Source organism: Rutidosis leptorrhynchoides, chromosome 2, assembly GCF_046630445.1.
Source record: "Rutidosis leptorrhynchoides isolate AG116_Rl617_1_P2 chromosome 2, CSIRO_AGI_Rlap_v1, whole genome shotgun sequence".
Taxonomy (NCBI): domain Eukaryota; kingdom Viridiplantae; phylum Streptophyta; class Magnoliopsida; order Asterales; family Asteraceae; genus Rutidosis; species Rutidosis leptorrhynchoides.
The window spans coordinates 536,697,079-536,769,167 of NC_092334.1; the positions used below are offsets into that span (position 1 = coordinate 536,697,079).

The 72,089-nt window shown below is 32.2% G+C and overlaps 1 non-coding gene across 1 annotated transcript; it reads right to left on the minus strand.

Moving 5' to 3' along the window:
- Positions 1 to 35,623: 35,623 nt before the first annotated feature.
- On the minus strand, positions 35,624 to 35,730 carry LOC139894948 (small nucleolar RNA R71). Its single transcript, XR_011775421.1, has one exon. It is a non-coding gene; the product is annotated as a small nucleolar RNA R71 (small nucleolar RNA).
- Between the last annotated feature and the right edge of the window lie 36,359 nt (positions 35,731 to 72,089).

Below are 72,089 nucleotides of genomic sequence, written 5' to 3' on the forward strand. Positions count from 1 at the left end.
ATAACACACTAAAGATAAAATTTGTATTTCAGATAAGGTTAAAGCAAGTGCATGTTATGATTTGGTTAGTTATTTATGTTACCATGGTGAAATGCACTTCTCATAGATAGGTGATGAACTGAGACTCGTGATAATGTACCTGACGTCTTTGTCAAATGATTGACATGTCACTCGAAAAATATGTCGGGTTTATTGATTCTGATTAGGCAGCAATGCCCTTTACCCTCAACGTCCACTGTCACAACTACATGAAAATGTAGTCGTCTGTGTATGCTCTATGCACAATCCGAGCTATCAGGATAGGCGGCATATTAACTATTAACCTTGATACATACAACGATTCTAACCTTTCTTATGCATAACGAATGTACTCAAGATTATACTTAGCCGAGAGACATGATGCAAGTTAATGCTTTCTTTCACGAGTGGTAATTTGAAAGCAATTATTATTATCTAGTTATAGAAAGTAACCTTGAGACATCATGGTCAAGTTAAGTTTTAACTTCCATCAACATGTTTGGTTATCTTAACATTTCTGTTCCTTTATGATTTAAACAAACAATTTCTTGATTTAACCAAAGAATCCCCGAGTTTAGTGCAATCCTTAAGTCATGTTATAGCATAATGTACTTTACATGTCCTAGAAGATTGTACGTAACTAGAGGGGTGGGGGTGTGTGAATAGTTACTTAGTCTATTTTTAACGATTTTGAAAAAATTCTTTGCTGGTTTAGAACTTGAAGTTACTATAGTGCGATTTGAGTTGTTTATTCACAAGTAATATATGTATGAAAGTAAAGATAAGGGATAAGAGAACAAACACAAAGATTTATAGTGGTTCAGGAAGACGTTAACTAATCTTCCTTAATCCACTCCCCAATTCTACGAATTGAGATTTTTCTTCACTATGATACTCCAAACTCGGTGGAGTGTCCGGATACAACACTAGCCCTTCGATAAGCCGCAACGTATGAACCCTTAAGTCCCGTTGAAAAATTCACAATCACTAGATGCTCTTACCACAAGACCGTAATGCTCTAATCCTAGTGAAATTACAACTAACTTCTAGATCCCTTTAAGAAGATAGTTTACAAGTAAACTTACAACTAAGCTTACCATCACTCTTGCTAGAATCACTTTAAAGATTACAATAGTATAAGACTTGAATGAATTCAGAGAATATATGAAAGTATAAGTGCAAGAGGTGAGTCTTCAAATGCACAAGGCTTGGCTTTTATAGGAAAGAGAAAACTGCCAGAGCGTTGTACGGCTCACCTCACGGTCGATCATGGTTCGACCGTGTAAGTTCTGAACTCTAAAATTATAGCCATTTTTTTCCTTGAGTTTTGTCACTTTCCCTTATTGAATGGCTGCAATGAGATGCCAAAAACCTCTGAAATTAACTCCATTACCCATTTGATCTTGGACATATGCATGGAGGTTGACATGTGCTTGTAAAAGGGGAAAATCCGTTGCCTTTGACCATTGTCATTGATTCCCAAAAAGGCAAATGCAGATTTTTGTCTCTTGACAAAGCATTAGCCTCCAAACTTCATTACCCAACTCTTTAATTTCTTGTCATCTTTTTGATGGAAGGATCTTGCCCATTGAAACCTTGTTACAAATCAATTGAACTAGTTTGAATCTAGTTAAAGCTCTTTAACAAGTTTGAACTAATCACACTTACATACATACAAATGTTACTTAATAGTAATGGGAGATCATCTCTTTAGTTGGGACTTTAATGGCCATTATCAGTATGTCTTGATAGTTTGAATAACATTATGTAATAAGGTGTAAGGGGATGTAACACTTATGTGTTTAACCTTATTTCAAGTTAAATTGTCATTAAGATGTCATTAGGTGTGATTAATCAAGATTAACATCTTTTAGTTCAAAGCTCTTTTGAAAAAAAAAGAGGCAACTATTCTAAGCATATTGAAAAAGGTTTTGTAAATTATAGATGCCTCAAAGTGGTCAAACTCAAAATGGTTGGAAATGGTAACTGAAGAAAATGCGGTCAATCCACGGTCAGACGTGAGGTCGACCGTTGGATTCAATATTTCTAAAAATGTGCATGTTCAAGAATGTGGTACATGGCATTCCACGGTCAGGCCGGCGGTCGACCGTGATTCAGCCGTGTATTAAATTTAACCATTTGGTTATTATGTGTTGGTCTTTTGCTAGAGATTGTGTAGGTTTATGAACTTGTGTTATCTTGCACGTGTTTAAGCACTTAAGTCTTTTGTCTCATCATCAAAACAAAACAAAGTGATTAACTTTTGAATATTATTATTAGATTATCAACCAACATTCTCCCCCTTTTTGATGATGACAAACATATAAGTAAGAGCTTAGATGTGCAAGCCAACACAGGTGTTAACGTCACTTACCATACACTTTCTTCCCTTTTTGTCGAAGCAAAAAAGGTTAGCTCCCCCTGGAACTAAGCGCGCCCTAGAATAATGCTCCCCCTTAAATCGTACATGGCAAAAGATTATATGGCTCCCCCTTCAACCATAACATAATATAAAAGAGTAGCATGCACAATACATAAGATAACATAATAAAGAGTACCTGATAATAGTAAGTTTTTTAAGTCTTAATCCTAGACTAAATTTTGGAGCTACCCACCCTTAAATGTGTTTTAACCAATAATGTAGATTAATGATAATTGTCGTTGGTACTAAAAGCATCGGAGATGGTTGAGTCTTCTGTGTCGGAAGAAAGAATGATGACCGGATGCTCTTCCCAATAGGTGAGAGGGATTGTTGACACGATTTGAGGAATGTGAAGTGGAGTTATGGCACCAACATGTCAAAATCGCCGGTTGAGATGATTAGAGTATGGAAGGAGATGAGTGGGTAGATCACGAAGGTTATCCATTCATTGGGTCATTATGTATGTGATGTTGATGGGTTCATGTGAAAGGAATGACCATAGGATGGCGATTTCGGTGCCCAAAAGGTGATTAGTTGTAGCTTTCCTACAATAGACATTATTCTGAATAACGTTCAAAAGGAGTTGAAGATCATGGGGAATCTCCATGTCTCGAATGAGAATTCGACAGTGATAGTGAGGATGTCCAAGATGTCTTGTGTTGGGAACATGGAGTTTAGTGACCTTAAGTCGGTACGAGGGATGTAGAAGGAACGACCATCGGATGAAATTTCCATGACCGTGGCGAAATACGATAGAGACCAAGAGTAGGGTTCATCAAAAAGTCGGAATGTGACTTGTTCGGGATTGCAAAGGTCAAAATGAGCATAGAATTCCCTATTGAGGGATGGATAGATTTCGGGATAGGAAAGGTCAAAATGAGCATAGAATTCCCTATTGAGGGATGGATAGATTTTGTCGTCAAGGTCTAGGAATGAGAAGCAATCGTTTTGGGTTAAGAATTGGCTTAGGTTAGGAAACTCGGTATGGTGAACAACACATTCTTCAAGAAGAGTCCTTGTCTCCACGTGTTGTCTATTGTTAGCCATACGTTGTCGTCTTGTGTTAGTCATTTCCTAGGAATTGAAAAGTTTTAGCAAAGGAATCATGTCTATAACATGTTTTTGAAAACCTATATGCTAAACATGTGTCGATTAGTCCTTGTCTAGACTCATTTTTTAAGAACAAACTTTTAGAAGTAAGTAAGTTATCACATATTTTGAAAATTAGACAAGTTTCATCATTTTATTTTATGATTGCCAAGGTTTGATGAATGTCATGAGATTGACAAGTATCATAGTGACTTGGTCAAGCATATGTGTGTGTATGAGTGAGTTCGAAAAATAAGTTCATGAATTATGCAAGAAAAGATCTTCATGGCATTTTATAAGAAATAAACCCCATAAAAATTAGTTTGCACACAATTAAATAAGTTTATGCAAGAAAACAAGTGTTCCTATTAGTTTGAAAGAATCTAACAAATTTATGAAATAAGTGTAAGCAAATTAAAATATTTTGGATGCTTACCTTGAAGAGGATTGAAAGATTTTTGGACCACTTAGAGATGTACTTAAGAAAGAAGACAAAGAAAGCTGAGATCTAGTGGTTGGGGTTTAAGGAAGAAGTGGGGTTGATGATTTGTTTGGATAATAAACACGGTGATTAAAAGACAAAAAAATTCGCCAGATGCCAGGCGGTCTAGCACACGGTCGACCGTCTTTTGACCGTGCGTGGTTAGCAGAAAATTTCATAGAACATGTTCCATCATTCCCAACCCATTCCTAAGAAAATTAAAGGTTTCCTTTTTCAGGGGCTTAGTAAATATGTCGGCTATGTTTTCTGTGGAATCTACCTTATCTATCACAATATTTCCTTTTTGGACATGGTCACGTAGAAAGTAGTGACTAATGTCTATGTGTTTAGTCCTAGAGTGTAATATTAGATTTTTAGATATGTCTATAGCTCTTTTGTTATCACAACATATGGGTATTTCGGATAAGATGATACCGTAATTGATGAAGGTTTGTTTCATCCATAGCACTTATGCACACGCTCTTCCCACGAAAACATATTCGACTTCAGTAGTGGATAGTGCAACGGACGTTTGTTTCTTTAAGAACCATGACATTAAGTAGAGACCAACAAACGCAGATACCCCATTTGTGCTCTTTCGATCAATCATTGACCCTTCATGGTCGGAATCCGCAAAGAACATAATATCTACCCTGGATAACTTTGGATACCATAACCCGAGATGCATGGTACCTTTTAAGTATCTAAATATCTTTTTAACCGCTTCAACGTGTGATGTCTTTGGATTCTCTTGGAATCTTGCACACAAGCATACACTAAACATGATATCGGGTCGACTCGCCGTTAAATATAAAAGAGATCCAATCATCCCTCTATACTTGATGCTATTGAATAGTTCTCCTTAACCTTCTAACGTAAGTTCACATTGGTGGCCATAGGAGTCGCCATTGGTTTTGAGTTCTCCATCCCAAACTTTTTGATCATTTCATGAATGTACTTTTGTTGATTGATGAACGTTCCATCTTCTAGTTGTTTGATTTGAAGTCCGAGAAAGAACTTCAGTTCACCCATCATGCTCACTTCAAACTCATCATGCATTAACTTAGAAAACTCATTGCTAAGAGATTCGTTAGTAGACCCAAATACAATATCATCAACATATATTTGAACAATAACTAAATCTTTTTCATGATTTTTGATAAATAGTGTATTATCAATTTTTCCCATTTCATACCCAGGATCAATTAAGAATGTTCTAAGTCTTTCATACAATGCTCTAGGAGCTTGTTTGAGTCCATATAAGGCCTTTTTAAGTTTAAAACATGATAAGGTTTTTCAAAATCTTCAAAGCCCGGGGGTTGTTGTCATACCCCCCAAATAGGCTTGGGGGTATATATGACTTTTCCAATATCATCACATAGTTATATAAACGAGAACGACTCTAAATGAGACGTTTAATAAAATCAGTAAGCTATTCAAAAGTACATGGTAAACCCAAAAGTAATAAATGTTTAACAAATGTTAAAATATAGATAATGTGGACTCCAATGCAACATCAAGCAAGCAACATAGGGCAGCATATAAGCTATACATCACCTGAGACAAACATGCTTAAAATGTCAACACAATGGTTGAGTGAACATCATAGGTTTAATAATTAATAAGTTTAGACCACAAGATTTATTTCAAAACATCAAAATATTCAATATGCCATGAGTTATAATATCGAGCTAAACATTAACCCCTGACACTGTACTGGTGTCGGTAATCATTATTATGTACCCCTTGATGATTAGTCAATGGGTAGAGACGTCACTCTCAATAGGCCTACTCACAATAATTAAGCTTGCAACATTTTAATTCCAGCAATTAACAATATTATGGCAGGGATTTGCATGTAAGAATACAAGTTAACAATAATCTCATGAAGTTGCATATCAAAGGTTTAGGCACTTGTGTCTAAATTGTAAATCATTTAAAGCAAGCATGTGTCTCAACCCAAGATTTATAAAATACATTAAAATATGTAAAAAGCGGGGCTATGAGTTCACCTTAATAGCACAGAAGAGTTATTCCACAAAAGAATGAATTGAACGGAACGGACGTGATCGAGATCTCAACCTAGAGATAGAATGTACGATCAGATATAACCTAATAGACATAAGTATAATAACTATACTAACGATAATGGTTTTCTAAAATAATTTTCATTTTCGGAAAATTAATATTTATGGAAAGTTTCCACTTATAGTAACTTTCTAATTATAGAAAGTTCGGGTTATAATCTATAACAAGACGTTGTACACCTTTACCCAAATCTTGTTGCTATCATACAAGTCACTCTGATGGTCAGTTGTTACCGGGCGCCCAGGATTCTTGACAAGAATATATGTCTTGGCATTCGAAATCCACAAGCGATTCCCATAAGGCAACAAGGACCACCCTAGGCCATATGTAGCGGTGAGGTTCGTATATAGTGCACGTTATCTTGATTATAACCTTCACATTTTATAGGTGTATAGACTTTTATTATATAGCTAAGTTAATTTTATATATATATATATATATATATATATATATATATATATATATATATATAGTTACTATTTGTGTTATATATCTATTAATAGTTTAATAATTATATATGTATTATTATTCAAGCTAATATTACTAACTTATAACATGGATTAATTAATATTTATAATATACTAATTACTAACACATACAATATATAACATAATTGGTTATACTATTTGTTATTTAATTTACAAGATACTTAATAATATAGTACCTTATTAACCCAATATTATCCATAAATACCTAAATAATTAATTAAATACCTAATAATGGTATACATAATTTTTATAGCCTTAGTTAATTATAAAAATCAGTATAAAAATTTAAGATAGTAATTTTATTTAAATTTTGTATTTATATTTGTTTCTATTCTTAATTTAATCACAAAACAAGTTTAATTCTACATAAAATACTAAATAAATATAAATAATTATTTTTAAAATTTTTATAAGTTTCTTACAGTTAAATAACCTGTCAAAAAATATTTATGAAAAGATTTCTTTATTTTATAATTATTTCTTTATTTACCTCCTATTTACATAATAATAGTGTTTAATTATGTAATAATTATTAATTCGACCCATAAATTAATTTTCATAATTTTCTCAACCTAGACAAAGTTTATGAACCCATAAAAATTATTTATTTATTTTTATTTACTGTATATATTTTTATTACGAATTTCACCTTGTTTATATTATTAAATAATACAAAATTCGAATTTAATTTTTATAAAATATTCACTAACCTAAATAATTAAGTTAAATATCATATATCATACTTTACTAGAAAAATATTAGTATAACTTAAATAGCCTTTTTCCTATTTTTTTAAATAAATACGTATACCGTATATATATATATATATATATATATATATATATATATATATATATATATATATATATATATATATATATATATATATATATATAAATTATTTTAATTATTAAAAATATAAAAATATATTAAAAATTAGAAAAATTATTTTTCCTAGCTCTCATAATACTTATTAATAATTAACATGTATAATTTATAATTTATTAAACTGAATACCTAATATTTATATATATGTATTCGGGTGAGAATAAACACGAACAAAAATAAAAATAATACAAAAACGAATTAATTTTCTGTAAAATAAATTTTTATAAAACTTATTCATCATGTAGCTAATTACCATGAATTTAGAAAAAATTTATAAAGTGCAAAAGTATTTTTTTCTTTGTTGGAGGTTTCGGCTGAAAAAAAAAACTAGAAAAAGAAAAAAAACGAAAAAGAATATGAAAGGAAGAAAGAAAAGAAACTCACAAATTTTTTATTTAGGGTTTGAGAGCTCCTAAAAGTTTGATGTAAAAATTATGAGGAGTTAGGGCCTTATTTATAGTTTTTAATTACTTAGAGAGAAAGATAACTACAATTTAATTAATTAATAAAAAAAATTTCCTTTTTTAAATTCGGCTGACCTAGGCCTTTTTATTTTTTTAATGGAACATTCTAGAATTATTTGTATTTTATTTTCTTTTATTTATTTATCATAATGTATTATATATTTATGTATATATTTCGGTATATAATACATATACATATATTTTTATATTTATTTTACAAATTTTATATTTATTACCCAAAACCTACTTAGTTTACATAAAAACACATAATTATATATACGTTTACATTTTTATATGTGTTACATACAAATTAATACATAATGTATTCGTATAATAATAATAATAATAATAATAATAATAATAATAATAATAATAATAATAATAATAATAATAATAATAATAATAATAATAATAATAATAATAATAATAATAATAATAATAATAATAATAATAATAATAATATTAATAATAATACTAATAATATTAATACTAATAATAATAATAATAATAATAATAATAATAATATTAATAATATTAATAATAATAATAATAATAATAATAATAATAATAATAATAATAATAATAATAATAATAATAATAATAATAATAATAATAATAATAATAATAATATTAGGGTTAGAATTAGAGTAATAAATACAATCATTTAATAAATTATAGTTCATTTAATACGAGCATTAAGGTTAGGGTTTGGTTTACAAATATTAATTACTTCATTTATTATGTCCGGATAACAACACTAACATAATGTATGAATCAACAATGAAACCCTAGGGGCATTATAGTCATTACAGAGTGGAAAAATGGGGGTTGTTATAGTACCTCCCCGTTAATTTAAACTTCATCCCGAAGTTTCAGGAAGACTTCTCTGATGTATCAGCAATTTGAAAAAGATGAGGATATTTTCGCTTCATCTGGTCTTCACGTTCCCAGGTATACTAGGGGCCTCTTCGTGAATTCGAATGGGTCTTAACAATAGGAATAGAGCTTTGTTTCAAGCTTTTAACCTCATGATCCATAACCTCTATCAGTTCTTCAACAAAATGCATTTTATCATCAATGCGGATATCTTCAAATGGAATAATGAGTGTGCCATCAGTAAGACACTTTTTAAGATTCGAGACAAGAAATACATCATGCACATTACTAAGCTCAGTGGGTAATTCTAATCGATATGCCACAGGACCAACTCTTTTAACAATCTTGAAAGGTCCAACATAACGTGGACTTAATTTGCTTCTCTTTCCAAAATGAACGACGCCCTTCCAAGGGGATACTTTCAACATGACTTTTTCACCAACCTGGAATTATAAATCTTTCAGGCGTTTATCAGCATATCTCTTTTGTCGGCTACGGGCAGTCTCTAACCGTTTCTTAATCTGAACGATCTTTTCGGTAGTTTCATGAATGATTTCAGGACCAGTTAACTGTCTGTCCTCCAATTCGTCCGAACACAATGGGGATCTACATTTTCGTCCGTATATGGCTTCAAATGGTGCAGCCTTAATACTTGAGTGATAGCTGTTGTTATATGAAAATTCAGCTAAAGGAAAGTGTCTATCCCAACCTTTGCCGAAATCGATAGCACATTGATAATGCTAAAAACGAACATATATTTCATAGCATTATTCCTCAAGAAAGACAAGCTTTTAGTTGCAATTGTTCTATTTACAAGTGATATTCGTTTAAATAATAAAAGGTGAAGACAGAAGACAGATTCGACGATTTGAAGACGCAAACGACCAAAAAGCTCAAAAGAACAAAAGACAATCAAAAAGGTTCCAATTATTGATAAGAAACGTCTCGAAATCACAAGAGTACAAGATTCAAAACGCAAAGTACAAGATATTAAATTGTACGCGAGGACGTTCGAAAATCCGGAACTGGGACCAGAGTCAACTCTTAACGCTCGACGCAACCGACTAAAAATTACAAGTTAACTATGTATATAAATATAATATAATATATAATTAATTATATTAATTATATATATATTATATATATATTATTAAAACCGTCGGCAGCAAGAAACTCCAAGGGTGTGAGCTGTAAATATATCTCCGCGACTCGCGGAGTTTGAAGGGCATTTTGCCGCGAGTCGCGGAGCCCCAATTTTCAACTCTGGCTATAAAGCCAACCGAATTCTGATCAAATTTCATATCTTATTTTCTCTATCTCTCTCAATATATACGATATATATATATATATTTATATTTTAATTTTAATTTTAATTATAATTCTAATAATAAGGGTATGTTAGCGAATGTTGTAAGGGTGTAAGTCGAAATTCTGTCCGTGTAACGCTACGCTATTTTTAATCATTGTAAGTTATGTTCAACCTTTTTATATTAATGTCTCGTAGCTAAGTTATTATTATGCTTATTTAGAACGAAGTAATCATGATGTTGGGCTAATTACTAAAATTGGGTAATTGGGCTTTGTACCATAATTGGGGTTTGGATAAAAGAACGACACTTGTGGAAACTAGACTATGGGCTATTAATGGGCTTTATATTTGTTTAACTAAATGAAAATTTGTTAATGTTAATATAAAGATTTACAATTGGGCGTCCCTATAAATTACCATATACACTCGATCGGACACGATGGGCGGGGTATTTATATGTACGAATAATCGTTCATTTAACCGGACACGGGAATGGATTAATAGCCACTAGAATAATTAAAACAGGGGTGAAATTACATTCAAGGGTAATTGGTGTAATTGTTAACAAAGTAGTAAAACCTTGGTTTACACGCAGTCGATAACCTGGTGTATTCATTAAACAAAGTATTAAAACCTTGTTACAATTCGAATCCCCAATTAGTTGGAATATTTATCTTCGGGTATAATAATAATTTGACAAGGACACTTGCAATTTATATTTATGACTGATGGACTGTTATGGACAAAAACCAGACGGACATATTAAATAATCCAGGACAAAGGACAATTAACCCATGGGCATAAAACTAAAATCAACACGTCAAACATCATGATTACGGAAGTTTAAATAAGCATAATTCTTTTATTTCATATTTAATTTCCTTTATTTTATATTTAATTGCACTTCTAATTATCGCATTTTTATTTATTGTTATTTAATCGCACTTTTAATTATCGTACTCTTTAATTATCGCAATTTTATTTTCTCGCATTTTTATTATTCGCAATTTCATTATCGTTATTTACTTTACGCTTTAATTTAAGTCTTGTATTTATTTTATATTTTACATTAGGTTTTAACTGCGACTAAAGTTTTAAAATCGACAAACCGGTCATTAAACGGTAAAAACCCCCCTTTATAATAATAATATTACTTATATATATATTTGTATTTTTATAAAAGTAAACTAATATAGCGTTGAGCTTTGTTTAAAGATTTCCCTGTGGAACGAACCGGACTTACTAAAAACTACACTACTGTACGATTAGGTACACTGCCTATAAGTGTTGTAGCAAGGTTTAAGTATATCCATTCTATAAATAAATAAATATCTTGTGTAAAATTGTATCGTATTTAATAGTGTTTTCTGCTAAAATTAATAACTATTTTATATACACCTCGCGAAACATCAAGTATATTTTTGGCGCCGCTGCCGGGGAATCTATCTTAAACGCCGGAAGCGCAACGCTAATATAAAAAAAAAAGATTTTTAGTTACTTTTATTAAAAGTCGTTTTTGTAAAAATACGTTTTAAATATTCAAAAATATAAAAAGAAAAACAAAAATATATGTATTTTTAAGATTTTGTAAATATTTAAGTTTTATAAGTTTCTTTATTTCTATTTTAGTTTATAAAAATATAAGTTTTATTTTAAAATCGTTTATTTAAATTAAAAACAGAAAACATAAAAAAAAAATAAAATAAAGAAAAACGCGTAAAAACACAAAGCTGTCAACTGAATTCCTGAACCCCGCGACTCGCGGGGTTTTCTTCTTTAATTGCCGCGACTCGCGGAGGGTTTCTGACAGGCGACAAGGAAGCCCTAATCGAGCATTAATTACGGGATATTATTAATATTAATTATTAATTAAACCTTATTATTATTATTATTATTATTATTAGTTTTAATTTTACTTTTACTTTTTATTTATATATTTTAGTTAAATTAGTTTTATTAAATTGTAAAATTAATAGTTTTATAAAATAAATAATATAAAAATAATATTTTTATAAAAATTGTACTTTTTACAACTTTTTGTATATTTTTATATTTTGTTCCTTTTTAATCGTTGTAGCGTAAAATTTGTATTTTTAGCTCATATTTAATTTTAAACTTAGTTTTTGCTATAGTTATTTTTACTCCTAGATTTTTAGGCTTTGCCGTAGAATTCCTTAAGTGCTTTTTCTTTAGACTAAGATTTAGGTGCTTTAGAATTTTGCGACGCCTTTTTAAGTTTTAGTTTCTTTTTAAGTTATTTCCATTTGGGATTTAGTTTTTCCTTGTAAGCTTTAATATTTTTAGACACCTTTTACTATGTATCAATTATCATTCCAATTAGTAATTTCAATTTGCGATTATAATTTTAAGTTAGTTGTAGTAATAAGGTTAGGTTAGTTAAGTATTTTTAAGTTTTTATAAGTTTCTTTTATTTTTCCGTCACCTTTTATTTTTCAACCATTTTTTTCTTTTTCGACCTTTTTCGACGAATTCTCTTTTTCTCTCTTATTTCTCGCCATTCTAGTTTTTAGGACTTAGATTTTTTTTTCTACTTCTTATCTAAATTTCTTAAAATTACGAAAATTTATTTTAAGTGGTTAAATTACTAGACATCAAAATTTTCTGGTTCGTAGTAATAGTTGGATTTGTACGTGGACCGGGTTATTGGAGCCAAACAGTCCTCAATTATATTGAGACCAAACGAATCCTGCCCCTCTGCTGCATCTTTTGGCTATTCGAAACGTGGGCAAAATCAGAAAAGTCTATTGATTGGATAACTTATTATAAATTTTCTTTCCTTTTAAAAACTAATAGGATATTCAGTGAATGCACCGAGCAAGACGTTCATCACCTTTTGTACGTTCACCACCTGTAACTCGATCAAGACATCGTTTAACAAATATAACCGCCGTTGATTTTTCTTTAGAATCGTCATCCAGTCGACCAAGTACTTCAGTTCAAATTTCCGATAATCCATTTTTTGAAACAAACCTCACAATTGAGAATCCAGAAAATATTCAGGAACGGTTCGTAGATCCTGAACCACTAAACTTTCCTCCGGAACCACCAATCATTCAAACAGAGATTGTTGAAGAACGAACCATTAAATCAGAATCATCTAGTGATACCGAGTCAACAAATTCAATTATGGAGAATCTGGAACCTTTAAGTATGGAAGACCGAATGAGAGCTAAACGCACTGGCCAAGGTCACGCAATTACTCATCCAGACATTAATGCGCCAGATTATGAAATCAAAGGACAAATTCTACACATGGTGACTAATCAATGCCAATTTAGTGGTGCGCCGAAGGAAGATCCAAATGAACATCTACGTACCTTTAATAGGATCTGCACACTATTTAAAATCCGAGAAGTAGAGGATGAACAGATATATCTCATGTTATTTCCCTGGACTTTAAAGGGAGAAGCCAAAGATTGGTTGGAATCGTTACCTGAAGGGGCGATCGATACATGGGACGTTTTAATTGATAAATTTCTTAAACAATTCTTTCCTGCATCTAAAGCCGTAAGACTTCAAGCAGAAATTGTTACGTTCACACAGAAGCCAAATGAAACTCTATATGAGGCGTGGACAAGATATGGAAAGTTGTTAAGAGGATGTCCGCAACATGGTTTAGACACCTGTCAAATAGTACAAATATTCTACCAAGGATGCGACATCACTACAAGAAAAGACACAGATATAGCAGCTGGTGGTTCTATTATGAAGAAAACCGAAACTGATGCTTACAAAATTATCGATAACACTGCTTCCCACTCACATGAGTGGCACCAAGAAAAAGACATCATTAGATCATCTAAAGCAGCTAGAGCCGATTCTAGCCATGACTTAGATTCCATTTCGGCAAAGATAGATGCTTTCGAAAGACGAATGGAAAAGATGACTAAGGATATTCACTCAATACGAATTAGTTGTGAGCAGTGTGGAGGACCACATTTGACAAAAGATTGTCTCAGTATTGAATTAACAATGGAACAAAGAGAGAATATTTCATACATAAACCAAAGGCCTGGAAATAATTATCAGAATAATTATCAACCGCCAAGACCGATTTACAATCAAAACCAGAATTATAACCGAAATATTCCATACAACAACCAACAAGGTCCTAGCAATCAACAAGTATCCAATAATACTTACAATCAGCAAAGACCTAATTTTCAAAACAAACCACCACAACAAACCGATGATAAAAAACCGAATTTAGAAGATATGATGACGAAGCTAGTTGAAACTCAAACGCAGTTTTTCACATCTCAAAAACAAACCAATGAACAAAATGCTCAAGCATTTAGAAATCAACAAGCTTCTATTCAAAATCTGGAACAAGAAGTAAGTAACCTAGCAAGGTTAATAGGTGAAAGAAAACCGGGAAGTTTACCTAGTGATACAAATGCTAACCCCCGGAATGAAACAGCTAAAGCTATTACCACAAGAAGTGGTACAACACTTAAACCACCTGAAATACCTGTAACTTCTGATGAAACTATTCCTACTCCACAAGAACCACAACCTGATCAAGATAAGGAAAAAGAACCGGTAGTTGAGAAGGTTAATGAAGATAACACAGTTAAGGATAAACCTTATGTTAAACCATACCAACCACCACTTCCTTACCCGAGTAAAATGAAGAAGGAAAAACTTGAAGCCGAGCAATCCAAATTCTTGGATATGTTTAAACAGATAAATGTAAATCTTCCTTTCATTGATGTGATTTCAGGAATGCCAAGATATGCTAAATTCTTGAAAGATCTAATCACGAATAGAAAGAAAATGGAAGAACTCTCGGCTGTTACTATGAATGCTAATTGTTCAGCAGTGCTGTTGAATAAGATACCAGAAAAATTATCTGATCCAGGAAGTTTCACAATTCCATGTTTTCTGGGTAGTCTTAGTTCAATAGAAGCATTGGCAGACTTAGGTGCTAGTATAAATCTAATGCCGTATTCACTATACGCTAAACTAGACCTTGGAGAATTAAAACCAACCAGAATAAGCATACAACTAGCCGATAGATCAATAAAATATCCTAGAGGGATAATGGAGAACATGCTAGTTAAAGTTGGTACTTTAGTATTTCCAGTAGATTTTGTTGTTTTGGACATGGAAGAAGATTCTCAAGTTCCTCTCATATTAGGAAGACCATTCTTAAACACGGCTAAAGCAATGATAGACGTGTTCGGTAAGAAACTGACCCTAAGTATAGAGGATGAGAGTGTTACCTTTTCAGTGGATAGAGCCATGCAACAACCACAATCTGCAGATGATACATGTTATTATATTCAAACTATAGATGCACATGCAGAATTATTAGAAGAATTTCCAGAATTACAAGGAACAGGAGAATGTTCTTTAGGAGAAGGTAATGAACCAATTGATGAAGCTGAAATGTTAGCTACACTTATAGCTAATGGATATGAACCAACAACAGAAGAAATTCAAATGCTAAAAGAAGAAGACAGATATCGATATAAATCATCGATAGAAGAACCTCCGAAATTAGAGTTAAAGCCACTTCCAAACCATTTGGAATACGCTTATTTACATGGTGAATCTGAATTACCTGTAATAATATCGTCTTCTCTTACTGAAAATGAGAAAACACAACTCATTTCTATGTTGAAAGCTCATAAACCAGCCATTGCATGGAAGATTCATGATATTAAAGGAATAAGTCCTTCGTATTGCACACATAAAATCCTTATGGAAGAAGGTCATAAAACGTATGTGCAACGCCAACGAAGACTAAATCCTAATATGCAAGATGTAGTTAAGAAAGAGATTATTAAACTGCTAGATGCAGGTTTGATATATCCAATTTCTGATAGTCCATGGGTAAGCCCAGTTCAATGCGTGCCTAAGAAGGGTGGCATGACTGTCATTACAAATGAGAAAAATGAGCTTATTCCTACTAGGACTGTAACAGGATGGCGTGTATGTATTGATTATAGAAAATTAAATGACGCCACCAGAAAAGATCACTTTCCCTTACCTTTCATAGATCAAATGTTGGAAAGATTAGCCGGAAATAGTTACTATTGTTTTCTAGATGGATTTTCCGGATATTTTCAAATTCCAATAGCACCCGAGGACCAAGAGAAAACCACATTCACGTGCCCTTATGGTACTTTTGCTTACAAACGCATGCCATTTGGACTTTGTAACGCCCCTGCAACCTTTCAAAGGTGTATGATGGCGATTTTTCACGACATGATAGAAGAATGCATGGAAGTATTCATGGATGACTTTTCAGTCTTCGGTGATACATTTAAATCATGTCTAGTTAATCTGGAATGAATGCTAATTAGATGCGAAAAATCAAATCTAGTACTCAATTGGGAGAAATGCCATTTCATGGTTAAAGAAGGCATCGTTCTTGGACATAAAATTTCAAAAGAAGGAATTGAAGTGGATAGAGCTAAAGTAGATGTAATTGCTAAACTTCCACATCCCACCAATGTTAAAGGAGTTAGGAGTTTTCTAGGGCATGCCGGTTTTTACCGACGTTTTATAAAAGATTTTTCTAAAATTGCCACTCCTATGAATAAACTCCTAGAAAAGGATGCGCCATTCATCTTTTCAGATGAGTGTATCAAATCTTTTAATATTCTTAAATAGAAACTCACTAATGCACCAATCATGATAACACCAAATTGGAATCTACCATTTGAACTAATGTGCGATGCAAGTGATTTTGCAATGGGAGCCGTTTTAGGACAAAGGATTGAAAAACGATTTCAACCTATATATTATGCTAGTAAGACATTACAAGGAGCACAAACGAACTATACAACTACTGAAAAAGAACTCCTTGCTATTGTCTTTGCTTTTGACAAATTTCGATCATATCTCGTTCTAGCAAAAACGGTGGTCTATACCGACCATTCTGCTCTTAGATACCTATTTTCAAAACAAGATGCTAAACCAAGATTAATCCGTTGGATCTTACTCTTACAAGAGTTTGATATTGAAATCCGAGATAAAAAGGCAGCAGAAAATCTCGCCGCTGATCATCTTTCTCGTCTTGAAAATCCCGAATTAGAAGTTCTGAATGAATCGGCCATACAAGACAACTTTCCTGATGAATATCTATTGAAGATAGATTATAAAGAAATCCCATGGTTTGCAGACTATGCAAACTACTTAGTTTGTGGATTCCTTGAAAAAGGATTATCGTACCAAAGACGAAAGAAATTCTTCAGTGATATAAAACACTATTTCTGGGAAGATCCACATCTGTTTAAAAGTTGTCCCGATGGAATAATACGCCGATGTGTATTTGGAGATGAAGCTAGTAAAATTTTAAACCATTGTCACACAGGACCAACAGGAGGGCATTATGGGCCTCAACTAACAGCAAGAAAAGTTTATGAAGCTGGATTCTATTGGCCTACAATTTACAAAGACGCACACCTTCTTTGCAAATCCTGTGATGCATGTCAAAGGGCCGGAAAAATAAGTCAACGTGATGAAATGCCACAAAATGTCATCCAAGTATGTGAAGTATTTGACATTTGGGGTATTGACTTTATGGGTCCATTTCCAAAATCTCATAATAATCTATATATACTCGTAGCCATTGATTATGTATCTAAATGGGCGGAAGCACAAGCTCTCCCAACTAACGATGCACGAGTTGTAGTCAACTTTTTAAAACGTCTTTTTGCAAGGTTTGGAACACCGAAAGCTTTAATAAGTGATCGGGGTACTCATTTCTGTAACAATCAACTTGAGAAAGTTCTTAAAAGATATGGAGTAACTCATAAAATCTCCACCGCATATCATCCACAAACAAGTGGACAAGTTGAAAATACCAACCGAGCTTTAAAACGTATTCTAGAGAAAACCGTAGGATCAAATTCGAAGGAATGGTCCATTAAATTGGAGGATGCACTCTGGGCTTTTAGAACAGCCTACAAAACTCCAATTGGAACCACACCTTTTAGACTTGTTTATGGAAAAGCATGTCATCTTCCAGTAGAAATTGAACACAAAGCATTTTGGGCTTTGAAAACATGTAATCTTGATTTACATGAAGCCGGACGTCTACGATTAAGTCAACTAAACGAATTAGAAGAATTAAGACATGAAGCATACGAAAATTCATTAATCTATAAAGAAAGAACGAGGAAATGGCATGATAAAAGAATCAGAAGTTCAAAAGAATTTAAAGAAGGAGACAGAGTTCTTCTTTTCAATTCACGATTCAAGCTATTTCCTGGAAAATTGAAATCAAGATGGTCTGGACCATTCATAGTCAAAAGAGTTTTCCCATACGGAACGATAGAATTGATGAATTCAAATGGGATTGAATTTAAAGTTAATGGTCACAGAGTTAAACATTACATACATGGTCCGATGGAAGTCGACAACGAAGTTAATCACAATTTCGACACCACAGCTAACTAAGTGTGGGGAGAATCAAGTCTTTAAAGGATAATATGTATTTCTGTTAGAGTTAGATTGTCTGTTTTCGTGTAGTTCTCGAAAATGGAACACGTATGGTCTTTCCCTAGCAGACCCTAAAGAACTAGTCTTCTCCCCCCATTCTGAATTTTTATTTTTTTTTAGGTTTTTACGAAATGAAGACTGCCTGTGAACTAAACCATGGTCTAATGCTACACGCTTTGATCACTAAACGTAATAATGACATACTACCGAGTGAATTAGTATCAGTAATCAGAGAAAGAATGGACGGAGTTAGAAAAGGATCCAGATGCGAAGATAATAAGTTACAATTTGGTAAAGGAAAATCAAAATCCGCAGCGAAAAGAAGAGCACGACACCTAGAACGATGTCACAAATGCGGAAAATGGTCACATGGAGGTAAATGTTCAAATAATCAAACCTATTCAAATACCGAATTTGTTACTTTATGCAGAGACGGACCGTTCATATGTTTAGAAGAAAAGACAATGAATGCTCGAGGTTACGCCTATGCAGCCATGGAAAACCAATTAAACCGACTATCTTATGAATATAATAGATCATATAACTAAGAAATCTATTTCACAGGTATGTCTGTACAGTTTTCATTTTTATTTTTATTTTTAACCTTTTGATAATAAACGCTAATTTGTTCGCTAAAAAGTATTAAATTGGTATTAAATAAAATTAGGTTTGGCGACCGAAATTATTGATATCATTCAAAAATTTATTACATCACTGCGAAATTTAACGTTTATTCTTAAGGTATAAATATCTTTAATCAATCAACCCAAAATATTTCAAAAATTCGTCATGAGTTAAATTAGGTCTTGGAACCGAAATTACTTTACCGAAAAGAGGGGCGCATATTTTTGATAATATTTGATTGATTAAAGTGGGATAAAAAGACAAAAAGATTTTTAATTTTTTTTTTTTTACCATGTTTTTAAAATTAATATTTAAATCTTAAATTAATATTGTAAACTTTGTAAAAACAATATATTTAAAATTGTAAATATTTGAAAAATTAATATAAGTTTGATATGAATTTATAAATTTTTAAATTAAGTTTGGTGTGAATTTTTAATTTTTAAAATATTAATTTTTAATTTTATGCATTTTAAATTTTGAGTTTGGTGTGAATTTTTAATATTAATTTTGAATTTTATATTTATGTTGTGTGAATTTAAAAACAAAAATTTACTTTATCTCATTAAGTTAAAAATATGATTTTTAAAATTCGTCGTAAGTTGAAGACTAGGTCTTTGAACCGAAATTGCTTTACCCGAGGGAGGGACGAGAACTTTTATTATCAATATTTTTAATCTTATTGATTTAAAGTATGCCAAAAACATTAAAAAACCCAAAAATCTTAGCTTTTAAAACAATCGCTACAAAAAGACAAATTTTAAAATTTTGTCGAAGGACGGACTAGGACATCGATCCGAAACGACCTCATCCTAAATAACAAGGGAAACAAAATTTTAAAATTAAATACTTAATTGTTTTATAAGTTAAAGATTATATAAAAAAAAAAAAAAAAAAAAGGGTAAACTCCGCGACTCGCGGAGTTTGGAGCCTAAATCTCCGCGACTCGCGGAGGGTCCAAAACCCAGAAAAAAAAATAAAAGAGCTGCTCGATCAGTCACTCCCCCACACACAAACACACTGCATAAACACTCGAAACTGCACCCGAAAACCACCGAAAATCACCCCCAAAAATCTCAATTTTTAACCGTTAATCACCAAATTTTTTGCTAAAATCATGTTGAGAAGGATGATATCTAAGAACTACTCAAGAAAAACGGTAAATTTCTACACCTAAACACCATTTAATTCGAATTTTAGTGTTCTTGAGCTATTTTTCCCCAATTTGATTTTGATGCTTTTTAGTGTAATTAGACTTAAATTGTTTATGTATTATGCTTGTATAACCTAGATTGATGCTGTTTAACATGATTAGAAGCCTTAAACTTCAAATTTTGAATAATCTAGGGTTTGTGTTCTTGAGCAATTTGGGGCTTTTTGATATAAACAGGTTATGGCCGATTTTTGTCATGAATTGTTGCTAAATTGAGTAGTGTAACATGTCTAGGTAGTTAAATGATCCAAACTTTGAGCCTAAACATGATTTTGAGAATTAAAGTGGACTTTTTCAAGTCCAAAATTCATGAACTTGATTTTTGAAAGATAATGCCATTTGAGACTTGTTTATTTGCTAGTAATGATTATTTTGACATGTTATTTGAGTTGAATGCTTATGAACTTGGCGAAAATTTTCGTATATGCTTATTTGAAAAAGTGTAGATTTGATAAAAATGTGAAAATAAGCTTAAGTTTGATATAAATTGATAATGTCATTGTAATTATTTTGATTGATGATTTTGCTGACACTAATGCATATTTGGATGCACAAAATTTGTGTTTGATGTGTTTTGCAGAATGAAAGGGGTGAATCTTCATCCCAAGCCCGCCATGCTCCTGCTGAGAACTTGGAACAACAGGAGGTAGATAACTACTACAAGCAGGATGTACCTCATCCAGTCATGACCTTTTCAGATATGCACTTGGAACAGTTGCACCCGAACCTGAGATTTGACAGACTTTGGATAGATTATCCAAAATATCAACGGGGTTTGCATACTCTTCATTCCAAGGTTGTTGAGGTACCGAGGGTCATAGAATGGGGACCCTTAGAAGCTGTAGAATTGGCCGGGCCAATTAGGGAATTACTGGTACAGAGGTATGGTAATTCTTCTTTTAATGACTGGATATGTTTATTCACCATACGCAGACCTGTATATAAAGTTTGGTGTGAAGAGTTGTTATGTAGTATAGAGTTGAATGATCGGGTAGCTAGTTTAACCGATCGTTCTTTTATTAGATTTTTGTTAGGCGGTTCGATGCGCCACATGTCTTTACTGGACATGGCTCAGGCTTTACGTATATATACGCCTGAGGAGTTAGCGTCTGCCGATTGTAGAGGATTGATACTAAACGGTAGAAAGATAGATGAGAATTTTGATACACACGGTGTGTGGAGTCAAATGACAAGCCATCACCGTTTCAAAGGGGGAAACTACTCTTATTTGGATATAGATAGAGCCGAATTAAGAGTAATACATAGGTTTTTAGCTAATTCGATTACACAAAGGGGTAAAAACAAAGAAAAGGTAAATGAACAAGATTTGTTTTACCATATGTGTATTCGAGACCCACACAGCGCTGTAAGTATACCATATTGTGTGGGTTATTATTTATCAGCTATGGTTCGGGGGATGCGTCCACATAGCATAATAGGAGGTGGTATTTTTATTACTTTGATTGGTGAATATCTCGGTGTGGATATAAGTCGGGGGGGATTATTACTAGAAGAGCCGGAACCCCGCGACACTATAGGTTTAAATGTATACCATGGTGCGAAAGTTTTGAAGCGGCGAAATAACGCTGCAGTACGATACCATGGTAGACATCCACAGGTGGAGAGAAACCAGGAACAAGGTAATGTAGGAGGGGGGAATGAGATGCAAGAAATGCATAGGTTTATAGCTTCTCAGGAATACGAAAATGCTAGACAGAGAGCATTTGAAGATTGGCAAGTTCATCAGAACCAGATCATAGCGCATTGCCAACATATAGGTAGAAACTATATTCCTACACCGAAACCCGTCTTCCCTCCTTGGTCGATAGAGATGCAGCCACCATATCCTACGTATGACCCTGCCGAAGCATTCTATAGCACTTATGGTTATGCGTGGAACCCCTATTGGTACCAATATCATCCTTAGTTTACTTATTTTTTTTTATTTTGTAATTTGTAATTATTGATATGTTTAATACTTTTGTTAATATTGTAATCATTTTTATAATAATCTAACTCTTATTCTTAGATTTTAATAATTTTTGAATGTGGGGTAATATACCAAACTTCAAAAATATGTATATATGTTGCAGTTTATCTTATGTACACAACAGGGTAAAACAACGCATTTTCAAAGACTGGCATTAAGTTCAGCAAAAGCAACTAATTTTGACGACAAGATGCAAAATATATGTGAAATAACAACAAGACGGAATGAACAAATGATGTGCACCATTTATCATTCAGCAAACAAACGCCAATATATTTGGAAACTTTGGTAAAAATTTAATCATTTTCACACAAATCACCCTCAATAATTTAAATTGTTACTGATTTCTTGCAAATGAGGGCATTGCAAGATCTTAAGTGTGGGAAGGGGTTAAATTCTTTCGGATTTTAAAATTTTTATATTAAACACTTGGTTACCATTAAAAATACTAGTAAAGCAGTAGTTGTATTAGAATCTAGTGCTCTCTGATAAAAAAGAACAGCCCTAGTCTTATATACTAACTACCCAATTCTAGTAAAAATTTTCAAAATTTTCAATTAAATGAATTCAAAATCATGTTTATACATATTTATGAACGATAAAACTAGGTTTTAACACCGAAATTATTGTTACCTCGGAAAGGACATAAATTGAGAAACAAACTAAAATGTTAAAATTCATTTAAAATGGAATAGAGGACGATAAAAAAGAAAAAAATAAAAAGCCAAGTGTGGGAAAATTTACCAAGTTATTTTAAACATATGCCACATATATTTGTAACAAATAACTGAAAATACTTTTGCTTTGGACTAAACTAAACTGTTTTACCCAATTAAAGAAAAGAAGAGATGGATCTACACGATGAATCAATTCCATCATTAAAAGGAAGTAAAGTCTTCCGAAAAAGACACGCGCTTCTTGATTTAGGTCATGAAGTTGTCGTCCAGACCAGCTGTAGGTTGACAAAAAATCTAGAAAAGTCATCTCTAAAATCGGCTGGAAATCCACGGACCTCAGCATTAAACAGGGTCGCCAAGTGGTCAGATTTATCCTAACCATGAGAAGGATTTATCTCGTACAATGGGGGGGCACCATGCAAATTAGCTGGATAAGACTAATGAATCAGATCCCCAGAAAGGATAATCTCCTTAAAGATTAAAAATCAGCTTTTAAGACTGATATTACTCAATCCTAGAGATTGACCTTAAAGATTGAGAATTCAAACTCATGGAATTCAATGATATCTAAACTCGAGCTTGAACGAGAAAATATTTTGATAAAAAATTACAAACCGATTTGTTTTCTGAAAACCCTATTTTCAATGCGTTCATTACCATTGAACGTAAAATCCTAGGAATTCACCTGGAATTCATTAGGTCACCTGAACTAAATCGGGTTTCAACCGTAAGAACGGTGGTTGCATAGTGGTCAAAGACATGACCTTGTGCCAGACCGAAAAAAAAATTATAAGGGTGAGCTTTACTATTGCTCCTACCAAGGATAGTAATTGCGTCCGACACGTTATAGACCATAATCAAAAGCATGTCACGGGACATTGCCTTAACAGTTGCTTGTTCAACGCTTTCCTTTACAACCGGACGGTAGTTTGCCGAAAGGTAATATACGGAACAAGTAAACTGGACGTGTTGCTTTCCAAATACAAGGTTAGCAAGTGGGTGACACAAAACCGCAAGTTTTGAGCTAAAATTTTCAAATCTGAAACCCACCAAACCCACAAAAATATTTTGCAAACACCGGTAAAGGGTTATTCCGAAAAACTTATCTAGGGTAAAAACTAGATTTAATTTTCAAAAGATCAAATGTTTTCATAAAGATCCAATTTCCTTAATGGATCTAAATTTTTATAGTCATGTGGGACTGTAAACCATATCGTTACTACCATAGTTTATACCGCCGTATAGAAATCACTGATGTACAAAGTGTGAAGAATAAAGAAGTGATTCTAGTATTTCAAGACAATATTGCTTGAGGACAAGCAACGCTCAAGTGTGGGAATATTTGATAATGCTAAAAACGAACATATATTTCATAGCATTATTCCTCAAGAAAGACAAGCTTTTAGTTGCAATTGTTCTATTTACAAGTGATATTCGTTTAAATAATAAAAGGTGAAGACAGAAGACAGATTCGACGATTTGAAGACGCAAACGACCAAAAAGCTCAAAAGAACAAAAGACAATCAAAAAGGTTCCAATTATTGATAAGAAACGTCTCGAAATCACAAGAGTACAAGATTCAAAACGCAAAGTACAAGATATTAAATTGTACGCGAGGACGTTCGAAAATCCGGAACCGGGACCAGAGTCAACTCTTAACGCTCGACGCAACCGACTAAAAATTACAAGTTAACTATGTATATAAATATAATATAATATATAATTAATTATATTAATTATATATATATTATATATATATTATTAAAACCGTCGGCAGCAAGAAACTCCAAGGGTGTGAGCTGTAAATATATCTCCGCGACTCGAGGAGTTTGAAGGGCATTTTGCCGCGAGTCGCGGAGCCCCAATTTTCAACTCTGGCTATAAAGCCAACCGAATTCTGATCAAATTTCATATCTTATTTTCTCTATCTCTCTCAATATATACGATATATATATATATATTTATATTTTAATTTTAATTTTAATTATAATTCTAATAATAAGGGTATGTTAGCGAATGTTGTAAGGGTGTAAGTCGAAATTCTGTCCGTGTAACGCTACGCTATTTTTAATCATTGTAAGTTATGTTCAACCTTTTTATATTAATGTCTCGTAGCTAAGTTATTATTATGCTTATTTAGAACGAAGTAATCATGATGTTGGGCTAATTACTAAAATTGGGTAATTGGGCTTTGTACCATAATTGGGGTTTGGATAAAAGAACGACACTTGTGGAAACTAGACTATGGACTATTAATGGGCTTTATATTTGTTTAACTAAATGAAAATTTGTTAATGTTAATATAAAGATTTACAATTGGGCGTCCCTATAAATTACCATATACACTCGATCGGACACGATGGGCGGGGTATTTATATGTACGAATAATCGTTCATTTAACCGGACACGGGAATGGATTAATAGCCACTAGAATAATTAAAACAGGGGTGAAATTACATTCAAGGGTAATTGGTGTAATTGTTAACAAAGTAGTAAAACCTTGGTTTACACGCAGTCGATAACCTGGTGTATTCATTAAACAAGGTATTAAAACCTTGTTACAATTCGAATCCCCAATTAGTTGGAATATTTATCTTCGGGTATAATAATAATTTGACAAGGACACTTGCAATTTATATTTATGACTGATGGACTGTTATGGACAAAAACCAGACGGACATATTAAATAATCCAGGACAAAGGACAATTAACCCATGGGCATAAAACTAAAATCAACACGTCAAACATCATGATTACGGAAGTTTAAATAAGCATAATTCTTTTATTTCATATTTAATTTCCTTTATTTTATATTTAATTGCACTTCTAATTATCGCATTTTTATTTATTGTTATTTAATCGCACTTTTAATTATCGTACTCTTTAATTATCGCAATTTTATTTTCTCGCATTTTTATTATTCGCAATTTCATTATCGTTATTTACTTTACGCTTTAATTTAAGTCTTGTATTTATTTTATATTTTACATTAGGTTTTAACTGCGACTAAAGTTTTAAAATCGACAAACCGGTCATTAAACGGTAAAAACCCCCCTTTATAATAATAATATTACTTATATATATATTTGTATTTTTATAAAAGTAAACTAATATAGCGTTGAGCTTTGTTTAAAGATTTCCCTGTGGAACGAACCGGACTTACTAAAAACTACACTACTGTACGATTAGGTACACTGCCTATAAGTGTTGTAGCAAGGTTTAAGTATATCCATTCTATAAATAAATAAATATCTTGTGTAAAATTGTATCGTATTTAATAGTGTTTTCTGCTAAAATTAATAACTATTTTATATACACCTCGCGAAACATCACACATGCACGTAGCATATCTTCCAACGTCTGAATAGTTCACTCACTTTGACCATCAGTTTGCGGATGATAAGCTGTACTCATGTCGAGTTGAGTTCCAAGAGCAGATTGTAAAGTTTTTCAGAATCTAGAAACAAATAAACTGTTGCGATCAGAAATGATTGAGATAGAAACTCCATGACGTGAGACAATCTCTTTGATATAGAGTTGTGATAACTTCTCCATCTTGTCGGTTTCCTTGATCGGTAAGAAATGTGCAGATTTAGTAAGACGATCAACTATGACCCAAATAGCATCGTTGCCGTTTGAAGTTTTGGGCAACTTAGTGACGAAATCCATAGTGATACATTCCTACTTCCACTGCGGAATATCCGGCTGTTGAAGTAAACCAGACGATTTTTGATGCTCGGCCTTAACCTTCAGACAAGTAAGGAACTTGCTCACATAATCAGGAATGTCAGACTTTATATTAGGCCACCAATAGAATTCTTTCACATCGTGATACATTTTACTGGAGCCTGGGTGGATAGAATATCTAGTCTTATGCGCTTCATCCAAGACTAGTTCTCGAAGATTTCTGAAAATTGGGACCCAGATTCGGTTATTGAAATACCTTGTTCCGTTTCCCTTGAGTTCAAGTTGCTTTTCGAGACCTTTCAGTCCCTCAAGTTGGACATTCTCTTCATTCCATGCCTCAAGTTGTGCTTCACGAATTTGAGATGTTAGATTCGTACGAATACGTATATTTAAAGCTCGCACTCGGATCGGTTTGGCACGATCCTTTCTACTAAGGGCATCGACTACTACATTTGCCTTGCCAGGATGATATCGAAGTTCACAATCGTAGTCATTTAATAACTCAATCCAATGCCTTTGCCTCATGTTTAATTGCTTCTGGTCAAAGATATGTTGAAGACTTTTATGATCGGTATACACCGTGATTCTAACCCCATAGAGGTAATGTCTCCACATCTTTAGTGAAAATACCACGGCTCCTAATTCCAGGTCATGTGTGGTATAGTTCTTCTCATGTTTCTTCAACTGTCTCGATGCATAGATAATAACCTTTTAATGTTGCATCAAAACACATCCGAAACCTTAAAAGCAGATTCATGTTCTTCGGACCACTCAAACTTCTTCCCCTTATGAGTTAGTTTAGTAAGAGGTTTGGCTAGAATAGAAAAATCCTTGATGAACCTTAGGTAATAACCAGCAAGTCCCAAAAATTGGCAAATATGCTTCGCATTCTTAGGCAATTCCCAGGTTTGAATAGCGGTGATCTTCGCTGAATTGACATGTATTCCTTCACAATTAAGTACATGTCCGAGGAATTGTACGGTTCGCATCCAAAATTCACACTTGGAGAATTTAGCATACAGTTATTCCTTCTTTAAGAGCTCTAGAATCAATCACAAATGTTGTTCATGCTCTTTCTCGCTCTTAGAGTAGATTAGAATGTCATCGATAAAGACGATCACAAACTTGTCAAGATATGGCTTGCATACACGGTTCATAAGATCCATGAATATGGCAGGAGCATTGGTTAAACCAAAAGGCATGATAAGAAACTCATAATGTCCGTATCGAGTTCGGAAAGCAGTCTTAGACACATCGGTTTCCTTGACTTTCAACTGATGGTAATCGGACCTAAGATCAATCTTTAAATAGACGCTGGACCCTTGCAATTGGTCAAATAGGTCATCAATACACGAGGGTGGATAACGATTCTTGATGGTTAGCTTGTTGAGTTCCCGGTAATCAATACACATCCTCAACGTACCATCTTTCTTCTTGACAAATAGAACGGGTGCTCCCTACGGAGATGAGCTAGGATGAATGAAACCTTTCTCCAAAAGTTCTTGGAGTTGGTTAGATAATTCCTTCATCTCTGGTGAAGCCAAGCGGTATGGTGCCTTTGCAACAGGTGCAGCACCGGGGGCCAAATCAATCTGAAACTTAACCTGTCATTGGGTAGGGAGACCAGGGAGTTCTTCAGGAAATACTTCAGGAAAGTCTCTAATGACCGGCACATCTTCAATTCGTTTCTCTTCCGATTCGACTTCCTTAACATGAGCTAAAATGGCTTGGTATCCCTTCATTAGATACTTACGGGTCTTGATGCAAGAGATGATGTTGAGTTTGGAACCACTCATCTTCCCTTGAACAATTAAGGTTTCCCCATGTTCAAGAGGTATGTTAATGGTTTTCTCATAGCACATGATTGTAGCTCTTAATGGGCGTAACCAATCCATCCCTACGACTACATCAAAGCTTCCTAATTCGACTGGCAATAGGTCGATCTTAAAGTGTTTGTCGGCTAAAACCAGATCACAATTTTTATATACATTGTCCACTTTCATAACCTTACCATTTGCTACTTCTACAAGACACTTAATTTCTAAGGCTTGCGGTTTTTCAGTGAATAAGGCACAAAACTCAGTAGACACATAACTTCTATCCGCACCAGAATCAAATGAAACAGTAGCATAGAAGTTGTTAACAAGAAACATACCAGTTATCACTTCATCATCACGGGCTTCTTCAGCAGTCATCACAAATGCTCGACTTTTAGCATTTCCCGTGTTACCCTTTTTCTTTGGACACTGGTTGTGAAAATGCCCTTTTTCACCACAGTCATAGCATGTAGGAACGACTACGTTGGATTTTGTTGCAGAAGTATCCGTTGGAGGAACTGCAACTCTAAAATTCTTGGCTATATGGCAAATCTTCATACACTTGGTGCATTCAGCCTTGCACCACCCAGAATGGTGTTTCTCACAACGCTTACAGAAAGGTTGTTTCCCAGAGTAAACTCCTTTTGAATTATCGGCAACTTTCTTATTTGAACCTTGGTTCGATCCCTGAGCAGATTTAAATTTCCTTTTGCCCTCATTTGTCTTGGCCTCAGCTTGTTTATTTTCCGTGACTTTTCTTCTCTTATCCATCATGAGGTTTTGAGCCATTAGTATCACTGCATCTAAAGTCTCCTTACTAGCAACAATGACATTTCCCTGAATCTCTTTAGGAAGGCCTTCAATGTACCTTTCTATCTTTTTCTGCTCAGTTGTTACCATCTCTGGGCACAAAGTAACCAACTCTATAAACCTGTTGGTATAAGCTTCAATGTCGGTTCCTTTTACCTTCAATTCCCATAACTCAACTTCCAACTTTTGAATTTGGTTTCGCGAACAGAATTTTTCTGTCATCATTCGTTTCAGAACATGCCATGGAATGGCGTTTGCAGCATCTAGCCCCACATTTTGGGCATAGTCATTCCACCATGTTAGAGCTAAGACACTTAGCATATGAGTGGTATACTTCACTCGGTCGACATGCGCACAATTACAGATGCGAAATATGGATTCGAGCTTCTCGAACCAACGAGTCAGTTCGACAGCTTCCTCACTCCCCTTAAAGGACAGAGGATTGCAATTCATAAACTCCTTGTAGCTGCAAGAAGTGGGAGGATTTCCTTGGTTGTTCCCATGGTGATTGTTATGATTTCCTTGAGCAGCGGCCAACAGCTGTTGGAATTGTGTAGGAGTCAAAGAGACATTCGGGATATTGGTAGCACCTCGAGTTGATTGAGCCATCATTCTTCAATACATAAATACAGTATTAGTTGAAGGGTTCGTAGTGCTAATAAATGATAAGTTTAATAAATGTACAAGGTTCACATAACAAATACAACCAAACAGATATATCCAACAGATACGAATTGAGGTATGATAAGTGGTAGGAATGATAAGATGTAATCAAAATACTTGAATTAGATCATAAGTAACCACTAGTTTTACATGAATCAAAGAAAACCAATATAACTTAGGAATATGCCCTTACATAAATAACGGAAATGGAAATGAATGAGAATCCTAAGATCTAATCTTTCTTAGGTGATGGAGGCTTGAAATGATCCTTAATGTACCCCTTGAAGTACATTACAAACTTCTCTAATTCCACCAGTGCATAATGCTGGCGGTCGAGCTCTCTTTCTTGCCTAGCAAACATCACGAAGAACTTGTCATAGACCCTTTTCACATCGCTGTCTGTATAGTCCATGCGCTTCTCCATCTTAGCCAAACGATCGCGGAATGTATCTCTCAAAGTTACTGTGCGACTCTGTAGGTTCATGATATCACACCGAACTAGAGCATGTTCATACTCAGTATAGACAAACTCGGAAGCCTTTGGCCTCTTAGATGTACTAGCATCATCAGTAGCGGGAGTCTCCGGATCCTTCCTCTTAGGTGAGGGAGTCTTAGTAACAGGAGGTTCATCTACCTCCTCGGAATCATCTTCTAAACTGCGGATAACTCCAAGACCATCATAAGCCGGATTAGCCTCCTCATTAGCTGGTTCCCAAACCACTTCCTCTTCTTCGGGTTCGGACTCTTCCTCGGGTTCCTACTCGGAATCATCCTCACCTTCAATGTGTTCTTCAATCTCTTCATCATCACACTCATCGTCCCCATCATAATCATTTTGAGGTTCTTCCTTCACTGATGAGTGTGGTGGAGTGGCAGGTGTGTAGACCGAAGATGCGGGTGGAGTAGCCGGTCGGTAAATTGGAGATGTTGGTGGAGAAATGGGTCCATAAACTGGAGTGTGAACGGATCTTTCCATATCAGATTCTTCGGAGTCAGAAATAATGATCGGGTTGTGGCTTGACATCCTAAAAGAAAGGAAAGAAAGGAATCAGAATGTTTCTAAGGTAGATGTAAAAGCACGAAAGGAAATAATAAGGAAAGGCACTAAAATCTTAAGTCAGGAAAGGTCATAGTCCTATAGATTGCTAAGGCACTCTAACTAACACATAAGGCACACATAAATGCAATCCTGGTTCTCTATAACAAACTGTGCTCTGATACCAATCTGTCTTACACCCAAATAGGGTCGGGGGTAAATATGACTTTTCCAATATCATCACACAGTTATATAAACGAGAACGACTCTAAATAAGACGTTTAATAAAATCAGTAATTTAATTGCAGCGGAAAATGAATTGTTTTACATGGTAAACCCAAAAGTAATAAATTTTTAACAAATGTTAAAATATAGATAATGTGGACTCCAATGCAACAGCAAACAAGCAACATAGGGCAGCACATAAGCTATTCATCACCTGAGACAAACATGCTTAAAATCTCAACACAATGGTTGAGTGAACATCATAGGTTTAATAATTAATAAGTTTAGACCACAAGATTTATTTCAAAATATCAAAATATTCAATATGCCATGAGTTATAATATCGAGCTAAACATTAACCCCTGACACTGTACGGGTGTCGGTAATCATTATTATGTACCCCCTTGACGATCGGTCATTGGGTAGAGATGATAGTGCTCCAAATGAACATATATTTAGTCGCAATATCCTTCCGATATGTAAAGTTTTCAGTTACTATTGTTCTATTTTTATGTAATAATCGTTTAAATAAATAAGTGCGAAGACAAAAGAAGAAAACGATGATTTGAAGACGCAAATGACCAAAAAGCTCAAATGTACAAGATATAATTCAAGTGGTTCAATTTATTGATGAGAAACATCCAAAAATGACAAGAGTACAAGTCGCGGAACGCAAAGTACAAGATATTAAATCGTACGAAAGGACGTTCGAAAATCCAGAACCGGGACATAAACCGAGCATCAACGCGCAAGTCAACGGAGCTAAAATTACAAGTCAACTTTGCACAAGAATATAATATAATATATATATAATTATATAAAATTATATATTATATATATATATTTAAATAATGTGTCGGCAAACTAAAAAACATAGGATTATGAGCTGGCCAGAGGGGCCATGCGATCTCATGGCTTCTGTGCTATATCCCCATGCGATCGCATGGAAGTAAAATGCTGGTCAGGTGCTATAAAAGGTGACGAATTGAACATATTATACACACCTCAATTTTCTTTCTTCCTCTGTAAAGAATTATATATATTTATATTTATAATTTAAAGTTTAAATTAAGTTTAATAATAATTGGGTTAATGTAAAAAATGTTTTAAGGTTTTGTAAGATGGAACTCTGTCCGTGTCACGCTACGCGATTAATCACCACTGTAAGCTATGTTCTTCCTTTTTAAATTAATGTCTCGTAACTAAGTTATTATTATGCTTATTTGAGCCAAAGTAATTGTGATGTTGGGCTAAATATTAAGATGGGGTTATTGGATTTTGTACCATAATTCGGATTTGGACAAAAGACCGACACTTGTGAACATTGGACTATTGACTATTAATAGGTAGGGGGTATTGTCTAATTGAATGACAACTCATTGGAACCTTTCGAACCTATCTTCAAATTAGTTAATCTAATAATTATTAAATTGATTACGAATGTCCTATTTAGTGACGTTTATACGTCATCGTTTACAATCATTTAATTAATCAATTGGATTGGGTAATTGATTATTCATTATAGCCAAGTGAATAAATTAATGTATCATGGACTAATTAAAATAGGGGTGGATTACATACAAGGATAATTGGTGTAATTGTTAACAAAGTATTAAAACCTTGGATTACACGCAGTCGATAACCTGGTGTAATTATTAACAAAGTATTAAAACCTTGTTATAGTTCGAATCCCTAATTAGTTGGAATATTTGACTTCGGAAATAAGGTTAATTTGACGAGCATATTATAATTATGACCGATGGACTATTATGGGCAAAACCCAGATAGGTATCAAATAAGCCAGGACAAAGAGCAATTAACCCGGGTAACAATTAATTAAAATCAAAACGTCAAACATCATGATTACGGAAGTCTAAATAAGCATAATACTTTTATTTCATATTTCATCGTACCTTTATTTACTGTCATTTTAATTACTGCAATTTACTTTATCGCAATTTAAATTCTGTCATTTATATTATCGTCATTTATCTTTACGCTTTATTTAAAATCGACAAACCGGTCATTAAACGGTAAAACCCCCCTTTTATAATAATAATAATACTACTATATTACTAATATATATATATATATATATATATATATATATATATATATATATATATTTATACAAATATAATTGTTTAAACATATAGTGTACGCAATAAGCCGTCTTCTTGTGGAACGAACGGGACTTACTAAAAACTACACTACTCTACGATTAGGTACACTGCCTATAAGTGTTGTAGCAAGGTTTAAGTATATCCATTCTATAAATAATTAAAACTTGTGTAATTTGTATCGTATTTCGTATTAAAAATAATAGTATTTCATACTACACGCTGCACACATCATGTTTTTGGTGCCGCTGCCGGGGAACCGGCGAAACGCTATATTTTTACGCTATATTTTAGTAAAACTATATTTTTTTTAAATATATTATTTCTTATTTCGTAAAAATATTTTGTATTTATAATAAGTGTAAAAAAAATAATAAAATAAAAAATAAAAAATTTAAATATATATATATATATATATATATATATATATATATTTATTTAAGATTTTGTTTATAATTAATAAGTATTTTTATTTTATTTTAAAATATAAGTTTGTTCTAAATTTTATAATTATTTTGTAATATTTTGAAAATTAAAAAAAAATCAAAAAAAATAAATAAATTAAATTTAGGTCGAAACTGGTACCAGCCCGAATCAATTTTGGAAAATTGGGCCATGCGATCGCATGACCCAGAAACCTAAATCTCATGCAAACGCATGAGTGAGCTGACAGGTTGAAATCCTCGTACGCATTAAATACGATTAGGGTTATTATTATTATTAATTAATTAAGTAGGGTTTATATTTACTAATAATTAGTTTTAGTTTTTAATTAATCTTGTGTTTTAAGTTTAGTATTTATTATTTACATATATAGATTAATATTTTTATAAAATAATAATATTTTTATAAAATTTGTATTTTTATCATTTTAGTTATAATTTGTATTTTTATCATTTATTCATAATATTTATCGTTCGTTATATAGTTTTAAGCTTAGTTTTTGACGTAGTTTTCCTAGATTTTTAAGCTTTGCTTTAAAATCCCTTAAGTGCTTTTTCTTTAGATTAAGACTTAGGCGCTTTAAAATTTTGCGACGCATTTTATATATTTTAGTGCCTTTTAAGTTATTGTCGTTTTGGATATAGAATTCCTTTTAAGCCTTAATACCTTTTGGCGCAACTTTTTAGATTTAGTTTTTAGACTTTTAAGTTTCGACGTTTTTCTTTCTTATTTTTATTTTTCGACGTTTTTCGGTGCGCTTCTTTTTCTTTCTCATTTCTACGCTCTAGTTTTTAGGATATAGATTTTTGTCTTCTTTAAATATTGACGAAAAATTATTTTAAGCAATTAAATTGATAGACATCCAAAATTTTCTGGTTCGTAGTAATAGTTGGATTTGTTAGTGGCGAGTTTTGGGCTTCCGATTTAAAGGGTCCTGGCTACCTGCTGCATCTATTGGCTATTCGAAACGTGGGAAAAATCAGAAAAGTCTATTAATTTGATAACTTATATAATTTTTAATTTTATAACTAATAGGATATTCAGTGAATGCACCGAGCAAAATGTTCACCACCTTTCATACGTTCACCACCTGTAACCCGATCAAGACATCTAGCCAATATTGTCGTCGTTGATTTTTCTTTAGAATCATCATCTAGTCGAAAAAGTACTCCAATTCAAATTTCCGATAATCCATTTTTTGTACCCGACTTCACAATTGAGAACTCGGAGGATATTCATGGACAATTCCAAGATCCAGAACCACTAATAATTCCTCCTAAACCACAAACTGTTAAATCAGAATCTTCTAGTGATTCGGATTCAACAATTTCAAATATGGAAATAACGGAACCTTTAAGTATGGAAGATCGAATGAGAGTCACACGCACTGGCCAAGGTCATGCCATTATTAAGCCAGATGTTAATGCGCCAGATTATGAAATCAAAGGACAAATCCTACACATGCTAACTAATCAATGCCAATATAGTGGTACGCCAAAAGAAGATCCAAACAAACATCTTCGAACCTTTAATAGGATCTGTACTCTATTTAAAATCAGAGAAGTTGAGGATGAACATATCTATCTCATGTTGTTTCCCTGGACTTTAAAGGGAGAAGCCAAAGATTGGTTAGAATCATTACCTGAAGGAGCGATTTATACATGGGATGTTTTAGTTAGGAAATTTCTAAAAAGATTCATTCCGGCATCTAAAGCCGTGAGACTTCAAGAAGAAATTATTACATTCGCGCAAAAGCCAAATGAAACATTATATGAGGCGTGGACAAGATTCGGAAAATTGTTGAGAGGATGTCCTCAACACGGTTTAGACACTTTTCAAATAGTGCAAATATTCTACCAAGGATGCGATGTTGCTACACGAAAAGACATCGACACAGCAGCTGGTGGTTCCATTATGAAGAAAACCGCAACTGAAGCTCACAAAATTATTGATAACACAGCATCCCGCTCACATGAGTGGCACCAAGAAAAAGATATTTTTCGTTCATCTAAAGCGGCTAGAGCCGATTCTAGCCATGACTTTCATTCCGTTTCCGCAAAAATAGATGCTTTCGAGAGACGAATGGAAAAGATGACTAAAGATATTCACGCAATACGAATCAGTTATGAGCAATGCGGTGGACCACACTTAACGAAAGATTGTCACATTGAGCAAACTATGGAACAACGTGAGAATGTTTCCTACATGAACCAAAGGCCGGGAAATAATTATCAAAATAATTATCAACCGCTAAGGCCAAACTTCAATCGAAATCAAAACATTCTTTACAATCCAAATGGGCCAAACAATAACTCGTACAACCAACAAGGTCCGATTAACCAACCAACTCAAAACAACACTTTCAATCAACAAAGACCTAGCTTGTATAAACCACCACAACAAACCGAAGAGAAAAAGCCAAATCTGGAAGAAATGATGGCAAAGCTAATGGAATCTCAAACACAATTTATTACATCTCAAACCCAAACAAATGAGAGGTTTGATCAGTCATTAAGAACTCAACAAGCTTCCATTTTGAATCTAGAAAAATACGTAGGTACTCTTGCTAGCATGATGAGTGAGAGGGAACAAGGAAAGCTACCGAGTAATACTGAAGTAAATCCTAGGAATGAAAATGTTAATATGGTGTCAACAAATTCAGAAAAACCATCATCAGAAGATGGGAAGGTTTTCGATGTAAGTAACAATGAAGAAGTTACAACACCACCACCACCACCCGAGTATGTAAAGCCAGTGGTGGCACCCTACAGACCACCCATCCCTTTTCCATGAAAAGGAGTTGAGTATGAGCAAGTAATAGGTAATAAAGTTTGTGATACCTTTGGAAAGAAGAAGAAGAATAAAAAAGTACAAGAAACAAAAACCGTAAAAATAAACCCGGTGAAGACAGTTCCACCGAAACCTCCACCCAATTTGGGTGATCCGGGTGAATTTATTATTCCTTGTCTACTTAGTGATTGTGTCATGTATGATGTACTAGCAGATTTAGGTGCAAGTGTGAGTGTTATACCTCTTTCATTATATAAGACATTAGGAGTAGGTGAGTTAAGTCCAATGGAAATGAGTGTTCGACTCTTTGATCAAACCATTAGGTACCCAGTTGGAATTGCTGACAACCTACCCGTTCAAGTGGGTAATTTAACCTTTTTAGTCGAATTTATTGTCATTGACATAGAAGAGGACTCAAACATTCCTCTAATTTTAGGTCAACCATTCTTAGCGTCCACCGGGGCGTTATTTGATGTAAGAAAGGGTAGACTGACACTTAGTGATGGTGACAAATCAGTCACCTTTATGATTCGAAAGTTTAAAACTCCACCAGCCAAAACCATTGAACCAACAAAAACGATTGGTAAGAACCATGTTGTTTTACCAACTCCAACGGTAGTGCTTAACAATAATAAAACGACTAAGTGTGGGAAAAATGAAGTAACACCTAATGATGACCTGATAACAAAGAACCCGTTGTTGATACGAAATTAAATGACCCCGTTATTAACAGTTCAATAAAGAAACTTATTAAACGAATTCGCGATGCTAGAACCAATGGGAACTTTAAGTTAAGTAACCGGTTAGTATCCAATCTATCGCCTAAAGAAAAGGCGAAACTAGTTGAATTTGTGGATATTACACAGGAATCCGACCAATGGCTTAAAGCAAAAGTCACAGATATGCAAGTTGATTATGGTCCAAGAGAAATTAACGATGAAGTTAATCAAATTTTGACTCCACAGCTACCTAAGTGTGGGGAGATTCAGATGTTCTAAAAAGAACATGTTGTCTAGAGTTAGTTGTTCTGTTCTCGTGTAGTTTCGAGAATGGAATCCGATTGGTCTTTTCCACTAGCAGACACTAAAGAACTAGTTTTCTCCCCCCATTCTGAATTTTTTGTTTTGTAGGTTTTGTATGAAATTAATACGCTTTTTAAATTTATGTTTTGTGTGAATTTTAAAAACAAAAATTTACTTTATTTCATTAAGTTTAAAAAAAATGATTTCTAAAATTCGTCGTGAGTTAAAGACTAGATCATAGAATCGAAATTGCTTTACCCGGGGGCGGGGAAAAAAATTTTGTTATCATTATTTTTAATATTACTGATCTAAAGTATGCCAAAAAAATTAAAAAAACCCGAAAATCTTTGTTTCTAAAACAATCGCTTTAAAACGACAATTTTTAAATTTTGTCGAGGGATGGACTAGGTAAACGTATCGAAACTACCTCTACCTAAAGTAAAAGGAAACAAAATTTTAAAAAAAATTATTCATTTAAATTGTTTTAATAAATAAAGATTTTATAATATATATATATATATATATATATATATATATATATATATATATATATATATATATATATATATATATATATATATATATATATATATATATATATATATATATATATATATATATATATATATATATGTTTGTAGTTTACCTTATGTAAAACAGGGTAAAACATCGCACTTTCAAAGACTGGCATTAAGTTCAGCAAAAGCTACTAATTTTGACAATAAGACGCTAAACACATGTGAAATTACAACAAAAGGAATGAACGATGAGGCGCGCCATCTATCATTCGACGAGCTTAGTAATTACAAACTGGGTATTTTTAATCACTTTTCTACACTAATCACCCTCATGAATTTAAATTTTTACAGATTTCTTGCAAATGAGGGCATTGCAAGATCTCAAGTGTGGGGAAGGGATTAAATTCTTTCAGGTTTTAAACATTTGACTTATACACTTGGTTTAATAGCCACCGTTAAATTTTACTAGTAAAGCAGTAGTTGTATTAGAATCTAGTGCTCTCTGATAATAAAGAACAGCCCTAGTCTTATATACTGACTAACTACTTCTAGTAAAAATTTTCAAAATTTTCAAATAAATGAATTCAAAATCTTGTTTATACATATTTATGAACAATAAAACTAGGTATTAACACCGAAATTATTGTTACCTCGGAAAGGACATAAATTGAGAAACAACCCAAAACGCTTGAATTCAGTTAAAATGAAATGGAAGAGAATAAAAAGGCAAAGAAAGAAATATAAAAGCCAAGTGTGGGAAAAATTTACCAAGTTATTTAAATCACATATCACATATTTTTGTACAAATATTTGAAAGTACTTTTGTTTTGGACGATTTTAATCAGTTTTACCCGATTTCTTATAATATATTTGAAAGAAATGTGCCACTTGATTTAAAAAGAAGTAAACTCTTCCGAAAAAGACACGCACTTCTTGATTTATGTCAGGAAGTTGTCGTCCCGACCAGCTGTAGGTTGACTAAAAATCTAGAAAAGTCATCTCTAAAATCAGCATGAAATCCACGGACCTCAGCATCAAACAGGGTCGCCAAGTGGTAAGACTTATCCTAACCATGAGAGGATCAGTCTCATAAAATGGAGAGGGCACTGTGCAAATTAGCTTGATAAGACTAATGAATCAGACCCCCAGAAAGGATAATCCTCCTTAAAGATTAAAAATCAGCTTTTAAGCCTGATATTACTCAATCTTGGAGATTGACTTTAAAGATTGAGAATTACAAACTCATGGAATTCGATGATATCTAAACTCGAGCTTGAACGAGAAAATATTTTGATCAAATTAAAATCAATTTGTTTTCTAAAAACCTATTTTCAATGCGTTCATTACCATTGAACGTAAAATCCTAGGAATTCACCTGGAATTCATTAGGTTACCTGAACCAAATCGGGTGTAAACCGTAAGAACGGTGGTTGCATAGCATGGTCAAAGACAGGACCTTGTGCCAGACCGAAAAATTATAGGTTAATCTTTACTATTTCTCCTACAAAGGATAGTAATTGCATCCGACACATTGTGAACCATGAACATCTGCATGTCATTAGACATTGCCTTAACAGTTGCTTGTTCAACGCTTTCCTTTACAACCGGACGGTAGTTTACCCAAAGGTAATATACGGAGCAAGTATACTGGACGTGTTGCTTTTCTAATACAAGGTTAGCAAGTGGGTGACACAAAACCATAAGTTTTGAGCTAAAATTTTAAAATCTGAAACCCACAAAACCCACAAAAACATATTGCGAACACCGGTGAAGGTTCAAATTAGAAAACTTGTCTAGGGTAAAAGCTAGAATGAATTTTCAAAAGATCAAATGTTTTCATAAAGATCCAATTTCCTTAAAGGATCTAAATTTTCATAGTCATGTGGGACTGTAAATCACATCGTTAGTATCATTGTTTATACCGATGTATCAAAATCACTGATGTATAAAGTGTGAGAATAAAAAAGTGATTCGAGTGAAGTGTGATTTTATTTTAAGTTATGTATTGCTTGAGGACAAGCAACGTTCAAGTGTGGGGATATTTGATAGTACTCCAAATAAACATATATTTAGTCGCAATATCCTTCTGATATGTAAAGTTTTTAGTTACTATTATTCTATTTTATATAATAATAATCGTTTAAATAAATAAGTGCAAAGACAAAAGAAGAAAACGAAGATTTGAAGTCGCAAATGACCAAAAAGCTCAAATGTACAAGATATAATTCAAGTGGTTCAATTTATTGACGAGAAACATCCAAAAATAACAAGAGTACAAGTCGAGGAACGCAAAGTACAATATATTAAATCGTACGAAATGACGTTCGAAAATCCAGAACCGGGACATAAATCAAGCATCAATGCGCAAGTCAACGGAGCTAAAATTACAAGTCAACTATGCACAAGAATATAATATAATATATATATAATTATATAAAATTATATATATTATATATATATATTTAAATAAAGTGTCGGTAAACTAAAAAACAAAGGATTGTGAGCTGGCCAGAGGGGCCATGCGATCGCATGGCTTCTGTGCTATATCCCCATGCGATCGCATGGAAGTAAAATGCTGGTCAGGTGCTATAAAAGGCGACGAATTGAACGAATTATACACACCTCAATTTTCTTTCTTCCTCTGTAAAGAATTATATATATTTATATTTATATTTATAATTTAAAGTTTAAATTAAGTTTAATAATAATTGGGTTAATGTAAGAAATGTTTTAAGGTTTTGTAAGACGGAACTCTGTCCGTGTAACGCTACACGATTAATCACCACTGTAAGCTATGTTCTTCCTTTTTAAATTAATGTCTCGTAACTAAGTTATTATTATCCTTATTTGAGCCAAAGTAATTGTGATGTTGGGCTAAATATTAAGATGGGGTTATTGGATTTTGTACCATAATTCGGGTTTGAACAAAAGACCGACACTTGTGAACATTGGACTATTGACTATTAATAGGTAGGGGGTATTGTCTAATTGAATGACAACTCATTAGAACCTTTCGAACCTATCTTCAAATTAGTTAATCTAATAATTATTAAATTGATTACAAATATCCTATTTAGTGACGTTTATACAACATCATTTACAATCATTTAATTAATCAATTGGATTGGGTAATTGATTAGTCATTATAGCCAAGTGAATAAATTAATGTATCATGGACTAATTAAAACAGGGGTGGATTACATACAAGGATAATTGGTGTAATTGTTAACAAAGTATTAAAACCTTGGATTAGACGTAGTCGATAACCTGGTGTAATTATTAACAAAGTATTAAAACCTTGTTATAGTTCGAATCCCTCATTAGTTGGAATATTTGACTTCGGGAATAAGGTTAATTTGATGAGCATATTATAATTATGATCGATGGACTATTATGGGCAAAACCCACATAGGTATCAAATAAGCCAGGACAAAGGACAATTAACCTAGGTAATAATAAATTAAAATCAAAACATCAAACATCATGATTACGGAAGTTAAAATAAGCATAATACTTTTATTTCATATTTCATCGTACCTTTATTTACTGTCATTTTAATTACTGCAATTTACTTTATCGCAATTTAAATTCTGTCATTTATATTATCGTCATGTATCTTTACGCTTTATTTATAATCGACAAACTGGTCATTAAACGGCATATATATATATACAAATATAATTGTTTAAAAATATAGTGTACACAATAAGCCGTCTCCTTGTGGAACAAACCGGACTTACTAAAAACTACACTACCCTACGATTAGGTACACTGCCTATAAGTATTGTAGCAAGGTTTAGGTATATCCATTCTATAAATAATTAAAACTTGTGTAATTTGTATCGTATTTCGTATTAAAAATAATAGTATTTCGTACTACACGCTGCACACATCAAGAGACGTTGCTCTCAATAGGCCTACTCACAATAATTAAGCTTGCAACATTTCAATTCCAGTAACTAACGATATTATGGCGGGGATTTGCATGTAAGAATACAAGTTAACAATAATCTCATGAAGTTGCATATCAAAGGTTTTGGCACTTGTGTCTAAATTGAAAATCATTTAAAGCAAGCATGTGTCTCACCCCAAGATTTATAAAATACATTAAAATATGTAAAAAGCGGGGCTATGAGTTCACCTTAGTAGCACAGAAGAGTTATTCCACAAAATAATGAATTGAACGGAACGGACGTGATCGAGATCTCAACCTAGAGATAGAATGTACGATCAGATATAGCCTAATAGACATAAGTATAATAAATATACTAACGATAATGGTTTTCTAAAACAATTTCCATTTTCGAAAAGTTACTATTTATGGAAAGTTTCCACTTATAGTAACTTTCTAATTAGAGAAAGTTCGGGTTATAATCTATAACAAAATGTTGTACACCTTTACCCAAATCTCGTTGCTATCATACAAGTCACTCTGATGGTCAGTTGTTACCGGGCGCCCAGGATTCTTGACCAGAATCTATGTCTTGACATTCGAAATCCACAAGCGATTCCCATAAGGCAACAAGGACCACCCTAGGCCATATGTACCGGTGAGGTTCGTATATAGTGCACGTTATTTTGATTATAACCTTCACATTTATAGGTGTATAGACTTTTATTATATAGCTAAGTTAATTATATATATAGTTACTATTTGTGTTATATATCTATTAATAATTTAATAATTATATATGTATTATTATTCAAGCTAATATTACTGATGTCAAAGCTAAGGGGTATAAAATACTATTAAATTTTACTAGGAAAATACTATTAAATACGATACAATTTTACACAAGATATTTATTTATTTAGAGAATGGATATACTTAAATCATGCTACAACACTTATAGGCAGTGTACCTAATCGTACAGTAGTGTAGTTTTTAGTAAGTCTGGTTCGTTCCACAGGGAAATCTTTAAACAAAGCTTAACGCTATATTAGTTTACTTTTATAAAAATACAAATATATATATAAGTAATATTATTATTATAAAGGGGAATTTTTACCGTTTAATGACCGGTTTGTCGATTTTAAAACTTTAGTCACAGTTAAAACCAAATGTAAAATAATAAATAAATACAAGACTTAATTTAAAGCGTAAAGTAAATAACGATAATGAAATTGCGAATAATAAAAGTGCGATAAAATAAACTTGCGATAATTAAAAAATATGATAATTAAAAGTGCAATTAAATACAATAACAATAAAAATGCGATAATTAGAAGTGCAATTAAATATAAAATAAAGGAAATTAAATATGAAATAAAAGAATTATGCTTATTTAAACTTAAGTAATCATGATGTTTGACGTGTTGATTTTAGTTTTATGCCCATGGGTTAATTGTCCTTTGTCCTGGATTATTTAATATGTCCATACGGATTTGTCCATAATAGTCCATCAGTCATAAATATAAAGAGCGAAAGCCTTCGTCAAATTATTCTTATTCCCGAAGTCAAATATTCCAACTAATTGGGGATTCGAATTGTAACAAGGTTTTAATACTTTGTTTAATGAATACACCAGGTTATCGACTGCGTGTAAACCAAGGTTTTACTACTTTGTTAACAATTACACCAATTACCCTTGAATGTAATTCACCCCTGTTTCAACAAGTCTATTAACTATTAATCCAGTTCCGTATCTGGTAAAATGAATAATTATTGGTATTTATAGATATCCCGCCCACCGTACCCAGTAAAGCGTATGTGGTTATATATAAATACGTCGAATTATAAGTTTATATATTAAATTAACAAGGTATTGTTTAGTTAATATAAAACCCATTAATAGCTCATAGTCTAATTTCCACAAGTGTCGTTCTTTTATCCAAACCCCAATTATGGTACAAAGCCCAATTACCCAATTTTAGTAATTAGCCCAACATCATGATTACTTCGGATTAAATAAGCATAATAATAACTTAGCTACGAGACATTAATGTAAAAAGGTTGAACATAACTTACAATGATTAAAAATAGCGTAGCGTTACACGGACAGAATTTCGACTTACACCCTTACAACATTCGCTAACATACCCTTATTATTAGAATTATAATTAAAATTAAAATATAAATTATAAATATATATATATATATATATATATATATATATATATATATATATATATATATATATATATATATATATATATATATATATATATATATATATATATATATATATATATATATATATATATATATATATATATATATATATATATATATATATATATATATTTTACGATATAGATAGAGAGATGGATGGATATATTGTTGATTTTTGCGATCAGAATTCGTTTGCTTTTATAGGGATTTTGAAAACTTGGGGCTCCGCGACTCGCGGCCCTTTTGGCCTTCAAACTCCGCGAGTCACGGAGTTTGAAATTATAGCTCAGTCCCTTTTGGAGTCTTTCTTGCCGACGGTTTTAAATATTAATATAATATATATATATATATAAATTTTAAGAATTATTTATATATTATATTATATTTATGTGCATAGTTGACTTGTAATTTTTAGTCCGTTGCGTCGAGCGTTGAGAGTTGACTCTGGTCCCGGTTCCGGATTTTCGAACGTCCTTGCGTACAATTTAATATCTTGTACTTTGCGTTTTGAATCTTGTACTCTTGTAATTTCGAGACGTTTCTTATCAATAATTGGAACCTCTTTGATTGTATTTTGTACTTTTGAGCTTTTTGGTCGTTTGCGTCTTCAATTCGTCGAATCTGTCTTATGTCTTCACCTTTTATTATTTAAACGAATATCACTTGTAAATAGAACAATTGCAACTAAAAGCTTGTCTTTCTTGAGGAATAATGCTATGAAATATATGTTCGTTTTTAGCATTATCAAATATTCCCACACTTGAGCGTTGCTTGTCCTCAAGCAATATCGTCTTGAAATACTAGAATCACTTCTTTATTCTTCACACTTTGTACATCAGTGATTTCTATACGGCGGTATAAACAATGGTAGTAACGATATGGTTTACAGTCCCACATGACTATAAAAATTTAGATCCATTTTCGAAAAGTTACTATTTATGGAAAGTTTCCACTTATAGTAACTTTCTAATTAGAGAAAGTTCGGGTTATAATCTATAACAAAATGTTGTACACCTTTACCCAAATCTCGTTGCTATCATACAAGTCACTCTGATGGTCAGTTGTTACCGGGCGCCCAGGATTCTTGACCAGAATCTATGTCTTGACATTCGAAATCCACAAGCGATTCCTATAAGGCAACAAGGACTACCCTAGGCCATATGTACCGGTGAGGTTCGTATATAGTGCACGTTATTTTGATTATAACCTTCACATTTATAGGTGTATAGACTTTTATTATATAGCTAAGTTAATTATATATATAGTTACTATTTGTGTTATATATCTATTAATAATTTAATAATTATATATGTATTATTATTCAAGCTAATATTACTGATGTCAAAGCTAAGGGGTATAAAATACTATTAAATTTTACTAGGAAAATACTATTAAATACGATACAATTTTACACAAGATATTTATTTATTTAGAGAATGGATATACTTAAACCATGCTACAACACTTATAGGCAGTGTACCTAATCGTACAGTAGTGTAGTTTTTAGTAAGTCCGGTTCGTTCCACAGGGAAATCTTTAAACAAAGCTTAACGCTATATTAGTTTACTTTTATAAAAATACAAATATATATATAAGTAATATTATTATTATAAAGTAGGGGTTTTTACCGTTTAATTACCGGTTTGTCGATTTTAAAACTTTAGTCGCAGTTAAAACCAAATGTTAAATAATAAATAAATACAAGACTTAATTTAAAGCGTAAAGTAAATAACGATAATGAAATTGCGAATAATAAAAGTGCGATAAAATAAACTTGCGATAATTAAAAAATATGATAATTAAAAGTGCAATTAAATACAATAACAATAAAAATGCGATAATTAGAAGTGCAATTAAATATAAAATAAAGGAAATTAAATATGAAATAAAAGAATTATGCTTATTTAAACTTCTGTAATCATGATGTTTGACGTATTGATTTTAGTTTTATGCCCATGGGTTAATTGTCCTTTGTCCTGGATTATTTAATATGTCCATACGGATTTGTCCATAATAGTCCATCAGTCATAAATATAAAGAGCGAAAGCCTTCGTCAAATTATTCTTATTCCCGAAGTCAAATATTCCAACTAATTGGGGATTCGAATTGTAACAAGGTTTTAATACTTTGTTTAATGAATACACCAGGTTATCGACTGCGTGTAAACCAAGGTTTTACTACTTTGTTAACAATTACACCAATTACCCTTGAATGTAATTCACCCCTGTTTCAACAAGTCTATTAACTATTAATCCAGTTCCGTATCTGGTAAAATGAATAATTATTGGTATTTATAGATATCCCGCCCACCGTACCCAGTAAAGCGTATGTGGTTATATATAAAGACGTCGAATTATAAGTTTATATATTAAATTAACAAGGTATTGTTTAGTTAATATAAAACCCATTAATAGCTCATAGTCTAATTTCCACAAGTGTCGTTCTTTTATCCAAACCCCAATTATGGTACAAAGCCCAATTACCCAATTTTAGTAATTAGCCCAACATCATGATTACTACGGATTAAATAAGCATAATAATAACTTAGCTACGAGACATTAATGTAAAAAGGTTGAACATAACTTACAATGATTAAAAATAGCGTAGCGTTACACGGACAGAATTTCGACTTACACCCTTACAACATTCGCTAACATACCCTTATTATTAGAATTATAATTAAAATTAAAATATAAATTATAAATATATATATATATATATATATTTTACGATATAGATAGAGAGATGGATGGATATATTGTTGATTTTTGCGATCAGAATTCGTTTACTTTTATAGGGATTTTGAAAACTTGGGGCTCCGCGACTCGCGGCCCTTTTGGCCTTCAAACTCCGCGAGTCACGGAGTTTGAAATTATAGCTCAGTCCCTTTTGGAGTCTTTCTTGCCGACGATTTTAAATATTTATATAATATATATATATAAATTTTAAGAATTATTTATATATTATATTATATTTATGTGCATAGTTGACTTGTAATTTTTAGTCCGTTGCGTCGAGCGTTGAGAGTTGACTCTGGTCCCGGTTCCGGATTTTCGAACGTCCTTGCTTACAATTTAATATCTTGTACTTTGCGTTTTGAATCTTGTACTCTTGTAATTTCGAGACGTTTCTTATCAATAATTGGAACCTCTTTGATTGTATTTTGTACTTTTGAGCTTTTTGGTCGTTTGCGTCTTCAATTCGTCGAATCTGTCTTTTGTCTTCACCTTTTATTATTTAAACTAATATCACTTGTAAATAGAACAATTGCAACTAAAAGCTTGTCTTTCTTGAGGAATAATGCTATGAAATATATGTTCGTTTTTAGCATTATCAAATATTCCCACACTTGAGCGTTGCTTGTCCTCAAGCAATATCGTCTTGAAATACTAGAATCACTTCTTTATTCTTCACACTTTGTACATCAGTGATTTCTATACGGCGGTATAAACAATGGTAGTAACGATATGGTTTACAGTCCCACATGACTATAAAAATTTAGATCCATTAAGGAAATTGGATCTTTATGAAAACATTTGATCTTTTGAAAATTAAATCTAGTTTTTACCCTAGATAAGTTTTCCGGAATAACCCTTTACCGGTGTTTGCAAAATATTTTTGTGGGTTTGGTGGGTTTCAGATTTGAAAATTTTAGCTCAAAACTTGCGGTTTTGTGTCACCCACTCGCTAACCTTGTATTTGGAAAGCAACACGTCCAGTTTACTTGTCCCGTATATTACCTTTCGGTAAACTACCATCCGGTTGTAAAGGAAAGCGTTGAACAAGCAAGTGTTAAGGCAATGTCCCCTGACATGCTTTTAATTATGGTCTATAACGTGTCGGACGCAATTACTATCCTTGGTAGGAGCAATAGTAAGGCTCACCCTTATAATTTTTCGGTCTGGCACAAGGTCCTGTCCTTGACCACTATGCAACCACCGTTCTTACGGTTGACACCCGATTTGGTTCAGGTGACCTAATGAATTCCAGGTGAATTCCTAGGATTTTACGTTCAATGGTAATGAACGCATTGAAAATAGGGTTTTCAGAAAACAAATCGGTTTGTAATTTTAATCAAAATATTTTCTCGTTCAAGCTCGAGTATAGATATCATTAAATTCCATGAGTTTGTAATTCTCAATCTTTAAGGTCAATCTCTAGGATTGAGTAATATCAGGCTTTAAAAGCTGATTTTTGATCTTTTAAGGAGATTATCCTTTCTGGGGATCTAATTCATTAGTCTTATCCAGCTAATTTGCATGGTGCCCCCCCATTGTACGAGATAAATCTTTCTCATGGTTAGGATAAATCTGACCACTTGGCGACCCTGTTTAATGCTGAGGTCCGTGGATTTCCTGCTGATTTTAGTGATGACTTTTCTATATTTTTCGTCAACCTACAGCTGGTCTGGACGACAAATTCATGACCTAAATCAAGAAGCGCGTTTTTTTTTCGGAAGACTTTACTTCCTTTTAATGATGGAATTGATTCATCGTGTAGATCCATCTTTCTTACAGTAAATCAGGTAAAACTTTTTAGTTTAGTCCAAAGCAAAAGTATTTTCAGTTATTTGTTACAGATATATGTGACATATGTTTAAGATAACTTGGTAAATTTTCCCACACTTGGCTTTTATTTTCCTTTTTATCGTCCTCTATTCCATTTTAAATGAATTTTAACATTTTGGTTTGTTTCTCAATTTATGTCCTTTCCGAGGTAACAATAATTTCGGTGTTAAAACCTAGTTTTATCGTTCATAAATATGTATAAACATGATTTTGAGTTCATTTAATTGAAAATTTTGTAAAATTTTACTAGAATTGGGTAGTCAGTATATAAGACTAGGGCTGTTCTTTATTATTAGAGAGCACTAGATTCTAATACAACTACTGCTTTACTAGCATTTTTAATGGTAACCAAGTGTTTAAGATAGAAATTATAAAATCCGAAAGAATTTAACCTCTTCCCACACTTAAGATCTTGCAATGCCCTCATTTGCAAGAAATCAGTAACAATTTAAATTATTGAGGGTGATTTGTGTGAAAATGATTAAATTTTACCAAAGTTTCCAAACATATTGGCGTTTGTTTGCTGAATGATAAATGGTGCACATCATTTGTTCATTCCGTCTTGTTGTTATTTCACATATATTTTGCATCTTGTCGTCAAAATTAGTTGCTTTTGATGAACTTAATGCCAGTCTTTGAAAATGCGTTGTTTTACCCTGTTGTGTACATAAGATAAACTGAAAACATATATACATATTTTTGAAGTTTGGTATATTACCCCACATTCAAAAATTATTAAAATCTAAGAATAAAAGTTAGAAAATTATAAAAACCATTACAATATTAACATAAGTATTAAACGTATCAACATTACAAATTACAAAATAAATAAAAACTAAGTAGACTAAGGATGATACTGATACCAATAGGGGTTCCAGGCATAACCATAGGTGCTATAGAATGCTTCGGCAGGGTTATACGTAGGATACGGTGGTTGCATCTCTATAGACCAGGGAGGGAATATGGGTTTCGGTGTAGGAATATAGTTTCTACCTATATGTTGGCAATGAGCTATGATTTGGTTTTGATGAACTTGCCAATCTTCAAATGCTCTCTGTCTAGCATTTTCGTACTCCTGTGCAGCTATAAACCTATGCATTTCTTGCATTTCATTTCCCCCTCCTACATTACCTTGCTGTTGGTTTCTCTCAACCTGTGGATGTCTACCATGGTATTGGACTGCGGCGTTATTTCGCCTCTTCAAAACTTTCGCACCATGGTATACATTTAAACCTATCGTATCGCGGGGTTCTGGTTCTTCTACTAATAATCCCCCCCGACTTATATCCACACCGAGATATTCAGCAATCAAAGTAATAAAAATACCACCTCCTATTATGCTATGCGGTCTCATCCCCCTAACCATAGCTGATAAATAATAACCCACACAATAAGGTATACTTACAGCGCTTTGTGGGTCTCGAATACACATATGGTAAAACAAATCCTGTTCATTTACCTTTTCCTTGTTCTTACCTCTTTGTGTAATCGAATTAGCTAAAAACCTATGAATCACTCTTAATTCAGCTCTATCTATATCCAAATAAGAGTAATTTCCCCCTTTGAATCGGTGATGGCTTGTCATTTGACTCCACACACCGTGTGTATCAAAATTTTCATCTATCTTTCTACCATTTAGTATCAACCCTCTACAATCGGCAGATGCTAACTCCTCAGGCGTATATATACGTAAAGCCTGAGCCATGTCTAGTAAAGACATGTGGCGCATCGAACCTCCTAACAAAAATCTAATAAAAGAACGATCGGTTAAACTAGCTACCCGATCATTCAACTCTATACTACACAACAATTCTTCACACCATACTTTATATACAGGTCTACGCATGGTGAATAAACGTACCCAGTCATTAAAAGTAGAATTACCATACCTCTGTACAAGTAATTCCCTAATTGGCCCGGCCAATTCTACAGCTTCTAAGGGTCCCCATTCTATGACCCTCGGTACCTCAACAACTTTGGAATGAAGAGTATGCAAACCCCTTTGGTATTTTGGATAATCTATCCAAAGTCTGTCAAATCTCAGGTTCGGGTGCCACTCTTCCAAGTGCATATCAGAAAATGTCATGACTGGATGAGGTATATCCTGCTTGTAGTAGTTATCCACCTCCTGTTGTTCCGCATTCTCAGCAGGAGCATTGCGGGCTTGGGATGAAGATTCACCCCTTTCAGTCTGCAAAACACATTAAACACAATTTTTGTGCATTCAAATATGCATTAGTGTCAGCAAAATCATCAATTAAAATAATTACAATGACATGATCAATTTATATCAAACTTAAGCTCATTTTCATATTTTCATCAAATCTACACTTTTTCAAAATAGCATATACGAAAATGTTCGCCAAGTTCATAAGCATTCAACTCAAATAACATGTCAAAATAATCATTACTAGCAATTAAACAAGTTTCAAATGGCATTATCTCTCAAAAATCAAGTTCATGAATTTTAGACTTGAAAAAGTCCACTTTAATTCTCAAAATCAAGTTTAGGCTCAAAGTTTGGATCATTTAACTACCTAAACATGTTATACTACTTAATTTAGCAACAATTCATGACAAAAATCGGCCATAACCTGTTCATATCAAAAAGCCCCAAATTTGCTCAAGAACACAAACCCAAGATTACTCAAAATTTGAAGTTTAAGGCTTCTAATCATGTTAAATAGCATCAATCTAGGTTATACAAGCATAATACATAAACAATTTAAGCCTAATTACACTAAAAACATCAAAATCAAATTGGGGAAAAAAATTGCTCAAGAACACTAATTTCGGATTAAATGGTGTTTAGGTGTAGAAATTTACCGTTTTTCTAGAGTAATTCCTAGATAGCATCTTTCTCAACATGATTTTAGTAAAAGATTTGATGATTAACGGTTAAAAATTGTGATTTTGGGGGTGTATTTTCGGGTTTTTGCGTGTTTATGTTCGCAGTATTTTCTGGTTTGAGGTGTGGACTGATCAGTTGCAGCTCTTTTTATTTTTTCTGTATTTCGGTTCTCCCGCGAGTCGCGGAGATTAAACCTCCAAACTCCCTGAGTCGCGGAGTTTGGTATTTTTTTTTTTAATATAATCTTTAACTTATAAAACAATTAAGTAATTAATTTTTTAAAATTTTATTTCCCTTGTTATTTAGGACGAGGTCGTTTCGGATCGATGTCCTAGTCCGTCCTTCGACAAAATTTTAAAATTTGTCTTTTTGTAGCGATTGTTTTAAAAGCTAAGATTTTTGGGTTTTTTAATTTTTTTGGCATACTTTAATTCAATAAGATTAAAAATAATGATAATAAAAGTTCTCGTCCCTCCCTCGGGTAAAGCAATTTCGGTTCAAAGACCTAGTCTTCAACTTACAACGAATTTTAAAAATCATATTTTTAACTTAATGAGATAAAGTAAATTTTTGTTTTTAAATTCACACAATTTAAATATAAAATTCAAAATTAATATTAAAAATTCAAACCAAACTTACAATTTAAAATGCATAAAAATTCATATTTTAAAAATTAAAAATTCACACCAAACTTAATTTAAAAATTCATATTATAAATTCAAACCAAACTTATATTAATTTTTCAAATATTTACAATTTTAAAAATATTGTTTTTACAAAGTTTACAATATTAATTTAAGATTTAAATATTAATTTTAAAAACATGGTAAAAATAAAATTAAAAATCTTTTTGGCTTTTTATCCCACTTTAATCAATCAAATATTATCAAAAATATGCGCCCCTCTTTTCGGTAAAGTAATTTCGGTTCCGAGACCTAATTTAACTTATGACAAATTTTTGAAATATTTTGGGTTGATTGATTAAAGATATTTATACCTTAAGAATAAACGTTAAATTTCGCAATGATGTAATAAATTTTTGTATGATATCAATAATTTCGGTCGCCAAACCTAATTTTATTCAATACCAATTTAATACTTTATAGCGAACAAATTAGCGTTTATTATCAAAAGGTTAAAAATAAAAAAATAAAAATAAAAACTGTACAGACATACCTGTGAAATAAATTTCTTAGTTATATGATCTATCCCATTCATAAGATAGTCGGTTTAATTGGTTTTCCATAGCTACATAGGCGTAACCTCGAGCATTCAGTGTCTTTTTTTCTAAACATATGAACGGTCCGTCTCTGCATAAAGTAACAAATTTGATATTTGAATAGGTTTGATTATTTGAACATTTACCTCTATGTGACCATTTTCCGCATTTGTGACATCTTTCTAGGTGTCGTGCTCTTCTTTTTGCTGCGGATTTTGATTTTCCTTTACCAAATTGTAACTTATTATCTTCGCATCTGGATTCTTTTCTAACTCCGTCTATTCTTTCTCTGATTACTGATACTATTTCACTCGGAAGTGTGTCATTATTACATTTAGTGATCAAAGCGTGTAGCATTAGACCATGGTTTAGTTCACAGGCAGTCTTCATTTTGTAAAAACCTAAAAAAAAATAAAAATTCAGAATGGGGGGAGAAGACTAGTTCTTTAAGGTCTGCTAGGGAAAGACCATTCGGGTTCCATTTTTGAGAACTACACGAAAACAGACGATCTAACTCTAACAGAAATACATAAACCTTTAAAGACTTGATTCTCCCCACACTTAGTTAGCTGTGGTGTCGAAATTGTGATTAACTTCATTGTCAACTTCCATCGGACCATGTATGTAATGTTTAACTCTGTGACCATTAACTTTAAATTCAATCCCATTTGAATTTATTAATTCTATCGTTCCGTATGGGAAAACTCTTTTGACTATGAATGGTCCAGACCATCTTGATTTCAATTTTCCAGGAAATAGCTTGAATCGTGAATTGAAAAGAAGAACTCTGTCTCCTTCTTTGAATTCTTTTGAACTTCTGATTCTTTTATCATGCCATTTCTTCGTTCTTTCTTTATAGATTAACGGATTTTCATATGCGTCATGTCTTAATTCTTCTAATTCGTTTAGTTGACTTAATCGTAGATGTCCGGCTTCATGTAAATCAAGATTACATGTCTTCAAAGCCTAAAATGCTTTGTGTTCAATTTCTACTGGAAGATGACATGCTTTTCCATAAACAAGTCTAAAAGGTGTGGTTCCAATTGGAGTTTTGTAGGCTGTTCTAAAAGCCCAGAGTGCATCCTCCAATTTAATGGACCATTCCTTCGGATTTGATCCTACGGTTTTCTCTAGAATACGTTTTAAAGCTCGGTTGGTATTTTCAACTTGTCCACTTGTTTGTGGATGATATGCGGTGGAGATTTTATGAGTTACTCCATATCTTTTAAGAACTTTCTCAAGTTGATTATTACAGAAATGAGTACCCCGATCACTTATTAAAGCTTTCGGTGTTCCAAACCTTGCAAAAAGACGTTTTAAAAAGTTGACTACAACTCGTGCATCGTTAGTTGGGAGAGCTTGTGCTTCCGCCCATTTAGATACATAATCAATGGCTACGAGTATATATAGATTATTATGAGATTTTGGAAATGGACCCATAAAGTCAATACCCCAAATGTCAAATACTTCACATACTTGGATGACATTTTGTGGCATTTCATCACGTTGACTTATTTTTCCAGCCCTTTGACAAGCGTCACAGGATTTGCAAAGAAGGTGTACGTCTTTGTAAATTGTAGGCCAATAGAATCCAGCATCATAAACTTTTCTTGCTGTTAGTTGAGGCCCATAATGCCCTCCTGTTGGTCCTGTGTGACAATAGTTTAATATTTTACTAGCTTCATCTCCAAATACACATCGGCTTATTATTCCATCGGGACAACTTTTAAAAAGATGTGGATCTTCCCAAAAATAGTGTTTTATATCACTGAAGAATTTCTTTTGTTTTTGGTACGATAATCCTTTTTCAAGGAATCCACAAACTAAGTAGTTTGCATAGTCTGCAAACCATGGAATTTTTTTATAATCTATCTTCAATAGATATTCATCAGGAAAGTTGTCTTGTATGGCCGATTCATTTAGAACTTCTAATTCGGGATTTTCAAGACGAGAAAGGTGATCAGCGGCGAGATTTTCTGCTCCTCTTTTATCTTGGATTTCAATATCAAACTCTTGTAAGAGTAAGATCCAACGGATTAATCTTGGTTTAGCATCTTGTTTTGAAAATAGGTATCTAAGAGCAGAATGGTCGGTATAAACCACCGTTTTTGCTAGAATGAGATATGATCGAAATTTGTCAAAAGCAAAGACAATAGCAAGGAGTTCTTTTTCAGTAGTTGTATAGTTCGTTTGTGCTCCTTGTAACGTCTTACTAGCATAATATATAGGTTGAAATCGTTTTTCAATCCTTTATCCTAAAACGGCTCCCATTGCAAAATCACTTGCATCGCACATTAGTTCAAATGGTAGATTCCAATTTGGTGTTATCATGATCGGCGCATTAGTAAGTTTCTCTTTAAGAATATTAAAAGATTTGATACACTCATCTGAAAAGATGAATGGAGCATCCTTTTCTAGGAGTTTATTCATAGGAGTGGCAATTTTAGAAAAATCTTTTATGAAACGTCGGTAAAAACCGGCATGCCCTAGAAAACTCCTAACTCCTCTAACATTGGTGGGATGTGAAAGTTTAGCAATTACATCTACTTTAGCTCTATCCACTTCAATTCCTTCTTTTGAAATTTTATGACCAAGAACGATGCCTTCTTTAACCATGAAATGGCATTTCTCCCAATTAAGAACTAGATTTGATTGTTCGCATCTAATAAGCATTCGTTCAAGATTAACTAGACATGATTCAAATGTATCACCGAAGACTGAAAAGTCATCCATGAAAACTTCCATGCATTCTTCTATCATGTCGTGAAAAATCGCCATCATACACCTTTGAAAGGTTGCAGGGGTGTTACAAAGTCCAAATGGCATGCGTTTGTAAGCAAAAGTACCATAAGGGCACGTGAATGTCGTTTTCTCTTGATCTTCGGGTGCTATTGGAATTTGAAAATATCCGAAAAATCCGTCTAGAAAACAATAGTAACTATTTTCGGCTAATCTTTCCAACATTTGATCAATGAAAGGTAAGGGAAAGTGATCTTTTCTAGTGGCGTCATTTAATTTTCTATAATCAATACACACACGCCATCCTGTTACAGTCCTAGTAGGAATAAGCTCCTTTTTCTCATTTGTAATGACAGTCATGCCACCCTTCTTAGGCACGCATTGAACTGGGCTTACCCATGGACTATCAGAGATTGGATAAATTAAACGTGCATCTAGCAGTTTAATAATCTCTTTCTTAACTACATCTTGCATATTAGGATTTAGTCTTCGTTGGCGTTGCACATACGTTTTATGACCTTCTTCCATAAGGATTTTATGTGTGCAATACGAAGGACTTATTCCTTTAATATCATGAATCTTCCATGCAATGGCTAGTTTATGAGCTTTTAACACAGAAATGAGTTGTTATTTCTCATTTTCAGTAAGAGAAGACGATATTATTACAAGTAATTCAGATTCACCATGTAAATAAGCGTATTCCAAATGGTTTGGAAGTGGCTTTAAGTCTAATTTCGGAGGTTCTTCTATCGATGATTTATATCGATATCTGTCTTCTTCTTTTAGCATTTGAATTTCTTCTGTTGTTGGTTCATATCCATTAGCTATAAGTGTAGCTAACATTTCAGCTTCATCAATTGGTTCATTACCTTCTCCTAAAGAACATTCTCCTGTTCCTTGTAATTCTGGAAATTCTTCTAACAATTCTGCATGTGCATCTATAGTTTGAATATAATAACATGTATCATCTGCAGATTGTGGTTGTTGCATTGCTCTATCAACTGAAAAGGTAACACTCTCATCCTCTATACTTAGGGTCAGTTTCTTACCGAACACGTCTATCATTGCTTTAGCCGTGTTTAAGAATGGTCTTCCTAATATGAGAGGAACTTGAGAATCTTCTTCCATGTCCAGAACAACAAAATCTACTGTAAATACTAAAGTACCAACTTTAACTAGCATGTTCTCCATTATCCCTCTAGGATATTTTATTGATCTATCGGCTAGTTGTATGCTTATTCTGGTTGGTTTCAATTCTCCAAGGTCTAGTTTAGCGTATAGTGAATACGGCATTAAATTTATACTAGCACCTAAGTCTGCCAATGCTTCTATTGAACTAAGACTACCCAGAAAACATGGAATTGTGAAACTTCCTGGATCAGATAGTTTTTCTGGTATCTTATTCAACAGCACTGCTGAACAATTAGCATTCATGGTAACAGCCGAGAGTTCTTCCATTTTCTTTCTATTTGAGATTAGATCTTTCAAGAATTTAGCATATCTAGGCATTCCTGAAATCACATCAATGAAAGGAAGATTTACATTTATCTGTTTAAACATATCCAAGAATTTGGATTGCTCGGCTTCAAGTTTCTCTTTCTTCATTTTACTCAGGTAAGGAAGTGGTGGTTGGTATGGTTTAACATAAGGTTTACCCTTAGCTGTGTTATCTTCATTAACCTTTTCAACTACCGGTTCTTTTTCCTTATCTTGATCAGGTTGTGGTTCTTGTGGAGTAGGAATAGCTTCATCAGAAGTTACAGGTATTTTCGGTGGTTTAAGTGTTGTACCACTTCTTGTGGTAATGGCTTTAGCTGTTTCATTCCGGGGGTTAGCATTTGTATCACTATGTAGACTTCCCGATTTTCTTTCACCTATTATCATTGCTAGGTTACTTACTTCTTGTTCCAAATTTTGAATAGAAGCTTGTTGATTTCTAAATGTTTGAGCATTTTGTTCATTGGTTTGTTTTTGAGATGTGAAAAACTGCGTTTGAGTTTCAACTAGCTTCGTCATCATATCTTCTAAATTCGGCTTTTTATCATCAGTTTGTTGTGGTGGTTTGTTTTGAAAATTAGGTCTTTGCTGATTGTAAGTATTATTGGATACTTGTTGATTGCTAGGACCTTGTTGGTTGTTGTATGGAATATTTCGGTTATAATTCTGGTTTTGATTGTAAATCGGTCTTGGTGGTTGATAATTATTCTGATAATTATTTCCAGGCCTTTGGTTTATGTATGAAATATTCTCTCTTTGTTCCATTGTTAATTCAATACTGAGACAATCTTTTGTCAAATGTGGTCCTCCACACTGCTCACAACTAATTCGTATTGAGTGAATATCTTTAGTCATCTTTTCCATTCGTCTCTCCACAGCATCTATCTTTGCGGAAATGGAATCTAAGTCATAGCTAGAATCGGCTGTAGCTGCTTTAGATGATCTAACGATATCTTTTTCTTGGTGCCACTCATGTGAGTGGGAAGCAGTGTTATCAATAATTTTGTAAGCATCAGTTTCGGTTTTCTTCATAATAGAACCACCAGCTGCTATATCTATGTCTTTCCTTGTAGTGATGTCGCATCCTTAGTAGAATATTTGTACTATTTGACAGGTGTCTAAACCATGTTGCGGACATCCTCTTAACAACTTTCCATATCTTGTCCATGCCTCATATAGAGTTTCATTTGGCTTCTGTGTGAACGTAACAATTTCTGCTTGAAGTCTTACGGCTTTAGATGCAGGAAAGAATTGTTTAAGAAATTTGTCAACTAAAACGTCCCATGTATCGATCGCCCCTTCAGGTAACGATTCCAACCAATCTTTGGCTTCTCCCTTTAAAGTCCAGGGAAATAACATGAGATATATCTATTCATCCTCCACTTCTCGGATTTTAAATAGTGTGCAGATCCTATTAAAGGTACGTAAATGTTCATTTGGATCTTCCTTCGGCGCACCACTAAATTGGCATTGATTAGTCACCATGTGTAGAATTTGTCCTTTTATTTCATAATCTGGCGCATTAATGTCTGGATGAGTAATTGCGTGACCTTGGCCAGTGCGTTTAGCTCTCATTCGGTCTTCCATACTTAAAGGTTCCAGATTCTCCATAATTGAATTTGTTGAATCGAAATCACTAGAGGATTCTGATTTAATGGTTCGTTCCTCAACAATCTCTGTTTGAATGATTGGTGGTTCCGGAGGAAAATTTAATGGTTCAGGATCTACGAATCGTTACTGAATATTCTCTGGATTCTCAATTGTGAGGTCGGGTTCAAAAAATGGATTATCGGAAATTTGAACTGGAGTACTTGGTCGACTGGATGACGATTCTAAAGAAAAATCAACGGTGGTAATATTTGCTAAATGTCTTGATCTAGTTACAGGTGGTGAACGTACAAAAGGTGGTGAACGTCTTGCTCGGTGCATTCACTGAATATCCTATTAGTTTTTTTTTAAAAGGAAAGAAAAATTATAATAAGTTATCCAATCAATAGACTTTTCTGATTTTGCCCACGTTTCGAATAGCCAAAAGATGCAGCAGAGGGGCAGGATTCGTTTGGTCTCAATATAATTGAGGACTGTTTGGCTCCAATAACCCGGTCCACGTACAAATCCAACTATTACTACGAACCAGAAAATTTTGATGTCTATCAATTTAACCACTTAAAATAAATTTTCGTAATTTTAAGAAATTTAGATAAGAAGTAGAATAAAAATCTATTTCCTAAAACTAGAATAGCGAGAAATAAGAAAGAAAAAGAGCTCGTCGAAAAAGGTCGAAAAAGAAAAATGAGAAAGAAAGATAAAAGGCGACGGAAAAATAAAAGAAACTTATAAAACTTAAAAATACTTGACTAACCTAACCTTATTACTACAACTAACTTAAAATTATAATCGCAAATTGAGATTACTAATTGGAATGATAATTGATACATAGGTAAAAGTCGTCTAAAAATATTAAAGCTTACAAGTAAAACTATATCCCAAATGGAAATAACTTAAAAAGAAACTAAAACTTAAAAAGGCGTCGCAAAATTCTAAAGCACCTAAATCTTAGTCTAAAGAAAAAGCACTTAAGGAATTCTACGGCAAAGCCTAAAAATCTAGAAGTAAAAATAACTATGGTAAAAACTAAGTTTAAAACTAAATATGAGCTAAAAATACAAATATTACGCTAAAACGATTAAAAAGGGACAAAATATAAAAATATACAAAAAGTTGTAAAAAGTACAATTTTTATAAAAATATTATTTTTATATTATTTATTTATTAAAACTATTAATTTTACAATTTAATTAAACTAATTAAACAAAATATTAATAAAAACTAAAATAAATAAAAAGTAAAACTTAAAATAAAACTAATTATAATAATAATAATAATTAGGGTTAAATAATAATAATAATAATAATTAATTATTACTTCGTAATTAATGCCTGATTAGGGTTCTGGTCAGCTGTGTCAGACGGTCTCCGCTACTTGCGGTATTCAAAGCATCAAACCTCCGCGAGTCGCGGGGTTCAGAAATTCAATTGACAGCTTGTTTAAAATTCGACGCGTTTTTATATTTTTTTTTTATTTTCTGTTTTTATATTTTCTGTTTATATAATCTAAAATTTTTTTATATAATAAAAAACTTATATTTTAAAAACTAGAATAAAAATGGAACTACTTTATAATTTTATAAATAAAAATCTTAAAACTAGATTTATATATCTATATATATATATATTTTTTTATATGTTTTAAATAAAAACAAAATACTTAAATAAAACTTATTTAAAAATAAAGAAACTTTATAAAACTTAAATATTTAACAAAATCTTAAAAATACTTATATTTTTGTTTTTCTTTTTATATTTTCGAATATTTAAAACGTATTTTTATAAAAATGAATTTTAATAAAAGTAAACTAAAAATCTTTTTTTTTATATATTAGCGTTGCTTCCGGCTTTTAAGAGATTTCCCCGGCAGCGGCGCCAAAAATACTTGATGTCAAAGCTAAGGGGTATAAAATACTATTAAATTTTACTAGGAAAATACTATTAAATACGATACAATTTTACACAAGATATTTATTTATTTAGAGAATGGATATACTTAAACTTGCTACAACACTTATAGGCAGTGTACCTAATCGTACAGTAGTGTAGTTTTTAGTAAGTCCGGTTCGTTCCACAGGGAAATCTTTAAACAAAGCTTAACGCTATATTAGTTTACTTTTATAAAAATACAAATATATATATAAGTAATATTATTATTATAAAGGGGGGTTTTTACCGTTTAATGACCGGTTTGTCGATTTTAAAACTTTAGTCGCAGTTAAAACCAAATGTAAAATAATAAATAAATACAAGACTTAATTTAAAGCGTAAAGTAAATAACGATAATGAAATTGCGAATAATAAAAGTGCGATAAAATAAACTTGCGATAATTAAAAAATATGATAATTAAAAGTGCAATTAAATACAATAACAATAAAAATGCGATAATTAGAAGTGCATTAAATATAAAATAAAGGAAATTAAATATGAAATAAAAGAATTATGCTTATTTAAACTTCCGTAATCATGATGTTTGACGTGTTGATTTTAGTTTTATGCCCATGGGTTAATTGTCCTTTGTCCTGGATTATTTAATATGTCCATACGGATTTGTCCATAATAGTCCATCAGCCATAAATATAAAGAGCGAAAGCCTTCATCAAATTATTCTTATTCCCGAAGTCAAATATTCCAACTAATTGGGGATTCGAATTGTAACAAGGTTTTAATACTTTGTTTAATGAATACACCAGGTTATCGACTGCGTGTAAACCAAGGTTTTACTACTTTGTTAACAATTACACCAATTACCCTTGAATGTAATTCACCCCTATTTCAACAAGTCTATTAACTATTAATCCAGTTCCGTATCTGGTAAAATGAATAATTATTGGTATTTATAGATATCCCGCCAACCGTACCCAGTAAAGCGTATGTGGTTATATATAAATACGTCGAATTATAAGTTTATATATTAAATTAACAAGGTATTGTTTAGTTAATATAAAACCCATTAATAGCTCATAGTCTAATTTCCACAAGTGTCGTTCTTTTATCCAAACCCCAATTATGGTACAAAGCCCAATTACCCAATTTTAGTAATTAGCCCAACATCATGATTACTTCGGATTAAATAAGCATAATAATAACTTAGCTACGAGACATTAATGTAAAAAGGTTGAACATAACTTACAATAATTAAAAATAGCGTAGCGTTACACGGACAGAATTTCGACTTACACCCTTACAACATTCGCTAACATACCCTTATTATTAGAATTATAATTAAAATTAAAATATAAATTATAAATATATATATATATTTTACGATATAGATAGAGAGATGGATGGATATATTGTTGATTTTTGCGATCAGAATTCGTTTGCTTTTATAGGGATTTTGAAAACTTGGGGCTCCGCGACTCGCGGCCCTTTTGGCCTTCAAACTCCGCGAGTCGCGGAGTTTGAAATTACAGCTCAGTCCCTTTTGGAGTCTTTCTTGCCGACGGTTTTAAATATTAATATAATATATATATAAATTTTAAGAATTATTTATATATTATATTATATTTATGTGCATAGTTGACTTGTAATTTTTAGTCCGTTGCGTCGAGCGTTGAGAGTTGACTCTGGTCCCGGTTCCGGATTTTCGAACGTCCTTGCGTACAATTTAATATCTTGAACTTTGCGTTTTGAATCTTGTACTCTTGTAATTTCGAGACGTTTCTTATCAATAATTGGAACCTCTTTGATTGTATTTTGTACTTTTGAGCTTTTTGGTCGTTTGCGTCTTCAATTCGTCGAATCTGTCTTTTGTCTTCACCTTTTATTATTTAAACGAATATCACTTGTAAATAGAACAATTGCAACTAAAAGCTTGTCTTTCTTGAGGAATAATGCTATGAAATATATGTTCGTTTTTAGCATTATCAATTACTAACTTATGACATGAATTAATTAATATTTATAATATACTAATTACTAACACATACAATATATAACATAATTGGTTATACTATTTGTTATTTAATTTACAAGATACTTAATAATATAGTACCTTATTAACCCAATATTATCCATAAATACCTAAATAATTAATTAAATACATAATAATCATATACATAATTTTTATAGCCTTAGTTAATTATAAAAATCAGTAGACAAATTTAAGAAAGTAATTTTATAAAAATTTTGTATTTATATTTGTTTCTATTCTTAATTTAATCACAATACAAGTTTAATTCTACATAAGATACTAAATAAACATAAATAATTATTTTTAAAATATTTATAAATTTCTTATAGTTAAATAACTTGTACCAAAATATTTATAAAAAGAAATCTTTATTTTTACAATTATTTCCTTATTTACCTCCTATTTACATAATAATAGTGTTTAATTATGTAATAATTATTAATTCAACCCATAAATTAATTTTTATAATTTTCTCAACCTAGACAAAGTTTATGAACCCAGAAAATATATTTATTTATTTTTATTTACTGTATATATTTTTATTACGAATTTCACCTTGTTTATATCATTAAATAATACAAAATTTGATTTTAATTTTAATAAAATATTCACTGACCTAAATAATTAATTTAAATATCATACTTTACTGAAAAAATATTTGTATAACTTAAATAGCCTTTTTCCTATTTGTTTTATAAATATATACGTATATCGTATATATATATATATATATATATATATATATATATATATATATATATATATATATATATATATATATATATATATATATATATATATATATATATATATATATATAAACTGTTTTAATTATTAAAAATATAAAAACGTATTAAAAATCAGAAAAATTATTTTTTCGAGATCTCATTATACTTATTAATAATTAACATGTATAATTTATAATTTATTAAACTCAATACCTAATTTTATATATATATATATATATATATATATATATATATATATATATATATATATATATATATATATATATATATATATATATATATATATATATATAGATATATATATGTATGTATGTATGTATTCAGCCGAGAATAAACACAAACAAAAATAAAAATAATACAAAAATGAATTAGTTTTCTGTAAAATAAATTTTTATAAAACTTATTCATCATGTAGCTAATTACCAAGAATTTAGAAAAAATGTATAAAGTGCAAAAGTATTTTTTTTTCTTTGTTGGGGGTTTCGGAAGAAAAAAAAAACAAGAAAAAGAAAAAAAAAAGAAAAAGAAAGGAAGAAAGAAAACAAACTCACAAATTTTTTTTTTAGAGTTTGAGAGCTCCCAAAAGTTTGATGTAAAAATTATGAGGGGTTAGGACCTTATTTATAGTTTTTAATTACTTAGAGAGCAAGATAAATACAATTAATTAATTAATTAATTTTTTTCCCTTTTTTAAATTTAGCCGACCTAGGCCTTTTTATTTTTTTTATTTAATGGAACATTCTAGAATTATTTGTATTTTATTTTCTTTTATTTATTTATCATAATGTATTATATATTTATGTACATATTTCGTTATATATACATATACATATATTTTTATATTTATTTTACAAATTTTATATTTATTACCCATAACCTACTTAGTTTACATATAAACACATAATTATATATACGTTTACATTTTTATATGATTTACGTACAAATTAATACATAATGTATACGTTTAATAATAATAATAATAATAATAATAATAATAATAATAATAATAATAATAATAATAATAATAATAATAATAATAATAATAATATTAATAATAATAATATTAATAATAATAATAATAATAATAATAATAATAATAATAATAATAATAATAATAATAATAATAATAATAATAATAATAATAATAATAATAGGGTTAGGATTAGAGTAATAAACACAATCATTTAATAATTTATAGTTCATTTAATACGAGCATTAGGGTTAGGGTTTGGTTTACGAATATTAATTACTTCATTTATTATGTCCGGATAACAACCCTAATATAATGTACGAATCAACAATGAAACCCTAGGGGCATTATAGTCATTATAGAGTGGAAAAATGAGAGTTGTTATAGTTGTGACACATATACTTCTTCATTAATAAAACCATTTAGAAAAGCACTTTTGACGTCCATTTGATAAAGTTCTAGGTCATTATCACATGCATATGCAATAAGTATTCTAATGGACTCTAATCTGGATACCGGAGCAAATGTTTTATCATAATCAATTCCCTCTTGTTGACTATATCCTTGAGCAACTAGCCTAGCTTTGTTTCTTACAACCTTTCCCTCTTCGTATAGTTTGTTTCTATATACCCATTTGATTCCTAGAATGTTGCTCTCACTAGGTAGGGGAACCAAATCCTATACATCACTCCTTTGGAATTGATTTAATTCCTCTTGTATGGCTATCACCCAACTCTCATCTAATAAAGCTTCCTTAACATTTTTAGGTTCTACTTGGGATATGAAATCGTAGTTAGCTATTAGGTTGAAGGCTTGTGATCAAGTAATTCTAGTATTGATGTCTCCTATGACTTGTTCTATTGGGTGACCCTTAACATGTTTGATATCGGTTGAGGGTTCTAAGTTATCATTACTAGGCTCGTTTTCTAAATGAGATTCCTTCTAATTTTTCACTTCAACTTCATTTGACTCGTTTGGAGTTGGGGTTGTAACAATGGCTTCTTGCTCATTTACATCGTCATCAACTAAAGGTTTGGTCTAAGGAGGTGGAGGAGTTTCATCAAAAGTGACATCTAAGGATTCTTCTATGACATTAGTGTACTTATTTAGTATCCTATAAGCCTTACTTTCTAATGAATATCCAAAGAATACTCCTTCATATGCCTTATGTTCAAACTTTGTAAGATATTTCTTTTTGTTTAAGATAAAACATTTGCAATCAAATACCCTAAGGTGACTTACTGTGGATTTACTACCATTTAACAATTCATCGGGCGTCTTATATATTAAGGGTCTAATTAGGACTCTATTTTGTATGTAGATTGAGGTGGCTACGGCTTCACTCCAAAAATTTTGAGGTATTTATTGTTCAAAAAACATTGTTCGACTCATTTCTTGAAGAGTTCGATTTTTCCTTTCAACTACCCCATTGGATTGAGGAGTGCGTGGAGCTGAGAAATTATGAGAAATACCTTTTAAATCACAAAAGACTCCAAATTGGGCATCATTATCAAATTCCCTACCATGGTCCGTTCTAATGGTAACAATTGTTCAACCAAGTAAGATTTATATTTTAGTAGCAAATATTACAAATCTTTCAAAGGCATCATTTTTGTGTTTTAGAAATAGTGTCCAAGTGAACCTAGAGTAGTCATCTACTATTACTAAGGTATAGAAGTTTCCTCCATAACTTTAAATGGAGGATGGCCCAAATAAATCCATATGTAAAAGTTCCAAGCATCTCTTAGTTGAAATAAAGTTCTTAAGCTTATGACTAGCATGGACTTGTTTTCCTACTTTACATGCATCACAAAAATTACTTTCACATTTTAACTTAGGCAAGTCCCTAAAAATTTCTTTTGAAGATATGTTATGAATTAACCTCATGTTAACATGTCCTAGTCTTCTATGCCATAAAGTAGTAGTATCATGAATGAATGTAAGGAAAATGTCAATATATTTAAAGTTATCTAACTTACATGTGTAAAGCCCTTTCTTCCTAATTCCATTTATAATATTTCTACCATCTTTAGTTATATGTGAGGAAGTTTTAGTAAATGTCATGTTATAGCCTTTATCACCATTTTTTAACTACACTTAGCAAGTTAAAACTTAGGTTCATAATATGCAAGACATCTTCAACGGTAATTTTACAATTAGTGATGTTACCTTTACCAAAGATTTTTCCTCGTACATCGCCACTAAAGATTACATCACTACCATTATGCTCCTTGTATTTTGAAAAGAAATCTTTGTTGCCCGTCATGTGTGTTGTACATCCACTATCTATTATCCAATCATCTTCTTGTACAACACCATTGAGACAAACCTATATATCATTAATCAATAACTTTGGTACTCAATGTTTGTTGGGTCCAGGATGATTAGTGTCAAAAACTCCTATCCTAATCCATCTTTTCGCCATTTTAACATTGTGATTTCTCTTGTGATGTGACCTAGTTTCAACCACTTTCTTTCTAGGGTTTCGTAATAGATGATTCATTCTTTTTAGGGGATTTTTTTCATGTGGTCTAAGGTTCTTAACTTCTTTCTTTACTAGGCCTTTTGATTTAACTTGTTTACCTAAGTTTGACACTACCGCTTTATCGCCCTTTAGCCATAGTGTTTCTACAAATTTTGGTTCTTCTTTAACAAAAACTATTGGTTGGTGTTTAGGAGGTTCTATTATGGAATGACTTTCTTTATAACCCAACCCTCGTTTGTTACTACTAGGTCTTTGAACACTTAAGATGTCATCTAATATCTTTTCACTTTCATCATATTTTGAAAACTTAATTCTATTTTCAAGTAAATTGATTTTTTTGTTTAGTGATTGATTTTCATGTTTTAAATCATCGCAAGTAAGACATTCTTGTGTGTTAAAAATTCTTTTCTTAAGTTGTAAAATTTCTAGTTTAAGTAAATTGTTTTCCCTTTTTAGGTTGTTATTACTATTGCTAACTTTACTACTATACATACAAAGTTTAACAAAGTTATCCACATTGAACTCAAATGTATTCGAAAGTACCTCATTTTCGGTTTGTCCGGCCAAGCATGTTTCATCATAGTCTTCCCAGTTTGATGCTTCAATTGCCATGAGACATGTTTCTTTACCTTCATCTTGTGTTTTGTTTTCCTCATCATCCCATGCTCCTCCGAGAAATGCCTTCTCGTTATTTCTTTTGGGACATTCACTTATCAAGTGATTTGGATCACCGCACCCGAAACACTTTCTTACAAACTTCTTTTTGGAATCAAATGGTTCCACTTTGAGTCCATTGAAGGACGAACATGATTCACCGGTCTTCGATAGAACTTCTTAAATGAAAGAACAATAAATGCAATTTGTTCATCATCATTTAGGATGTCATCATCATCCTCTTCATATTCACACTCTTCACTTGCTTTAGCTTTCAAAGCAATTGACTTAATCCTTTCTTTCTTAACTTTGTTCGCCTCCTCATCTTTTTCCAAGATGACCTCATGGGCTTTGAGGTTTCTAATGAGTTCATCAAGAGTTAAATTCTCTATGTCCTTTGACTCATCTATTGCCGTTACTTTAGATCTTCATTTTGAGGGTAAGGCTATCAAAAAAATTCGAACATATTGCTAGTTTGTATAAGTAGTACCTAGAGCTTTTAAACTTGAACAAGTATTGTTAAATCTAGCATAAGCACCATCAATATTTTCATTATCTAAAAAAGTAAATTGTTCATATTCAGCTATAAGTAATTTGGTCTTATTTTCTATAACTTGTGCGTAAGTACATTATCCCAAATTTCCTTAGCCGTAGCATGCATAAAAAATCTTTCATATTCTTTCCTAGGCAAGGCATTAAATATAACTAGTTTGGCTTGATAATTTTTACCTACATTTTCTTTTTGTTCCTTAGACCAATTTTCTTCGGGTACTTCTATCTTAGATTTTCTATCATCACCTAGTTGGGTTGGAACATAATTTCCTTTGGTCATGATGGTCCAAAATTCTATATCTTTTGCACGGACATAGGTTTCAAATCTTTGCTTCCAATAGCAAAATCCTTCACTCTCAAGTAGTGGAGGCCTTTGCACGGGTGTAACGACCTGACTTTTTGGACTTGCTTTTGTGCTTTATGCTTTCACGAAACTGCGTATTTGTGCGTACTGAGCTATATTATACTCTGGGATCTTACTACATATGGATTACTTTCGTTTATATATTAAAACGTGTCATTAAGTACGTAGGTTACTTAACTTGATTCTCGAATGCTTTTATGACCGTTAGTGTCACTTGACGTTTGAAACGAGCTATGTACTTGGTACACGTTTAACTTTGGTCATAAATGGAATATTATGACTACTTAATACTAATTGTTATTTTATAATAACAATTACTTGGGTTTTTGGATGCTTAATTACGCTTGGTAATTTACTAGAACACTAGTTAGTCTTGTTGGACTCTCTACCTTGTTGGACTTTAGCCCACCCTACTCTAGCTAGTGGACTATTTAACTAGCCCAATTATTAATGGATTATGACTCATTTATATGTAAGACAAATACCCATTTATAAGAGCCAACATACTAGCATTTTTTGTTCACCATTATCACTAATGTTGCATGGGATCCTAACATAAGCACCAACTTTAGACAACCATTAACCAAAAAGCAAAAGTTGTCCCCCACTTATCCCCCATAATGCCCACGGTGAAATGTCCCGTTCATATTGATTATAAACGTTCGTTGCGAGGTTTTGACCTCTATATGAGAGGTTTTTCAAAGACTGCATTCATTTTTAAAACAACCATAACCTTTATTTTATCAATAAAGGTTTCAAAAGCATTACGTAGATTATCAAATAATGATAATATAAAATATACTGTTTACACACGACCATTACATAATGGTTTACAATAGAAATATATTACATCGACATATGTTTCTTGAATGCAGTTTTTACATAATATCATACAAACATGGACTCCAAATCTTGTCCTTATTTTAGTATGCAACAGCGGAAGCTCTTAATATTCACCTGAGAATAAACATGCTTTAAACGTCAACAAAAAATGTTGGTGAGTTATAGGTTTAACCTATATATATCAAATCGTAACAATAGACCACAAGATTTCATATTTCAATATACATCCCATACATAGAGATAAAAATCATTCATATGGTGAACACCTGGTAACCGACGTTAACAAGATGCATATATAAGAATATCCCCATCATTCCGGGACACCCTTCGGATATGATATAAATTTTGAAGTACTAAAGCATCCGGTACTTTGGATGGGGTTTGTTAGGCCCAATAGATCTATCTTTAGGATTCGTGTCAATTAGGGTGTCTGTTCCCTAATTCTTAGATTACCAGACTTAATAAAAAGGGGCATATTCGATTTCGATAATTCAATCATAGAATGTAGTTTCACGTACTTGTGTCTATTTTGTAAATCATTTATAAAACCTGCATGTATTCTCATCCCAAAAATATTAGATTTTAAAAGTGGGACTATAACTCACTTTCACAGATTTTACTTCGTCGGGAAGTAAGACTAGGCCACTGGTCGATTCACGAACCTATAACAAATATGTACATATATATCAAAGTATATTCAAAATATATTTACAACACTTTTAATACATTTTGATGTTTTAAGTTTATTAAGTCAGCTGTCCTCGTTAGTAACCTACAACTAGTTGTCCAACGTTAGATGTACAGAAAAAATTGATATATATTATCTTGAATCAATCCACGACCCAGTGTATACACGTCTCAGGCTAGATCACAACTCAAAGTATATATATTTTTGGAATCAACCTCAACCCTGTATAGCTAACTCTCACATTACTGCATATAGAGTGTCTATGGTTGTTCCAAATAATATATACACATGGGTCGATATGATATGTCAAAACATTTGCATACGTGTCTATGGTATCCCAAGATTACATAATATATTAGAATACATGTATAATACAATATAAGTTAGCTAGGATATGATTAATATAGGTTTGTTACCAATTTTCACGTTGCTACAACAAGAAAAATTATCCAATCTTGTTTTACCCATAACTTCTTCATTTTAAATCCGTTTTGAGTGAATAAAATTGCTATGGTTTCATATTGAACTCTATTTTATGAATCTAAACAGACAAAGTATAGGTTTATAGTTAGAAATATAAGTTACAAGTCATTTTTGTAAAGGTAGTCATTTCAGTCGAAAGAACGACGTCTAGATGACCATTTTAGAAAACATACTTCCACTTTGAGTTTAACCATGATTTTTGGATATAGTTTCATGTTCATAAGAAAAATCATTTTCCCCGAAGAACAACTTTTAAATCAAAGTTTATCATAGTTTTTAATTAACTAACCCAAAACAGCCTGCGGTGTTACTACGACGGCGTATGTCCGGTTTTACCATGTTCTTCGTGTTTCCAGGTTTTAAATCATTAAGTTAGCATATCATATAGATATATAACATGTGTTTAGTTGATTTTAAAATTCAATTTAGAAGGATTAACTTTTGTTTGCGAACAAGTTTAGAATTAACTAAACTATGTTCTAGTGATTACAAGTTTAAACCTTCGAATAAGATAGCTTTATATGTATGAATCGAATGATGTTATGAACATCATTACTACCTCAAGTTTTCTGGATAAAGCTACTGGAAATGAGAAAAATGGATCTAGCTTCAAAGGATCCTTGGATGGCTTGAAAGTTCTTGAAGCAGAATCATGACACGAAAACAAGTTCAAGTAAGATTTCCACTCGAAATAAGATTGTTATAGTTATAGAAATTGAATCAAAGTTTGAATATGAGTATTACCTTGTATTAGAAATATATATTACTATAAATAATAAAGATTTCTTGAGATTGGATGATCACTCTACAAGATTGGAAGTAAGCTAGCAAACTTGGAAGTATTCTTGATTTTATGAAACTAGAACTTGTAGAATTTATGAAGAACACTTAGAACTTGAAGATAGAACTTGAGAGAGATTAATTAGATGAAGAAAATTGAAGAATGAAAGTGTTTGTAGGTGTTTTTGTTCGTTGGTATATGGATTAGATATAAAGGATGTGTAATTTTGTTTACATGTAAATAAGTCATGAATGATTACTAATATTTTTGTAATTTTATGAGATATTTCATGCTAGTTGCCAAATGATGGTTCCCACATATGTTAGGTAACTCATATGGGCTGCTAAGAGCTGATCATTGGAGTGTATATACCAATAGTACATACATCTAAAAGCTGTGTATTGTACGAGTACGAATACGGGTGCATACGAGTAGAATTGTTGATGAAACAGAACGAGGATGTAATTGTAAGCATTTTTGTTAATTAGAAGTATTTTGATAAGTGTCTTGAAGTCTTTCAAAAGTGTATGAATACATATTAAAACACTACATGTATATACATTTTAACTGAGTCGTTAAGTCATCGTTAGTCGTTACATGTAAGTGTTGTTTTGAAACCTTTAGGTTAACGATCTTGTAAAATGTTGTTAACCTATTGTTTATTAAATAAAATGAGATGTTAAATTATTACATTATCATGATATCATGATGTATTAATATATCTTAATATGATATATATACATTAAATGTCGTTACAACGATAATCGTTACATATA